The sequence below is a fragment of the Cricetulus griseus genome, chromosome 8, assembly GCF_003668045.3.
Source record: "Cricetulus griseus strain 17A/GY chromosome 8, alternate assembly CriGri-PICRH-1.0, whole genome shotgun sequence".
Classification (NCBI taxonomy): domain Eukaryota; kingdom Metazoa; phylum Chordata; class Mammalia; order Rodentia; family Cricetidae; genus Cricetulus; species Cricetulus griseus.
In genome coordinates, this window is record NC_048601.1 from 36668617 (window position 1) to 36740705 (window position 72089).

The window sequence follows — 72089 nt, forward strand, 5'->3', positions numbered from 1 at the left end:
TCTTACTCCATGGCTGACTGGACCCTGATGTCTTCCTCTCCTTGTTCTATCTTGCTCCTCCTTCTTTTCCTTCCAGATTTCTCCTGCTGTTTATTCTCTCTCCCTAACAGACCCGCCTATCCTTTTTTCTGCCTTGCTATTGGCCATTCAGCGCCTTATAAGACCATAGGGTGTTTTAGACAGGAAAAGAATCAGAGCTTCACAGAGTTAAACAAATGCAGCATAAACAAAAGCAACTCACCTTTACATCATTAAGCAAATGTTCCACCACATAAACAAGAGTAACACACCTTAAAATAATATTCAACAGCAGAGGTCAGGAGCACTTATGATTTGGACTAACCAAGACTGATTCTGGGGAAACAGGGAAGGTGAAGAAGTGACCTGCCTTGCTAGCAAACCAGCTAAGGGTGTTAAGGAAATTGCCCGGTCCTTTCTGTTTTCATTTTCTGCCCCTCATCCCTCATCAATAAGAAGGAATAATAACCTTTTTAGTTTCTTGGTGTTGCTATATAGATTGGATGACATAACAGATGTACCTCATTTCACTAATTTTATATTTATGTCACATTTTATAATTTGTAAGTCTTTCTTGTGTATCTTCATTTACATCTGAAAACTAGATTGTAGGGTAGTCAAGATAGCTTTTATTATTTAAATGACTGAACAGATAAAATTAACTGCTTATCTCAAGGCTCATAGATCTTTTCACTGAAAAATGTGATGATAATTTTCTTCTAGTATACCTTGAACATTTTAAATAGCATTTAATTCAGCATTTTAGTTAGTTTTGAGGGCTTAATATCTTTGTGGAAGCTTCAGAGTTCCAGGTGAGAAACCTGAGGTGTTCATTAGTGATGCAGGCCTTCTTTATATGTGAGCAGGCTTTGGGGAAGAGAAAAATGGGAAGGAAAAGGGTCTTGCTTCCACTTTCTATAATTGGCAGTTGCTTCTCTGTTTGTAGAAAACGCAAAAGAAAGCATAGTTCCTGTGGTTTGCACATCAGCAAAATGGAATTGCCTTGTCTATACATTTTGCCTCCTCTTGTAACTTACCTGATAATGTCACCTACCTCTAAATGGGTAACTATGAGGGGGCAGCTTCCCTTCCCATGTAGGACAATAACTCATACTTTCCTTATTGTGTGGTGATAATTTTTATGTCTGCTGCTTTTATGTGGTATTTCCTTTTCATTCACTTAATTCTTTTAAATTTTTTTTTAATTTAAATTAGAAACAAGATTGTTTTACATGTCAATCCCTGTTCCCTGTCCCTTCTCTCCTCCCCTGTCTCCCCCACTAACACCCTACCTATCCCATACCATTAGTGCTCCCCAGGGAGAGTGAGGCCTTCCATGGGGGGGGGTCTTCAGAGTCTGTCATATCCTTTGGCATAGGGCCTAGGCCCTCCCCCAGGTGTCTAGGCTGAGGGAGTATCACTCTATGTAAAATGGGACCCAAAAGTCCATTCCTACGCTAGGGATAAGTACTGATTTACTACAAGAGGTCCCATATATTTCTGAGGTCTCCTGACTGACACCCACATTCAGAGGTCTGGATCAGTTCCGTGCTGGTTTCCCAGGGATCAGTCTGGGAGGGGGGGGGGTCAAGAGCTTCCTCTTGTTCAGGTCAGCTGTTTCTGTGGGTTTCACTAGCTTGGTCTTGACCCCTTTGCTCATCACTCTTCCTTCTCTGCAACTGCAAATTTTAGCTGTGGGTATCTGCTTCTACTACCATCAGTGGCTGGATGAAGGCTCTGGGATGATATATAAGTTAGTTGTCAATCTCGTTATCAGGGGAAGTCATTTAAGGTAGCCTCTCCACTGTTGCTTCAATGGTTAGTTGGTATCATCCTTGTAGATCTCTGGACATTTCCTTTAAATGCCTGATTTCTCTTTAAACCTCTACTGGCTTCCTCTCTGATGGCATCTCTTATTTTGCTCTCCTGTGTTCTTCCCCTACACAACCTTCCTGCTCCCTTATGTCCTCCTCACTCCTCCTCTTCTCCCCTTCTTATTCTCCTAATTCCCTCTCCCCTCCCCCATGCTCCCAATTTGCTCAGGAGATCTTGTCCCTTTCCCCTTCTCCAGAGGACCATGTATGTCTCTGGTGGTGTAGATTATAGGCTGGTAATACTTTGTTCTATGTGTAAAATCCATGTATGAGTGAGTGCATACCATGTTTGTCTTTTTGTTACTGGTTACCTCACTCAGAATGGTTTCTTTAAGTTCCATCCATTTGCCTGCAAACTTCAATATTCCATTGTTTTTTTCCCCTGATGATTAGTACTTCATTGTGTAAATGTACCACATTTTCTGTATCCACTCTTCAGTTGAGGGGCATCTAGGTTGCTTGCAGGTTCTGGCTATTACAAACAATGATGCTAATGTCCTTGTTGAATGAATGTGCTTCTTTTGGGCATATGCTTGAGTGGAATTGCTGGATCTTGTGGTAGGCTGATTCCTATTTTCCTGAGGAACCTCCGTACTGATTTCCAAAGTGGCTGTACAAGTTTGCACTCCCACCAGCTGTGGAGGAGTGTTCCCCTTTCTCCGAATCTTCTCCAGCATAAGTTATCATTGGTGTTTTTGCTTTTAGCCATTCTGACTGGAGTAAGATGGTATCTCAGAGTTGTTTTGATTTGCATTTCCCTGATGGCTAAGGATGTTGGACACTTTCTTATGTGTCTTTCGGCCATTTTAGATTCTTCTACTGAGAATTGACTATTTAGTTCTGTACCCCACTTTTTAATTGGATTACTAGGTGTTTTGGAAACTAGCTTCTTGAGTTCTTTGTAAACTTTGGCGATCAGCCCCCTGTTAGATATGGGTTGGTGAATATCTTTTCCCAATCTGTGGTTTGCTTTTTGTCTTGTTGACTGTCTCCTTTGCCTTAAAGAACCTTCTCAGTTTCAGGCGGTCCCATTTATTAATTGTTGATCTCAGTGTCTGTGCTACAGGTGTAATGTTCAGGAAGCTGTCTCCTGTATCAATTTGTTCAAGGGTACTTTCCACATTCTCTTCTAAGAGGCTCAGTGTGGCTGGGTTTATGTGAGGTCTTTGATCCATTTGGACTTCAGTTTTGTGCATGGTGATAGACAAGGTTCTATATACAGTCTTGTACATGCCAGCATCCAGTTATGCCAGCACCATTTGTTGAAGATGCTTTCTTTATTCCATTGTATATCATTAGCTTCTTTTTCAAAAAATCAGGTGTTCATTGTATGAGGGTTAGTATCAGGGTTTTCAATTCAATTCCATTCATATACCTGTCTACTTTTGTTCCAGTACCAAGCTGTTTTCAGGACTATAGGTCTGTAATAGAGCTTGAAGTCAGGGATGGTGATACCTCTGGAAGTTTCTTTACTACACAGGGTTGTTTTAGGTCTTTTGTTTTTCCATATAAAGTCGAATATTGTTCTCTCAAGGTCTGTGAAGAATTGTGCTGGTATTTTGATGGTGATTACATTGAATCTGTAGATTGCTTTTGGCAAGATTGCCATTTTTACTATGTTGATCCTACCTATCTAAGGGCATAGGAGATCTTTCCATTTTCTGGTATCTTCTTTAATTTCTTTTTTTAAAGACTCAAAGTTCTTGCTATATAAGTCTTTCACTTTTTTGGTTAGTTGAACCCCAAGATATTTTATGTTGTTTGTGGCTATTGTAAAGGATGGTCTGTCTTTGAAGTTGAGGTGTGTTTCTTGTATGCAGCAGAAGGATGGATTCTGTTTTTGTATCCATTCTGTTAGCCTGTGTCTTTTTATAGGCGAGTTAAGACCATTAATATTGTGGGAAATTAAGGTCCATTGAGTGCTTATTCTTGTTTGTTTTTTATTTGTTTTTGGTAGTGGTATTGTGTGTGGATTTACCCTGCTTTTTCTTTTGGCTTTTGATAAAGTGGGATTATCTATTGCCTATGTTTTTGTGAGTGTAGTTAACATCCTTAGGCTGGAGTTTTCCTTCCAGTACTTTCTGTATGGCTGGATTAGTGGTTACACATTGTTTGAATCTGGTTTTGTTGTGTAATATCTTGTTTTCTCCATCTATAGTGATAAAAAGCTTTGCTGGGCTGGCATCCATGCTCTCTTAAAGTTGCTAGGATATCTATCCAGGTCCTTCTTGCTTTCAGAGTTTCCATGGAGAAGTCTGGTGTAATTCTGATAGGTTTGCCTTTATATGTTACTTGGCCTTTTTCCTTTGCTGCTCTTATTATTCTTTCTTTATTCTGTATGTTTGGTGTTTTAATTATTATGTGACGAGGGGACTTTTTTGTGGTTCAATTTATTTGATGTTCTGTAGGCTTCTTGTACTTTCATTGACATGTCTTTCTTTAGGTTGGGAAAGATTTCTTCTATGATTTTGTTGAATATGTTTTCTGTACATTTGAGTTGGCTTTCTTCACCTTCTTCTATACCTATTATCCTTAGGTTTGGTCTTTTCACAGTGTCCCATATTTCCTGGATATTTTGTGTTAAGGATTTGTTGGACTTAAGATTTTCTTTGCTTGATGAATCTATTTCCTCTAGTTTATCCTCAGCATCTGAGATTCTGTCCTCCAGGTCTTGTACTCTTTTTGCTATACTTGCATCTGTGGTTCCTGATTGTTTACTCAGCTTTTCTATTTCCAGCATTCCCTCAGTTTGTGTTTTCTTTATTGTCTCTATTTCAGTTTTCAGGTCTTGAACTGTTTCCATCAGCTGTTTAATTGAATTTCCTTGGCTTTCCTTGATTTCTTGCATCTTTTGGTTTGTCTTTTCTTCAATTTCTCTGAAGGATTTTCTCATTTCCTCTCTTAGGGTCTCTATTATCTGCATGAAGTTGTTTTTAAGGTTGCTCTCTTCTGCATCATCTGTGTTGGGATGTTCATGTCTTGCTGGTGTAGAGTCCCTAGACTCTGGTAGCATCATATTGGTTTTTCTGTTGTTGGATGTGTTCTTATATTGTCATCTTCCCATCTCTTATTCCAGTGGGTGCAGGTGGTGTCTCTTTATTTCCTGGTGTCTATGGGTCCAAGGTTCTCTTCCAGTGGGTTTGAGAGTGTCTGATACTCTGATGGGTCTCAAGGTGGATGTAGGTGGGTCCGAGGCACTGGCTGTCTAGGTTGGTGGGAGCAGGACTAGCACAGAGATGTCAGCAGACTCAGGGTTTCTTGGTCCTTGGGGGCGAGTTGACCTGTCTGCAGACCCCAGGATGGGAGTTCCCAGAGTGGGCAGGCAGAAGTTAGGCCAAAAGCAGGGGTTGAAGCAGCTCACCTCTGCTCTGAGTGGGGGTGAGAGTAGCCCAGTGATCTCATCAGACTCAGGGTTGCTTGGTCCTTAGGGGCTGAGTTGATTTGCCTGCAGACCCCAGGACGGGATTTCCCACAGTCTCACTTAATTCTTCTCTGACCAGGATTTGCTGCCTAAACTTTCTGAAAGGTTCCACATATAAAAAATAGTATTATAGAGATAATATGAGGAATTTGTCTTTCTGGGTCTGAGTTTCCTTCCCGTTGGATTTCTTATCCCAAACTGAAATTTGGCATCAACTGCATCTCTGAGTCTAGATATTCTTAATCTAGTAACATAGGATTCTCTTTTGTTAGTAGCAATGTTGCATACTGTTGAATTACATTGAGCTCACTGACTACCAAAACCATTTACACATTCTGTTACTTTACAGGACATGCTGAAGCTAAATCAAATCTTCGACACTCTTTCCTTCTTTAGGTTTCATGCATATCTTGTGTCTGTATGTCTGTTAATCTTGCTTCTTTGGAGACTATCTTAGAACCATCATGATTGTTTGAAACGTGAATTTGCCATACATGTATTTTTCTTTCTGTTCTGGAAAATTTTCAACATCTAGATCCTGCATATCCTTTAAATAACTGATGAAATGTTAAACATGGCTTCAGGGGATAGTCTATCAGATGCTTCTAGATTGAGAAGGAGTAAAGTAGGAATACATGAGGAAAAATCAGTTAATGCAGAGTGTCTTAAAATAAAGACCTAGTAACGGTGGGCCTGGAAAAGTAGGTTGGCAAGAGCTCATAGAATAATTAATTGTTAGGCCAGTGAGATGGCCAAGTTTGATGGCCTGAGTTCTATCTCTGGGACATGTTGTGGAGGGAGAGATTCAACTCCGTCCAAGTTGTTTTCTGATTGCCACACATATATCATGGCGTGCGATCCCCCAAAAATAAGTGAATAAAATATAATAAATTTGCATGCAGGCATTGTGTGTGTGTGTGCGCGCGCGCGCGCGCATGCGTGCGCACGCGCACACACACACACACACACACACACACGCACGCACGCACGCACGCACGAGAGAGAGAGAGAGAGAGAGAGAGAGAGAGAGAGAGAGAGTGACATAGAGACAGAGAGACGGTGAGAAACTGAGAGACAGAAAGTCAGAGTTTCACTATACATCCCTGGCAAGCTGGCAACTTCACTATGTAGATCAGGCTTGGCTCAAAGTCATAGAGCTCCATGTGCCTCTGTCTCTCGGGTCATAGGATTACAGGTGTGTAGCACCATGCTCAGCTATTTTAATTTTTATTACATCTATCTATCTATCTATCTATCTATCTATCTATCTATCTATCTATCTATCTATCATCTTGTGTGCATGTGTGTGTGTGTGTGTGTGTGTGTGTGTGTGTGTGTGTGAGTGTGTGGGGTGCATGCCCAAGCAAGATAACTTGTAGGAGTCATTTCTTTCCATTCACGATGTGGGTCCTGGGTATTGAACTTGGCAATGGGCTTATTTATCATCTGATAAATCTTGCTAACCATAATAAAATAATTTTTCAAATGAATTTGTGGTCATTATGAATGATGCAACTTTGAGCTATTGTTTTTATTTTCTCTAACTTTATTGAAGTATATATGACAAATATAAATTCTATAATTTAAGGTGTGCAGTGTGATGGTTTGATATTTTTTAGACTGTGAATGATTACTACAATAGGACTAATTAATATATATTATCTCTCATAGATTTTATGAGTCTATTGTCTCACCATATTTTCAACTATATAATACATTATTATTAATTATAGTCACCCAGACATGTTGATATAAGGATATTGACTTTCTTTGCTCTTTACAATTTAGGTAACTCATGTTTACTATATGCTAAAAAGAAATTGTAGACCCAGAATATTTTAATTTTCTGTTTTCATTTTTCACATACATGTGAATTGTTAATAACTGAAGGGATGTTTTAGCCTTTACCATTGCTGCTGTAATTAGGCAGCATTCTCCATTCTAACAAGTCTAAATGCTTTCACATTAGGTTACTTATTTCGTAAATGCTCAAGCTGTTGTCTTAGTTGTGGATTGTCGAGTTAATCTGTTGATCCTCTTTAATGCTTTTTCTTTGAATTGAGCATTGTTTGATATTTCAGTTACAACTTCTGGGCTCTATTAATTTGCATTTGCCTGGTAACCATATTTCTTCTTTCAACCTTTTGGCATCACTTCGCTTTAAATTCAGTATGTGTGACAGTGTTTACTATATTCTAAACTGCTAAGCACTATAAGGTTTATCACCAGTTGAGGAACATGTTTTCATAAAAAATACCAGTTTTGCTTGAAATATGCACATAAAATATTTAGCATCATGAGTCCAGAAATGATAAGTGTCAAAGCAGTACGTCTCTGCTATAGGAAATATTATAGTTGATGTTAATTTACATTCATACCAATTATATGCCACCATAGTATAAATGTTTAGTTTTACTTTCTCATTTAATTTCGTTTTCTGTTGTCATAGACCTTTGGTGATTCATTCACTTTATCTGTTTGTGTTGTTCTTTTTGAGTACTAATTTGATAGGTTTATACCCTATTATTTTTTCTAGTGTTTCTATTTTTACCTTTAAATAATGTGCCTTATGAATTTCCTAATGTATCAGCTTTAGATAATAAATGGAATTCCCTCTAGTGAATATAAAGTAATTGGAGACCCCCTGTCCTTTTTCTGTTACTGTATTTTCACATGCTATTTTTTTATAGCAGGATATTATCCATTTGTATTTTTTTTAAAAAAGGGGGAAACAAAAGTCTAGCCTAATTGGTGAACCTCAGGTTAATTGAGACACCCTACCTCAAATAATGAGTTTAAATGAGAGACCCTGCCTCAAACAAAGAGGTTAAGGGACGGGAAAAATGGATCAGCTATTAAGAGAGCGTACTGCTCTTGCAGAGAATCAGAGTTCTGTTTTCAACACCTACAAGCAGCAAGCAACCACTTGAAACTCCATCTCTTATATCCTCTTGTGGCATTCTGGGATACTTACACTCAGGTACACATGCACCCAACATAAATATACACACAATTAAATATTCTTAAATATAAAAAATGAGGGAAGAAGTGGTGAAGAACGGTTGAGGAACTCATCCATCCTCTGGCCCCCACAGAAATGTATGTATACATACACACCTACGTAAACATGAACACACAACTTACTGGAGATGGGCAAGGAAATCAGTTGGAAGTTACTGTAGTTATGAATACAGTGGCCACCTCAGAATGGGAAAGAAGGGTTCAGATAAATTCTTTAGAAATCCAGCTTCAGTTTCATCTCTGCTAAGGGACTTTATCATTGTAATTGCATGTGGTCTCCCCATGACATTCCCGAATGCTGTTTCTCTCATGCTAATAGGTCTTTCTCTCAATACAATTGAGAAGGTCTAACTCCTTAGACTTTTTCTTTAGTCTAGTCTAATTTGAACATGCTTGAATTCACTTTCTCTTTAGTGATGATATACTTTTCTGGTTTGCCTTTCCCTGAATGTTTTGAGTCTGTTTGTTTTGGAGCCTTGTGGCACCATTGTACTTGGAAGCCCACATAATATCTGGAACAATTTGAAGGCTGTTCGTTCACCAAATTTTATCTGTCTCTGGGTGCTTTCATTGCCCCTTATTTCTGCCTCACTGACCCCAGCATCAAATGCAAACAAGAGTTTCCAAGACCTGATTTCCCTTGACAATTAATTTATATTAGAGAAGGTCTCCTCTGCTTTGTTAAAGTGTAGACTGCCATTTGGTGTCAGAGTGGATGCTATGTAAGGTTCTACCACATAGGGGCTCTGTGCATAGGGGTTTGCACAGGTATTTGTTAACAATTTTCCTCCAAACATAATCATTCCTGAATATCATAGTTAATGGATATAATGAGAAATCTCTTTGGAGAAGCCCCCTAGTCCTGTGGAGGTACAGGATCCCACATGCAGAGCCCCAAGAATCTACCTTCTCCCAATTGTATACTTCAACATTCCTGCCAGTACTTATCATGACAGGGGATGTGATCTCAGAAATGGGTTTTCCTATGGGCACTTGGAAGGGAAGTCTTCTTACCAGGGCAGAGCCACAAACTAACAAGGTGATAAACAGTGAGAGACCTAAATGAGCCTTCGCGCTCGGAGCATTTTACTTACATTCTAGGCATCAGTTCTCTATGTCTCATGCACACTTTCCTCTGTCTCAACCCCTCATTGTTATGTAGCTTAGGTTAGCGCACTAGCTGTCTGTTATGTAGCTTTTTCTTTCAATGCTAACAGCAATCTATCGATACAGTAAATATTATAAATTCTACTCCATAAGCTTTAGATTAAAAAAAAATTCTATAAGGGCCAGGCTTTGGTGGCGCACACCTTTAATTCCAGCACCCAGGAGCCAGAGGCAGGCAGATCTCTGTGAATTTGAGGCCAGCCTGGTCTACAGAGCAAGTGCCAGGATAGGCCAAAGCTACACAGAGAAACCCTGTCTCGAAAAAGCAAAAAGGAGAAAATTCTATAAGGTAGAGGAACTTTCTCTGTGGCACAGAGGCCATTGTAGGGCTCAGAATTTCCTCCAGACATTTCTTTTTCCACCCTGTGCAGTTTATTTCTCAAGCTTACACTGATCCTTAGCATATGTCGCACATTGTAGTTCTTTTAATACCATCACGAGGAGTGTATTGAGAGCCCAAACTTCCATGAGTGCTTTCATGGATTACCCTTGGGATAAAATGAGCCACCTAAAATTGCTTTCTGCTTGGGGAAAGAAAAGAGTCAAGGCATCCTCTAACACTGTGGTCCAAAGAGGCTGTGCTCTTGATCCTATTTCTAATCTCTGTCTCGGGCCTCCTGGAATCCACTTCATGTGTCCTGAACAGCATAGGATTTGGGAGTGGTTTCCTTTGTTAAGACTCACATACTTTGGACTCAGCTAGGACATAGCTAGGGTTGTTTTATATATGGCTCTTACTCTGCGTCAGAAAATCCCAAGCCCTGATTTCCATGCCCCTGCTGCTGTTTAATAATTTCAAAGGGCTCCAGCACCACTACTTCTGGCTCAGTAGGAATAAAGGGATATATAAGCACGTGTGCCCATTGTGCTCTCTTTCTGTCTTTGGGACATTACAAATTGTCCCCTTTCAACTTAGGAACTTATGTCCTTGATAACTTACTATTAATGCAAATCCTTCAGAGCAGAAATCAGTATAAAGCAAATTAACTTTTCTTATCTGTGCTCCAACCTTATCTTTAAAAAAATGGTGATAACTATATCTACTCCACATGATAGTTTTGAGAATTAGAACAATTTACTAAATATGGAAGCAATTAGTATGATAAATAACCAATAGGGAGGCTAAAATGTGTGAATATTTTCATTATACAAAAAGTTTTGTCTTTTCTTCTTTTATGTGGTGAAGGGTACTATACTCAGAACTTTGTGTTTGTTGGGCAAGCACTTTACCATGGAACTAGCTATACTTCTAGGCCAAAAGGCAGGATTAATATTTGAGATGTCACAAGTAACCTAATATTTTATTGTTGCCATCCTCATCACAAAACCATCACCATCACAACATCATTGGTTTGAATCAGTTCTTAATGTGTGTTGTAATTGCCAGTCTAAATGCTTGGTCTTCTCAGTGTTGATGTGTGGCACCACTTTTCTATGGTGAGCATCACAAATCACCATGCCCTCAGAGTACAATACATTAAAAGTGTGCTTGAATGCTTCAGAAGTACAACACAGGTCTTGTTGGGATAAAGATCAAAGTGTCAGGAGGGCTCTGTTCTTCCTTGAGGCCTCTGAGGAAGATTCTGTTTCCTGTTCATTCAATTTGCTTCCAGAATCCAGCTCCATGCTGTTATAGATTTGAAGTCCTATTTCCTTGCCGGCTGACAACTGATGGTGGTTGTCAGCTCCAAGAGGCCCCCAGCCTTGCTTGGCTAACAATCTCTTTCCTTGGTCTCCAAAGCCAGCACTGGTGGACTGAGTCCATCTCCTGACTGAGAACTCTTCTGCCACTTCGTTTCCCGACTCTTCCGTTTTCATCTATTACTGCTGTGAGTCCATGTGGTTGAACTGAGTCCACCTAGATAATCCATGATCGCCTCTCTATTTACTTGTCTATAGACTTGATTCAATTCACAGCATTCTTTTTTGCTATGTGACTACGCGTTCAGGGTTCTGAGAATTAGGACATGGATGTTTTGTATATATTACATATCCAGTGCCTTGCTGAATTCTCCCACTGTCCCAACCTCATGATCCTCATTGTATAGATGAGCAGAGACAGGCTCTATGGGAGTAACTGGTAGATCCAGGATTCAAATCTTGGCACTTTGTTTCCAGAATGTGCCTACTTTGGAACTATACTAAATTGACTATGAGATGGACTCTGTGTAATCCCAGAAACTCAGGAGTCAGGAAGACAGCAAGTTTGAAGCCTACTGTTGACACATAATAACTTCAAGATCAGCCAGGGCAACATAATGCCCCCTTCTCAAAACAAAACAACCACAACAAGTTTCTGAAAAGAGCTCTGGGATTATAGCTCAGTAGTCGTAATTGCCTAACAGATATAAGACCCTGAGTTCAAACTCCAGTAAGAAAAACAAGGCTCTGGTGTCAGAACCAGGAACTCCTTATTTATATTTACATCTATATTTATAGTTATGTCTATATTTATATTTATTACCTTACAAACCTTAAGAAAGTGACTAGCCTGCTGGGGAGACTTGATTTTCTACAGTGTCTGAAAGCAAACCAAAGAACTCTCAAATATGTCTCAAAGAGCATTTTTGTGACTAGTCTTATTGACAAAAGATACAGAACACCTTTGGAAAGCCTAATTTACAATATTGCTTTTATTTCATCTTTACCTTCTACCCCACAATACTTGCACAAGAAATTGTGAGAAATATTAATAGCAATGTCTTACCTCAGCATGTTGACAGTATGATAGTATCTATTGCTCACTTAATACTCACTGTATGCTACGTGCCTCACCTTACTTGTGACCCTGTAAAGCATGCAGTTTTACACATGAACATTATAGGTAAAGAAGCTAAGATGGGGCCTGGCAAGATGGATCATCAGGTAAAAGCATGTGTTTTGAAGATCAAATGAGGTCCTCTTACAGAGGACCTGGGTTCAGTTTCTAGCACCACGTTATAGTTCATAACTATATGTAGTTCCAGTCCCAGGATCTGATGCTTTTTCATGATGCTTCTGACTTCCCCAGGAACCAGGCATGAATATGGTGCACATAGATGCAAGCAAAGCAATCACACAAATAAAATGATCTAAAGAAATTAGATGCCAGTAAATGAAGTTTTCATTCTGAAGAATGACATAAATCCAGTCCACTATTGTCATTATAAACTTTTCTTGTGAGATGGGAATACTTGTATCTTTTATTTTCTACTATTGTCTGCTTCTACCCTTTACTCTTTAGTACACAGCCGGGTACTGTGTGATCTGGAATCTTCTCTTCTGTCTAGATGAATTGCATGATAGATCCTCTGTAGTCTATAGGCCACATAAAGCTGCTTTCAGATGGCCACACAGCTGGGTTTTGGTCATATGTAAAAGTAGGGCAGAACAGTCTAATATGGTTTAACCTGGAGACGCAACACTTTCTCCCAATTGCAACTGAATCCTTATAATTATCATAGCATAGGCCTTATGTATATTCTTTCTTTATGATTGCATAAATCTTTGCCATTTAAAATACATTTTACTTGCTTTCTCATTTGATCTTCAAAATATCCAGAGAAGTAGAATAGGAAAACATGTGCTTTGGGGCTGGAGAAATGATTCAATGGTTAAGAACACTGACTGCTCTTGCAGAGGACCTAGGTTCAATTCCCAGCCCCCATATGGCAGCTCACAACTGTCTGTAATTCCGGCCCTACTGTATCTGATGTCCTCTTCTGGCCACTGAAGGCACTGCATGCACCTGGTGCACATACATGCAGGCAAAACACCCATACACATGAAATAAAAAATAAGTAACATTTTAGAAAAGTGCCACGTTGTAATGGCAATGTTTTCATGGTAATGATGATGTTGATGATGAGGAGGAGGAGGAAGAGGAGGAGGAAGAAAACTTGCTATATATTGATATCAAATAGTCATTATGTTGTGTTTTGTTTAAACCTATCCTTCTGTGGTAGGTATTACTACTATTTCCCCATTTTCAAGATAAAGCCATTTGACTTCTCCAAGGTCACACAAAAAGTAAAGATGTGACAGGATTTTTCATCAAAGTCAGTTTGATTCCCAAGACTGAATCTTAGGCTAAAGTTCAAAAGCATTCTTTTCATTTTGTAGCTGACTCAATGAAGACTGGGGGTGAAATTAAGTAAGTTTTGTTAAGGCTGTACACCTGGCAGCTCTAGGACTTAGACCACATCTCCTGCCTTCTGTTTGGAAGCAATGCCAATATAGCAGAATTATGGAGTTGGAAAGGCTTCATGCTCTACCGGGCACTAAACGGGTAACCTTGGCTAAATTATGGTTATACTCTAGACTAGTCTTTAGTTCACTAAACTCAAAACCAAGAATAGTCATATCTACTTCCCTAGGATGCCAGCAGAGTGATAATAATTGTAAAATACATGGTGTGGAGTGTGTAACTAGTAACTATTAGTTAATGTTCTTTTCGATACACCAGTAAATGAAGGTCCAGTAGGATTTGGTCTGGCTAAATTGCAGCTGTTTGGGAGAAATTATCTTAGCAGCTTTTATTTTTCATGAATCACAAGCTTTGGCAGGTGCTCCCAATACATGATCATTAGTTTAAGGGAGGCTAAGTGATAGGTTATAGGTCTGAAAAATGCATGCTGTGAACTATGCTTATTTAAACCAATCATATCTGAGGGTTGAGGGCTTGTTAATATGCATCCTGCCTTCCCTGTAGCTGTTAGCCTGACTGAGCTACTGGCCACCATGATTTCTTGCTGTTCCTTCTGTTGTGTATATGTTTCCACCTGAAGGATGAGATATCCAAGGCAGTTCTGGAAAGTGGAACAAAATTCGTGGGGTCTGAAGGAGTATGTGGACGCTGAAGTTGCTTCTCTATGTCATGTTGTAAGTGCTGTAGTGGACCCATGAGCCAGGAAATGGTGAGCTGTGTTACGGGTTGCTCCCTGAGTAGACACTGATATGCCTCAGAAACAGTCCTGTTCGGGATGACTTGGGTCTGCTGCCCCTTTTAAGTGAGTTACTCTTAAAAGGAGCCGTGAATAGCAAATGAATTTTGTAATGGGCAGATGAGCACAGTTGCAGAAATTCCCTTGGTTTTTAGGAACATCCCAGGGAAAGTTCTCCTCTGGTACCTACTGGTGCTGAAGGTTGAACTGCAGAACTTTGTGACTTTGTTCCTACTGAGGCTTGTGTGTGTTTCCCTCTGTTAGCCTCCCCATTAGGAAAGGAAGCAAACAAAGCAACATGGGTGCAAAACAGCTTAGAAATGAATGGCGATGTCTAACCTGTCTTGGTGCCTGCTTATCCATAGATTTCAACTAGTGTGTGACTGTTTCAGGTGATCTCAGGCAGAAGCATGATCAAGAGATACACTAACTTAAATGTTTCCATCTAAGGGAATTAAGAAAAAAATCTTGAAGGCAGACTAGGCCTGCAAACAAGCTCTATGTATTGTCAAGCACCTGTCTCTATTTGGAAATCTCACTTTCTTCAGAGTCTGTGGACAAGTTGTTTCATTTCTCTAGATTTCAATTTCCTTATTTGTTCAGTAGTCATGGTAGTAGTATCTATTATATAGAATAAAATCTAAGATTAAATACTTTATCCATAGACACTGTTTGGTATGGTCTTAGTATGAACTGTTGCCTATGGGCCTATGTATTGAAACTGTGGTTCCCAGATAGTGATACTACTGTGGGAGGTTCTGAAAATGTTAGGAATTGGGGGTCTATAAATAAAATGGGCCTGAGGTTGTGTGTGTGCATCTTTGAAGGTTATTTCTAGTCCTTAATCCCTTCCTCTTTCTCTGCTTACTGGCCACCTTTATGTGACTATATTCCCCCATTTCAAACTGCCATGGTGCTGTCTCACATGCCCCTGGTTAATAGAACCAAAGACTAGAAACCAAAACCTTAGATACATGAGCACAAACGAGTGTCTCCTCCTTTAAGTTCATGTCAGGCTTTAGTCACAGTGATGCAAAGCTACCAGGCTTCTTCATCATTTTACATCTATAGTATTCCAGCATCTTCTGCTCAAGCCTTCTGAGACTACTCATGTTGGAAAGTTTTAATGGGACCACTTTCTTTCTACTTTCCCTCTCTGTTAGTATTTAATAAAAGGTCAACTTTCAATCCAAAAGGTAGATATCCAGCTAGGTCCCGTCATAATAATACCCAGAACTATCTCAAGCCAAGGAGTAGGAGACACAGCCTCAGCTGTTGACAAGCCCCTCAGGTATCCTCTGGATCTGTTACTAGAGACTGGAGGCCCAGAGAACACCATAGGCAACAGCTTTGACTTCTACCCTGCTGCCAAGGCAGGAAGAAAACAGAAAGCTCAAGCCAGCCAGACTGCAGGTGCAAAAGCCACTGGAGATGGAAAGTGCATCCAAAGCCGCCTGGCACAGCTGTTGGGAGTGAAGGTCAGCCAGATCCAAGAGGCATCACCTCTATAGTGATGGAAGATGGATCAGAGGGGAAAAAATATCTGATGCAACTCTTCAAGGTGGTCAACTGTGGTACTTTGAAATTATAGGATTAGGTAAAATGTGTACACAGATTTCTTTTATTGAGACACACTTAGAGAAGGAACTGTCCTTTCCTACAGACATGGGTGCTGAGGGGTCCCTCTGTGGTCTATGACTCTGGACTCAATTTTCTGGTACACTAGTAGGCATTGCCTATTGTTAATTTGATTAAGCAAAGTCCTATAAAAATCTAACATACTGAGTTATTTAAGATTAAGATTTTTAAAGTGCATTTTTCTGGGGATATAATATGCTCAGAGTTATAGTACTTGTATGGCATGCTCAAAGGCCCTGAGTTCTATTCCTAGCAACACACATACAAAAAAAAACTTAAAAAGTGATATGAAGTCATAGGACATAGATAAATGTTTTTATATATGATCTTCTAAATCACCTAGATGTGTAGGATTTAGGTCATCTAAATATGGACTATTTTCAGTATAGAAATAGTTTTTTCTGAGAGAAAATGAGAGAACAGATATTCTAATTTTTACCATTGGGCTTTGAAAATTATGGCATACTTAAAGCCTTTTCTCTTTAACCAAAAGAAAATAGTACTCTTCTCTTATATGTCAGGATGATACAGGTGGCAATGCCCCTGCTGAGGATGAAACTAAGCTGATTTTGTAGTAATGAGATGGATGTGATAAGTACACAGTGCCATTATTTCACTGACCCTGTTGTAGCCAAGAGTGTGTGTTTTCAGGAAGGCAAGCCCAGGGGTGGAGAGGATCTCTGGTCCTCAAAAAACTGTGCTGAGTGGATCTGATTGGATACTGAGCATATGAGCTTATAGTCATCAGTACCCCATTGTAACAGCAGAGCAATAAGCATTTTCCTAAAGTGGTGCAGTGCAAGGCTTCATGCCCTGTGCCCTGTGATGCAGATTCCTGCAATCAGACAAACAGTGTTCCTACAGGAGGTAGTGGAAGAGCAAACATCAGGACACACACACACACACACACACACACACACACACACACACACACACACACACACACACACACACAGTTTCCTGTCCTATTCTTTCAAAACCTATTGTATAGCAAGGAAGCAATTTCCAGCTTGCCTAGCTAGGCATTAAAATAGGACACTTATAGCAGGACTGCACTCCTCCTTGGATTGTGTCCCTTGGCAGGCCCATGCCACCCCAGCTTGTATCTGTCCCCACTGTTGGGCCCTGTGCACAACCCCAGTAGACGTCCACCACTCAGGAGCAAACTGAACCAGTTTGAACAGGCTCAAGCCACACCAGCTTGAACAGACTTCAGCTGCTCAGGTGCAGGCCATAACATTCAGAAGAACAAAGAACCCCTGTTGTACCAAAGGCTAAGATAAACACCAGAAGGTCGACTCCCAACTTGGACAGAGACTCTCAAGTACATCACAGGCCATACCCAGAAATCCAGCTTACTAAAGAGGAAACAGAAAGCAAGAAACAAAACACCCATCCAACAAAGACAAACTCAGAAATCAGGGACTAGAACTAATCATCCCAAACCCAGATGCCTAAACACCAGCGTAAAAATAAAATAATAATAATAATAAAACAGGTCATTATGGGACCACCAGAGCCCAACTATCCTATGGCTGCAAGACCTGAGTATTCCAATGCAGCAGAAGTCCAAGAAAATGACCATGAAAACAACTTAGTGAAGATGAGAGAGGTCCTCCTGGAGGAAATGAAAAACTCTCTTTAAAAAATGTAGAAAAGACCAAAAAATTAGAGGAAATCAACATTTCCCTTAAAGAATGCCAAGAAAGCCAAGAAACAAGCAAACAAAAAAATAGGTGAAGGAAACTATTCATGACATAGAAATCAAAATAGAAGCAATAAAGAAAACACAAAAAGACCTTTGTTCATACTATCGCTCCTCCCTCACTTCCGTTGTATTCCAGGAGCTCTGCCCAATGGTAGAGTTGTGGATTTTTGCATCTGCTTCCAGCTTTCTAGAACCTTCTGAAAGAAGGTTCTAGCTTTTTTGAGATTGTGGATTTTGCTTTATGTCTGGTATCCACTTATGAGTACATACCATGTTTGTCTTTTTGTGACTGGGTTACCTTGCTCAGGTAGTTCCATCCATTAGCCTACAAATTTCAAGATTCCATTTTTTCTCCTGCTGAGTAGTACGCCATTGTGTAAATGTACTACATTTTCTGTATTCATTCTTCAGTTGAGGGGCATCTGGTTTTTTTCCAAGATCTGGTTATTACAAATGATTTTGCTATGAACATAGTTAAGCAAATGTCCTTGTGGTATGAATGTGCCTCCTTTGGGGAAACCCACACAATCAGGTGACCCCATCTAGTGAGAGATCATTGACTTCAGGTCTGACAAATGGGGAACCTGCATAAGACCAAACTAGACTTCCCTAATATAGGTGACAATGCTGTGGCTGGGACAATATATGAGGCCACTGGCAGTGGGTCCAAGATCTAACTCTAATGCAAAAACTGACTTAGTGGAGCCCATTCTATATGTAGAGATACCTTGCTCAGCCTGGACACAGGGGTTGAGGGGTCAGGAGGTGCCTTGGTCCTGCTTCAACAAGATGATGGGACAGACTCAGACTTCCTGGGAGAGGTCTTACTCTCTTCAAGGAGCAGATGGGAGGTAAGGTGGGGGTGAAGTGAGGGGAGCAGGAGGAGAGGAGGGAGAGGAAACTGGGATTGGAATGTTAAAATAAATTAATAAAAATGTTTAAAAAAGAAAGAAAATAAGGCAATAAAAGAAAAACTAATAAAAAAGAAACAAACAGAGGGAATTCAAGAAATGGAAAATCTGGGTAAGTGAACAGGAACTACAGACACAAGCATCTCCAATGGAATACAAGAGATATAAGAGAATCTCATGCATTAAAGATACAATAGAAGAAATAGATTCATTGGTCAAAGAAATTGTTAAATCTAAAAAACTCCTAACATAAAATAGTGCACTTATACCATCCATTTAAACTTTACCTATAGGACTTAGTAGAGATTTGAAGGAAATGGTACATTGCAATCAGATATACCCTTTCATGGAAATAAGAAGTAAAACATGTGAATGGAGTTTGTAATGTTGATCTTTCTCAGTAGATACAATTTAAAAGTAAAATGGAAGAGATGGAATGCATTTATTTATGTAGGTATGCATTTTAATTAAGCCAATTGTTCCATTACTATTAATTTAGTATATAATTGATATTATAAGTTATTAATGTGATAGATATCCTTTATTTTTTATTTTCAGTCTTCCATATCTGCTTGTGTCATTTGGGCATGAAGGCTGGGTCCTCCTTATTGGGGGTTCCAGAGCTTGCTTGAACTATTTAGCCCTGGCATCTAGAAATGATTGGTTCTCTTGGTCAGTACAATGGGGAAGACCAACTCAATGCCAAGTAAGCAAGAACAGAAAGGTTTCCCATCAGTACTCAGAGAATTTATTCTTTTGTTTATGGGTGTGTGTAAATGTGTGTAAAGAGACTCCAGATTCTTTGAGTCCCAGGAGGTCGGTCCACTCTGCTCAAACTCCTGTTTTCTTCTGGTACCTCCCTGTGGTAGTGGAAAATTGGATAAGCAGCTTGGGGCCTGAAGCAACTCTGTATTTGCCTCTTACCTGTGGCCATGGGTACTTTGTTGTTACATGTTTAAGTTCACTTCTGCCAATGCTTACAATTTAACTTGAGCAGAAGCGTCCACTTTTCTCCTCTTGTCCCATTATCCAGTAATCGAAGGTTATTTCCAAGGGTGAAGCTATTCTTTCTATTTACTATTAAAGATCAGACAAGAGAAAAGGATCTTGTCACTTCTGAAATTGTGTAATGCTGTTTTTGCCTCCAGGCCCAAAGAAAATGCTTTCTTCCTTTCACTTTCCCACAGAATGCTAGAGTTTGTCAGTGGTAACAGTTTTATTGTTGACACTGTACCTCTGTATTAGTGTTAGTGCAAGGCTCATAAACCTTAGCAACTTTATTACTCACCAATGAATTAGTTTCCAATGAATTTTATTGCCCTGAATCTAATGCTGTTGTTCATGAAGAAGGCTTGATGTTTATAAAGAATTTCTTATCTGACACCTGGAAGGATGTCATGGCATCAGAGCCTCCCCCATCATTGCCATAATTGACTAGTAATTTTGATTTCAGGGAGTTCTCTCAATGTGTCTCTAGGTACACAATTCTTTCTGTCGTCATTGTCATCCAGCTCTGCTGATGCTGCTTTTCTTTCTCCCAGAATCTTCACACAAGTGTGAGAATATCTTGGAAATAAGGCTGGGAGATGTAGAGTTCAGATTGAGCAATTCTACCCTTTGTTATAGGAGCTTGAACAGGTAGCTTTAAGTTTCTAAGCCACAGTTGCCCTTCTGTGAATAGACATACAGCTCATACCACAATGTGAGAGTTAAGTGAGACAGTGGACATAAAAGTGGTTTGTGGAGTACAAAGTATCCTGCAGACATAATGAGGAGGTATCTCTAAGTAGAATGTATGCCTGTGAAGAGCATGTTCATGCCAAGAGTCACCTTTGAGCTGCAAGAGAGTCAATGAGCTAGCCTCCATCCATCTCTCTTGGAAGTGCTTCTCTTCTAGTTCAGCAAGGCAGTGACCTAGGAATGAGCAAGGCCACATACACATCCCAGCCGATGAGGTAATCCCTACCATTACCTCATTCATTTTCCTCTTTCCATGAGTGTATGACATAATTCACTTCTAGGCTGTTATTGATGGGCATTTCATCCTGGTTTCACTTGAATTAAAAGTCTGGAAAAGAGCAGCATTGTTATTTGTTCCAAATCCAGGACAGGTAGGCTTTCTCCTTCTGTATTCTCAGTCCCTGTGAGGGAAACCTTCTCTAAATTCAGTTCACATTGTGGACCTCTGATTACCCTGGAGCAGATGTGAATTTAGATGGAGCTCATTATCTTGCATTTCCAGGAACTCTGCCTCAAAGATAACCATCTTGGTTTCTTTCTTTCTTCTAGTCTGCCTCCTTCCTTCTCATTGATATTAGGGTAATGGGAATTGATATGAGGGTAATTTACTAATTTCAGTTCTTTTAAATAGTGAGATTTTTAAAAGTATTAATGACATTAACTTGTAGGACATTTGACTGTTGGGACTGTACCTCATCTATTGCTGTCTTTTCATTCCCAGAATCATGTATGCTGCGTTTCACATAGTAGGTGCCTAATCAGTGGCCATGGGATGGATAGTTAATAGTATAAGCAACTTTTTCAAGATTTAAAATTTGTTGGAGACTTATAGAAATATTCTCCTTCACTCTTCACAGTGGCTGTGCAAATCCCATTTTATAAATGAGAAAACTGAATAATGGAGCTCATAAGATGTTTTCCCATGTGAGTGAGCTGATAAGATACATGCGTTTGAAATTAGGGTACTACTGCTTATAATTCCATGCATTTTCTGCACATTTAAATGCTTATATTCCAGTCTAAAAGTGTGTAGCTCTCCTTTAGATATGGAAAGTAGGAAATACCCTTGAACGAATTGGTACAGGAGACCGTTTCCTGAACATAATACCAGTCGCACAGACACTGAGATCAACAATTAGTAAATGGGGCCTCCTATAACTGAGTAGCTTCTGTAAGGCAAAGGACACAGTCAGCAAGACAAAACAACACCCCATGGATTGGGAAAAGATCTTCACCAACCCCACATCTGACAGAGAGCTGATCTCCAAAATTTACAAAGAACTCATGAAGCTAGTCTCCAAAACGCCAAATAATCCAATTAAAAAGTGGGGTACAGAACTATATAGACAATTCTCAATAGAGGAATCAAAAATGGCTGAAAGACACATAAGAAAGTGTTCAACATCCTTAGCCATCAGGAAATGCAAATCAAAACAACTCTGAGATACCATCTTACACCTGTCAGAATGGCTAATCAAAAACACCAATGACAGTTTATGCTGGAGAGGATGTGGAGAAAGGGGAACACTCCTCCCCTGCAGGTGGTAGTACCAACTTGTACAGCCACTTTGGAAATCTGTACAGTGATTCCTTAGGAAAATGGGTATCAGTCTACCACAAGATCCAGCAATTCTACTTTTAGGCATATACCCAAAAGAAGCACATTCCTACAACAAGGACATCTGTTCAGCTATTTTCATAGCAGCATTATTTGTAATAGCCAGAACCTGGAAACAACTTAGATTCCCCTCAACTGAAGAATGGATAGAAAAAATGTGGTACATTTACACAATGGAGTTCTACTCAGCGGGGGGCAGGGGGGAGGCAATGGAATCCTGAAATTTGCAGGCAAATAGGCAAATGGATGGAACTAGAAGAAACCATTCTGAGCTAGGTAACCCAGTCACAAAAACAGGCATTGTATGTACTCATGCATATGTGGATTTTAGACATAGAGTAAAGTATTGCCAGCCTGCAGCCCAGGCTGCAGGAGAGGCTGGTAAACAAGGAGGACCCTAAGAGAGACATACATGGTCCTCCGGAGAAGGGGAACAGGACAAGATCTCCTGAGCAAATTGGGATCATGAGGGGAAGGCAGAGGGAACTAGGAGAGTGAGAAAGGGAGAAGTGGAGGGGTGAGGAAGACATGATGAGACAGGGAGGTTCAGTTGGGGGAAGAACAGAAGAGAGCAAGATAAGAGATAATATAATAGAGGGAGATGTCATAAGTTCAAAGAGAAATCAGGCACTAGGGAAATGTCTGGAGAGCTACAAAGATGACACCAACTAACAATCTAAGTAACAGAGGAGAGGCTACCTTAAATGCCCTCTCCTGATAATGAGATTGATGACTAATTCATATGCCATCGTATAGCCTTCATCCAGCAGCTGGTGGAAGTAGAAGCAGACACCCACAACCAAACCTCAAACTGAACTGAAATCCAGATGCAGAGAAGGAAGACTGATAAGAAAAGGGGTCCACACCAGGCTGGTGAAGCCCACAGAAACAGCTGACCTGAACAAGGGAAAACCCTTGGTCCCCTGACTGATAGCTGGGAAACCAGCATGGGACTGATCCCAGACCCCTGAATGTGGGTGTCAGTGAGGAGACCTTGGAAATCTATGGGGCCTCTTGTAGTAGATCAGTACTTATTGCTACCTTTAGTAGCCCATCCCGCATGGAGGGATACTCCCTAAGCCTAGACACAAGGGGGTTGGCCTAGGCGGTATCCCAAAGAATATGACAGTCTTTGAAGACCCCCCTATGGAAGTCCTCATCTTCCCTGGGGAGCAAAAAGGGTATGGGATGGGTAGAGCATTAGTTGAGGGGGGGCAGGGGAAGAGGGGAGAGAAAGGGACCTGGGATTGACATGTAAAATCATTTTCTTTATAATTAAAAAAAAAGGAAAAAAGAAAACACTAAACAGGGCCAAGGGCTAGGGAATAAATATATTTTAGTGGGCAAGTCTGATGCAGTGATGGAATTCTTTTTCTCTGTTCTCACTCATCCTACTTTAAATTTTTTCTTCCAGAAGAATAAACATATTGTTTATGTTTTCGCTGCGTGTCCTCGATTTGTTTTTGATCTGTCTGTCTGTCTGACTCTAGAATGGAATCTTATCTACTTCTTGATACCGTAATTCACTAGTCCTGGCTTTATACTTAGAACTACATTTTGCATATTCATGTGTCTGCAGTTGCCGATAATCTCTAAGAGTTTAAGCTTTTGGAGAGTTGGGCATCTTGTCTTTGACTGAAGCATGCCCCTATAGTGTTCAGCAGGTACTTAGTTCATTTAATAGTTGGAAAATTGCAAGACTTGGATTGGCTGATGTGTCTGTTTGTGGCACTAAGAGAGATGATTGCTCATATCTACACTGCTATTGTTAGCAGCATCATTTTCCTACTGTAGTGCCTCACAACCTCTTGATTCACAGATAATCTCAGCTGTTGCTGTGTTGGACTATTTCCATGCAAAGCATCTGCATCTCATCATAAGTGTCCTCTGCCTCTGCATTTTGCCTTGGGCTTTTTCTTTAGCCGCTGGAGCTCTTAGTGTACCTTTTAGGCAGCATAGAACTATGAGGGAGTAAATACCCAAGACACAGTCTTCAACCAATGGAAAGTTGAATAAATGCCACAGCCCCTATCCTTCATAAGTGATTCTTAGGTGTACTCTACCTAGTCTCTTGAGAATTAACCTCAGCTGCATTGAGAGCCAGTTGTCCTTAGTGATTTCCAGTATTTCATTTTTCCCATTTTTTTCTAACTGCTGCTTAATAGGGATATCTTAAGAATAATTTCTTTGCACTCAAGTCTTTCTCTGTTTGTTAACTTGGTTTTGGAGGGTACAAAACTGAACAGGAAACAGCCTTGTTTTCTCACTATTCATACCAGAGGCTAAGCCATAATAATAGGAATGGGTCACATGGCTGGATTACTTAGGTAAATCATTTCATGATAGATACAGCTTTGGAGGTTTTAGATGGGGTTAAGGTGAATAGAGACATGGCTTAATTTCAGGATTGTTTTTTTTCTCCTTTAATAGTTGACAGCATATGGACAATTATACTGATGAAAAATTACAATGTCTAGAAAGGTTACTGAAATGAGCAGATTGATTTGCTGAGAGATAGCATGGCTAAAAATTCAGTTTGCTCCCATTCTTTGCAACATTGATTTTGATGTAAAATAGACTGACCTGCAGTGTACTCCTATGTCTGTGGTCCATAGAACCTACCAGTTGACAACATTTTTATGACTCTTTCCTCTTGCGTTTTTGTCAAGGACTTGTTCTAAAAAGATGCTAGATACCTATTCATAATCACTGAACAGTCACTTCACCAAGAAAGGTTGAGAAAAGAGTGTGGCAGATGGTGTCATGAAAATTATACTGAAGAATACCCCTCATGATGATGAAAGAGGCAGCAAAGTCCTGGCATATATATAGGTGGAAGGGAGGATTTATGCCTGGTGTGTCTGGGATCATAATAACTAATGTATCAACTTTTTTGAAAACTTTTTAATTAGAGAAATCAGCAGGATTTGTGGATGAGTCATGAAGAATAAGACCTTTCACTTGCAGTAAATGAGGGCAAACTAACCACCAGCCGCAATAGTTACATTTACTTCAGAGCCCAATATAAATGGCACTGTTCTAATTAGTCAGGCCAGGGGTCTAATCCCTGCATGGGCCAAATCAGGCTACATCATTTCTTCACCCTGACTGCCCTCTCACTCCCAAGCAGCACAAACATAGCCCCACATAACACAAGCCTAAAAGAATGTGTTACAAACTATGGTGTAAGCCTGACCTTGTCACTTGTCTGATGAAAACCATTTGCTTGTGTCCCAACATGCTGAGTATAAATTCTGGATTCCTTGCCACAGACCTTGAGACCCTGAACAATTTGATCCTAGCATCTTAGGTCTGTTATTTCTTCTTTGCTCCCTAACTCAGCCAAACTGTCATCTGAGAAGAATGTTCATTGCTTGACACTTGGCATTCTGAAATGCTAGGTGTAGTATGGTTTTTCTGGACTATTTGATGGCTGCCTTCTCCAGGTCTTAGCTCCATAATTATCTCAGAAGGACATTTATTTTTATAAGTTTATTTTTTAAATTTCATTTTGCATTCCAAACACAGTCCTCTCTCCCACCCCTCCTCCCTCACCCCCCTCATAGTCCACCTCCCATCCACTCCTTCCACAGGGTAAGGTCTCCCCTGGGGGGTCGACAAAGCCTGGTCCACTAAGTTGAGGCAGGGCCAAGCCTCTTCCCTTTGCACTGAGGCTGAGCAGGGCATGCCACCCTAGGGAATGGACTCTAACAAAATAGCTCATGCACCAGGGATAGATCCTGGTGCTGTGGTCAAGAGTCCAGAGGGGCATTTCTGTCCCTCTCTCCCTACTATGTTCAAAGTACCCTTAGTTGCTGAACCCTGTTTACATACTTTTTGAGGCTGATAACAAGCAATGGCATTGTCTGTGAAGGCAATGTATGCTTCCCTAAACTGGAATAATGCCTGACACCTAACATGTACTCCTTGAATATGTATTGCTTGGATAGTATATAAATTTAAATGCACATGGTGGGATAGTGGATAGAAGAGTCATCTTTTACATAGACAAGAACAATCTGGAGAATTCCCACAGGTCTTAAGCATAAGCCATTGGGCCTTGGTCAGTGATGCTTAGCTTAGTTAGTCCCCATTATTGACCTTGTTGGGAAATTTGTGTGGACATTATTTGATCAATAGCTAGTTCTGGGACTACCAAGTAGACTTCTGAACTTATCATTGTTTAAGTGGCTCACAAATACTTCTAGGATAAAGAACTGACACTTTATTATTTTGAATTGATTTTGCAAGAGCAATACTCTAGAACTCTAGATGGCACATTATAGTACCCAATGAACATCTACTAAATACAGAAAATGTGCATGATATCCTTAGTCGGAAGTCTTATAAAGCTCAATCTTTAGTTGGGTCATCTCCCACTCAGACAGGGCTGGCAAGTTTTAATAGTAAGATGTGGAAACTCACAGTGGGACCTTTGAGGCTATACATCATGACTTTTCCTTTTGTCCTTTCTGGAGCCATTGTAGGGGACATTGGCAGTCACATTGTATTGATATTCATGGAGCCAAAGAAACCCCTACTTTTTCACCATGGGATGCAAAGGGGACAAAGCAGACCTAATCCCTGATTTCCTTGAATTCATATTCCTAAGGGACAACCAGATTTATACATCTGTTAACTAATCAGTGTGGAAAGTAGAAACAAACCAAATAGGCATTTGGCCTATTGTCTTTACCATGTATTCATTGTTTTCCCCACTGGTATCTTATACTTCAAAATGTAACCAGATTTCAAAAACTGGTAATCTAATGCCTGCCATATTGTTTACATTATTTTCCTTATGGTGGTGGTACATACCTTTAATCCCAGCACTTGGGAAGCAGAGGCAGGTGGATCTCTGTGAGTTCAAGATCAGTCCGGTTTATAGAGTTCCAGGACAGCCAGGGCTACACAGAGAAACCGTGTGTTGAAATGGAAAAAAAAAGAATAGAAAAAAGAAAAAGAAAGAAAGGAAAGTCTTTTTGGTAAACCAATGGCTGGTCCAATTTGAGGCCCACACCATAAAAGGAAGCCCATACCTTACACTGTCTGGATAGCCAGAAACCAGATACTGTAAAGTCCCAAGACCCAGGATAGGATCAAACATGACTGGGGAAAAAAGTCAATGAAATGATTACTAATGATATTCCATTATACTCATGGATCAGTGCCTAATCCAATTGTCTTCAAGAGGTGTCACTTGGAAACTGATGGAAGCAGGGGCAGAGACCCACAGTTAAACATTAGGCAGAGACGGGGGAACCCCACAAAAGAGGGGGAGGAAGGACTGTAGGAATCAGAAGGATCAAAGACACCATGAGAACACAGCCCACAGAATCAATGAAGTAGGGCTCAGAGGGGATCACAGAGACTGAAGTGACAATCATGGATCCTGAATTGGTCTGAGTTAAGTTCTCTGCTTATATGTTATGGTTGTGTTGCTGGTTGTTCTTGTGGGACTCCTAACAGTGGAAGTGGGACTCCTTATGGTGGAGTCTCTGACTCTTTTGCCTGCTCTTGGGACCCTTTTCCTTCTGCCGGGTTTCCTCATCCAGCCTTGATATGATGGCTAGGGCCTAGTCTTATTGTAACTTGTTTTGTCATGTTCAGTTGATATCTCTGGGAGGCCTGCTCTTTTTTGGAAGGGAAAAGGAGGAGTGGGTGTGGGGGAGAGGGGAGGTGTATGTAGGGAACTAGGAGGAGTGGAGGGAGGGGAAATTGCAGTTGAGATGTAGAGTATGAGAGAATAAATATTAATAATAGATAAAAATTAATGTCTCATGAAAAACTTCCTAGACGCTAACACAAATCATATATGGGCTGATGATGTTTTTTGATGGCTTTCGTCATCGTTTGTCTTTTGTATTAAAGTTTCCAATTAAAAATTCAGCAACAAAAAGCCCCCCCCCAAAAAAAAACAAAAACTAAAATTCCCAGTATTTTCCTTACTCTATTATCTGTTTCTAATTAAGATTATGTTTTATTTTTAGCAGTGCATGTTTTTTAATTATTTAAAAGGGCATAATTTACCCCATTTCCCATAAAGAGATTGATATATACTCTACTAATTTAAATGTTTTGCTTACCAAGAACATAGCATGCATTTTTACATGTCCAGAAATGTTGCTATGTGATTTTTTTTCATATCATCTATGGTTGCCTATCTTTATATGCTTTCTCATGGTGGATTATATTAATACTTGAATGTGTTATCAGACATTTATTCCATTAAGTTGTACTAATTTGTGAGACCAGTCAGCAGTCATTATGAAATAGTTAAAACATTTTTTTTCATACAATACATTTTGACCTATTCTTTCCCCTCATGCAACTCCTCCCAGATCTTCCCCTTCTGAGTTCCCCTTCTCTCTCTTGAAAAAAAAATAAAACCTAAACAAAACCTCAAACAAACCAAAACAAGGGAAGCACACACACACACACACACACACACACACACACACACACACACACCAACACGAGTCTGATTTGTGTTGGCCAATGACACCTAAGCATGAGCTCTTCCCTGGGGTATAGTTGATGCATCCAGTGTTACTCCACAGAAGAACTAAGTTTCCCTCTCTTAGCTTCTGTTAATTGTAAATAGCTCCTTGGTTAGGGATGAGGCTTCCTGCCCACTTCCCTTTCAGACACATTCTTTTCTAGGTGATGTATCTTTTTCTTTAATGTTTTTGAAATTGCTTCTAGTTTTCCCTTCTAGATCCTTGTTAAATATTCAATTCACTTTTTTTTTTTTTTTTTTTTTTTTTGGTTTTTCAGACAGGGTTTCTCTGTGTAGCTTTGGAGCCTATCCTGCCACTCACTCTGGAGACCAGACTGGCCTTGAACTCACAGAGATCCACCTGTCTCTGCCTCCCAAGTGCTGGGATTAAAGGCGTGCACCACCAACACCCAGCTCAATTCACTTTTTTTTTTAATGGCTCTAGTTTTGTGTATTTAAATGTTTTAATAGGATTTATTCTGGTATATAGTTAGCTACTCTTCCAGTAAAGACTTGCGGCTGTCTTGTTACAATAAAATCTATTTTATTGTATCTGTGTATCGACATTGTAATTTAAAAGATAGGTCAAGATAAAGTAGCAATAGATTACTCCTTGTTGCTCACCTTATTGTTCTCCATGTTTACTTCGTTTTTAACTTTGTGAAAGGATAAATTTTACATTGCTCTACTCTGTGCTGTCATGCTGATTGTATCTGGCAGGTTTTTTCTTACATTTTTGCTTGTGAGCCTAGCCTTTAATGGCCGAGCCATCTCTCCATCCCAAGGTTGTTTCTTTAAACTCCCTCTGATTTCAGTTTTAGGTGGTTCTGTCTCAGGTTTTCTGCACACATACAAGTCCAAAGGTCTGCTACTTCATATACCTCAGCTTGTTTACAGGTCTGGTGCCCACTTTCTGCCTTATGGAGTATTCTCTCCTCCCTCCCTTCCTCCCTCCCTTTCTCCCTCTCTTCCTCCCTCCCTGCCCCCCTCTCTCTGGGTTTGATATACTAGTCTGAACTTGCAGACCTGTGACAGATTTCTTTTAATTAATATTCTTATTGGAGCCGACATACTTTCACCCTCATTTATGAATTTATTAGTAAGTCTCTTTAAAATATTAGAAAGTAAAAAGACCAAAATTAATCCTCTTGGTATATTTCAGTTTTATGCAAATTGAAAATAAAATACCCATTATATTGTGTAAGTTTTGGTTGTAACAAAATCTGCTTACAGTTTCTGCGGTTGAAACTTAAGGATTTTCGACCCTGATGTTGTGGAGTCAGATGTCTGCATTTTGAGTTGTTTCCAAGAAACCTGGTGGCTGTTGTTCCATCATTTTAACTGCTCTGTATCAAATGGGGGCTGGCATTGCAAGCCATTGGTGATTTTGCAGTGGATATTTATAGAAATCTCTGCATTTTTTCTTAAAAGCAAATCCTTTATAAACATAATCAGCCTTTGCCTTTTATTCTTTCCAGTGGAAGATTATCTTACTTGTAAAAAGTTAGCATGGTGCTTATTTCTTTTTCTGCCTCTAGAGTAGAGCACAATAAATGTTGTATAGCATCAGCTAATATTTTGATGATGTCTTTGTGTTTGGAGAGAGTTCTTTTTTTTCCCAACTTTTTTTTTTATTTGAATTAGAAACAGGATTGTTTTACATGACAATCCCAGTTCCCTTCTCCCACCCATCCTCCCCAGCCCCCCAACTAAAACCTTATCTGTCACATATCTTTTTTTGCTCCCCCTGGATGGCGAGGCCTTCCATAGGGTGTCATCAAAGTCTTTTGTATCCTTTGGGATAGGGCCTAGGCCCAACCCCATGTGTCTTGGCTCAGGGAGTTCTCCTCTATATGGAATGAGCTCCCAAAGTCCACACCTATGCTAGGGATAAATACTGGGCTTCTACAGGAGGTCCCATAGATTTCTGAGGTTTCCTCACAGAAACCCATGTTCTTGGGGTCTGGATCAGTCATGCTGGTATTCCAGCTATCAGACTGGGGAGCAAGAGTTCCCAGATGTTCAGGTCAGCTGTTTCTGTGGGTTTCACCAGCCTGGTCTGGACCTCTGTGCTCTTCACTGGTCCTTCTCTGCATCTGGGTTCCAGTTCAGTTTGGTGATTAGTTATGGGTGTCTGCTTCTACTTCCACCAGCTTCTGGATGAAGGCTTTAGGATGGCATATAAGTCAGTCATCAATCTCATAATCAAGGGAGGGCATTTAAGGTAGCCTCTCCTACGTTGCTGAGATAGTTAGCTGGTGTCATCTTTGTAGATCTCCAGACATTTCCCTAGTGCCTGATTTCTCTGTAAACCAAAAAAGTCTCCCTCTATTATGATATCTCCATTCTTGTTATCGTGTATTCTTCCCCTGACTCATACTTTCTGCTCCCTCATGTCCTCAGCATCCCTCTTCTTCTCCCCTTCTCATTCTCCTAGCTCCCTCCCCCCTCTTCCCGTGCTCCCAGTTTGCTCAGCAGATCTTGAACCTCTCCCCTTCTCCTCTCACTATCTCCTAATATATCTGTACTTCACGGCTGAAGTGTGTTTGGCATCTTTTCTACACCTCTGTGATATTCATTTGCAAATTTTGTACTTTTTAGTGGCTGTTTTTGCTGGCATTTCAGTTCTTCAAATCAACTTTGTTGTTGTTGTTACTATCGACTATTGAAACTGGAGCTCTTTCTTTCTGTAAGGCACTTCTTTTTTGCCCCTCCCACAAACCCATCCATTTACTCCATTTGCTCAAGATTCATGTAAATAGTTTTGTATGCCATTTTATATTAATTCAAGTATTTAAGTCTCTGGGCCACATAGATCGTAACAGCAAGGATGTAGTTTGACACAAGGATTATTCCTTGACACAACACTGTATGGAGTGAATGATTACATATATATATATATATATATATATATATATATATATATATCAGGTAAGGAATACTAAAAGCTTATAGCCATTAAATATCAAGGGTAAAACTTTAACTGGGATCTCCTATTTCCTAGTTTTGTGATCTTTTATAAACAAACAAACAAAACCCCCAAACAACAACAATAAAAGACTTTTTAGCTCCTCCATGGCCTCTCCAAATTTTATGGCTATGACATCTCAAAGACAGGACAAAATAGAGAGATACTAGCAGAAGAAAGAAGTGGTGCATAGGTTGTTTACACTGAAATCTGCTCTGCAAAGTTCTTAAACAGATAATAAGTATATTCTTGTATATTACCTCCTTTGCCTTCAGAGGTGGGTTGGAATCAGTTTAGAAGAGACTGAGAAAATTGACCAGGAAATAAAGGTCCTGGGAGAAAAAAACTCTGCAACAGAGGAATCAACATCTCACTCATCTCTTCCAGAGAAGTCTCCAAAGAGCCTTCATACTCACTTAGAATGAGGCCCAAACCAAAGTATATGGAGTAAGTTATCCAAGCCTGGCAACTACGACGAGTGACTGACGTGACTGCATTAGAAATACAAAGCATTACCAGGTCAGGGACAAGCTAAGTTAGCATCAGCTGATTTCAAAAGAATATTTCAGCAGCAAGAAGATCAAGAATATAGGGATGAAGAGGGTGAGGAGAAAATTCTCCACAAAATGTGGAAGGACACCCATCCCAGGGGCTATGGCAACAGACATTTTACATTGAATTGGACTTCTGTATGTTGTATACAAATATTGTATATTGATGCAAATTTGAGATTAATTTTGTTAAAATATATTGTACATGCATTTTTAATATTGTTCAAGATATTGCACCCATACATCTCATTCAACAATGTAAGGCAAGTTTCTAGTCCTTGGAAATTATTATTACCACTATGTAAGATAATGAGGAAATTCAGATTAGTAGTTAGTTACCTATTACTATTGAATTTGTAGTCATGTTAGGTAAGTTTTCAAGGTCAAACAGAGATATATTTTAAAAAGACAGGTCATCTTCAAACACTTCAAAGATCTACAGAATATGGCATTTAAAAGTTTTAATAACATGGATATTTTTATGACAATGAGACATGTCTCCTCCAGGCAGCACCAGTCTAATGCAGAGAAGATGATGAGCATTGAAGAAACTCCACATGGAGCTTATTTTCTTTGTGGAAAAACTAGCCACTGAGCAAGAAAGTGCCCTTGCCTCAACTCCCGACAGTATGCTATCCAAATTGGACAAACTGGACACAAACAGGAATGACTGAAAACCTTGCCAAGACAAGGCAGGACAGTTCTTTAGAAAATCCTGCTTCACAGAAATGTCTGTCATATATACTAGGCTAACAGACCAAAGATGGATGCCTTACATTGCAGGAAAACTTTGGGTGACTTTCCAGGCAGCCAGCTGTTTTTTTTTTTTTTTTTTTTTTTTTTAATCATTTCAGACATGTTTTGGAAGTTGCTTGCTCACACTGCCTGCTTACTCAGTTGGTATTATTTCCTTCTTGGATCTCTGAGGAAGTTGAAGACTAGATACTATGACTATAATTTTTATTGTTACCAGATTCAGAAAAGAAATTCGCTAAAGATATGTAAAGTGCAAAAGTTTGAGAGTCATTAAAAGATAATTTAATAATGCAAATTAGAATAAGAAGTAAATTAGGTAGAAGACTTTGGACTCACAAAGATAGAATACATAATAGAGTATTTTCTCTAAATTTGTCAAATACAAATGGACTAGATATTTTCTCTGAATTTGTCAAATGCAAATGGACTAGACATTGTTTTTGTTTGTTTGTTTGTTTGTTTGTTTGGTTTTTTCGAGACAGAGTTTCCCTGTGGCTTTGGAGGCTGTCCTGGAACTAGCTCTTGTAGACCAGGTTGGTCTCGAACTCACAGAGATCTGCCTGCCTCTGCCTCCCAAGTGCTGGGATTAAAGGTGTGCGCCACCAATGCCCGGCTTGGACTTGACATTGTTGATAAACTTGTTGCCTGTATATATTGTATATACTTATTGTACTTATTGTATATCGTTTTTCTTATGTTAGTCAGAACCTTCTCTTTTTGCATTAGACAACAAGGGAAATTGTGGTGATATATTGTTATGTTTTATTAAAGAGACTGGAGATCAAAATAGAAAAGCAGCCATACTAGTTAGCCATAGAAACTTCTTAGTGGTTACACACACCTTTAATCCCAGGATTTGGGATTAAGAGGTGGAGGAATCTTTCTTAGTTCATGGTCACACTGACTCTATGAAATTGATCCATTCCTAAAAGAAACAGCTCACACAGAGGTGTTCTCAGCACCTGGGATCACAAGCCTTTAATCCCAGCACTAGGGAGGTGGAGACAGGAGTGTTATGGGTGGGCAGAGAAAGGAATAAAAGGCAACAGGAGACAAGAACTGAGAGCTTTTGCCTTTGAAGATTCATGGTGACAGGATTGTCATTTCATCATGAGGTGGAGGTAAGTACTAGTGGCTTGGCTGCTTTACTTCTCTGATCTTTAGATTGATGCTGGAACCTCCACATCTGTCACTGAGTGTTTTATTTTTTGTGCTACAACAATATGAACTCATTTAATAATAAAACTCCTATTATGTGTGCCTATGCAAAAAACATGCAATAAGCAGACACACACACACACACACACACACACACACACACACACACACACACACACACACACACGTATACACATGGCATTTGTCTAGCATAAATGTCACTATCCCCAAAACATTACCCTCCCAAACTTTTCTCAACTTTTGTAACATTTGACTACTTTTTATAACACTAATAATTTTCTGTTGTACTGTAATTTTCTGTGTCTGTTGTATCTCTTCTAGTAGAGTCTTAACACTGAGGGAAAGTAGACATGATTTTGGCTGTTCTTTATAATCCTCAACACCCAGGGCATTGATGAATACTCAGTAAGTACTTATTATTCAGGCAGATGGATAAACTACCCTGGTCTTTGGTCAAAAAAACTCTATGCCAGGATGATAGAGGAAGAAACTGAATCCATTTTCAGATAGCTTTAATTATCTGGCTCTCTGAATCTCACAATCAAAAACAGTGCTGTATTCAGGGAATCTAGAGCCAGCAGGCTTCCACTGACAGACAAAACATTACTCAACTCATATTCAAATGAGCTTCCTAGCATTAATGCATAGACTAATTCTCTTGCTTTGTAACTTTGCTATGAGGAAAAAATGCTGTTCTGTGCACCATGGCCCTTGAAAGCATTTAGCAAAAATACTAGTGCCTACTTAACTTTTCTTTCATCATTTTTATAATTAGAGGTATGTCAGCTTGATTTGTTTCTAAAGTCCAATCTACATGACATGTGTTTTAGACCATCATCAAGGAATCCTGTACACCTGTTAGAGTTATCAAGAGCACTGTGTGAAATCCTGCAATGTGGTGCTATTACATGTGGATGTTGATGATGTTGACCCTAGGAGTACTGACTTCCAGAGCTGAGCACCGTGTTTCTGTAAAGTTGTAATAAGAGGATTCTCAGGGAAATGAGCTTTTAAGCTGAAAACCTTATGTCTGCTGTGTTGGGATGCACAACAGTGTGCTGCCATTTGGATGATTAAACAGTATAACCTTTACTCAGAGTTCTGGAGGCTGTAAGTCTGGCAAGACAGGTTCCTTCTTGGGGCGCTGAGGGAAGGATCTGTTCCAGTCCTCTCTTCTTGGCCTAGAGGGCTTAATTTATCCACTTTGTGTCTTCATATGAGTCTTCCTCTGTGCATGCCACTATTTGTACATAGATTTGCCCCATTTAATAAAGACATCAGTCATACTGGATTAGGGTTTACACTAATGACCTCAGATTAATTTATCTGTTTCTATAATGATTCTATCTCCAAATAAGATCATATTTTGAGATATGACGTGTGGTTAGGACTCTAACACTTATTTTTATGTGTGAGGTACATTTCAACACACACACACACACACACACACACACACACACACACACACACACACACACACACCCTTTTTATGGGAAAGTACACGTGATTCAGGACCATGGAGAGCTCTTTCGCTTCTTTCTCTGCTAGTTCTAGAAGCTCATTTCTGTCACACAAATTTCTCTTCAGAAGACTAAATCTTGCTATAAATATTGATTTAATGATATACTGATATACACATTTAAGGCCACAGTATCTGTGAATTTCCAGCTTCATTGACCTTAATGGTTGATGCCTTGCTTTCTCTCAGTCCTGAGTGGGCAGGTAAAAAATCCACCAAAGTTTTAGTTGTGTAAGAAAAATAGCTACATTTATTGGCTTAGTACAGAGATACTTGAGTATTTAACGTAGTTGTAAACATCATGGGAAGTTGTTGGAAGCTGGGAAATTGGTTGAAGCACATTATTTTTGACCCATGGGAATTGAAGAATCTCCCAGAAGCCATGGGATAATCTCCACTATTTTTGTCCATCACAGAGACATATGTGCCAAGCTACTGAGAGAACACAGTCTACACTTATCATGGGCAGGTATGATGATGCCAAAAGATCTATGTTCACGTGCTTGTTCAATTATTGGCTTGTGTTTCATTGCTTTGCACACTCTGTGATTCTGTTGCTCTCCATGGGCATTGAGGGAGAAAAAGGTGCTCCCATTGGCTGCATTTCCTTCCTTCCTTCCTTCCTTCCTTCCTTCCTTCCTTCCTTTCTTCCTTCCTTCTCTCCCCCCTCTCTCTTTATTTATTTTTCTCTGTGTAGCTTTGGAGCCTGTCCAAACTTGCTCTGTAGACCAGGTTGGCCTCAAACTTACAGAGATCTGCCTGCCTCTGCCTCCCGAGTTCTGGGATTAAAGGCATGTATCACCAACGCCCGGGCATTGGCTGCATTTCTAATGATGCTTAGGTTTTAGTGTGATAGATAATAAAAAAGTCACAAAACAATAAGATAATTTCATCAAGGAGGAAGGGCCATGAAGAATACAAAATAGAGTAATTAGATAAGGGGTGATTGCATACAGGGTGGAGCAATTTAAAATATTTAAATTAAAATAATCTTATTTTACATACCAATCCCAGTTCCCTCTCCCTTCCCTCCTCCCACTCTCCCCACCATCTCCTCATCCCACCCCTATCCATTCCTCAGAGAGGGTGAGGCCTCCCACAAGGGATCATCAAAGTCTGTCACATCATTTGGGGCAGGACCAAGGCCCTGCCCTCTGCATCTAGGCTGAGAAAGTATCCTTCCATGGGGAATGGGCTCCAAAAAGCCAGTTCATACACGAGGGATAAATAGTGGTTTCACTGCCAGCGACCCAATAGACTGCTCAAGCCCCCCAATGATACCCATGTCCAGCGGGTCTAGTTCAGTCTTATGCTGTTTCCCTAGCTGTTAGTCTGGAGTCCATGAGCTCCCGCTTGCTCAGGTCAGCTGTTTCTGTGGGTTTACCCAGCATGGTCTTGACCCCTTTGCTTATCACTGCTACCTCAGTGTTTAGCTGTGAATCTCTGCTTCTGCTTCCATCAGCTACTGGATGAAGGCTCTATAATGATATTTAAGGTAGTCATCAATCTCATTATAGGGGGAGGGCATTTGAGGTACCCAGGGAGTAGCAATTTTAAATAGGATGATCCAAGAAGTCCTTTATGAAGGGATGAGAAGGCACCAGGTAGGTGACCTTATATCAGCAAAGGCGTAATCAGAAATAGTTTTAAGGCTCAAAGTCTGGAGCAGGAATAATACATGGATTTTGGGGGGCTTTTGAGACAGGGTTTCTCTGTGTAGCTTTAGAGCCTGTCCTGGAACTCGCTATGTAGACCAGGCTACCCTCGAACTCACAGGCCTGCCTCTGCCTTCCAAGTGCTGGGATTAACAACATGCACCACCACCACCCAGAAATATATGGATTTTTAAATTGAGCATTTGCTATGTGCAGTGTAGACTTCAGGGATGTATTAAGATAAATCGAGTCACACTTTTGTGAAGCTTATACTCCAGATGAGAAGTGAGGTTCCACACAACAAGCAAATAGAAAGAAAGCAAGTTATGTAATGTTAAGTGTCTCAAAGGAAAATACAGCAAAGCAAGAGAGAGAATGGAGGCGGGAGGTGTGCTGTGGGGGAATAAGCAAGAGAAACTTAAAGGTAATAAAATTTGTATAGAGACCAGGTGGAGGGAGGGAAAGAAACAAGGTTGAGCATTTGGGAATCTGGGAGGGAGAGAACAGAAGTGAGCAAGTGTGTTCAACGTAGAAGGAAGATTTGGTGTAGTAGGATGCATGTCAGACAGGTAGAGAGCAGGGACTAGATTGTGTAGGACCAGGTCATCCCAAGTGATGTGGAGAACCATGGCTAGCAGGGATACAATGGAAATATGGGATGTTGAGAGAATAAAGAGACAAGGAAATACATGGCTAATGCAAAGCATGCCATACAATGTGTCTCCATGACCAATAGCTGCTCTCTTTCTGTCTTTCTTCTACCCCTTCTCTCTTGTTTCCCCACACTCCCTCTTCCTCCCTTACCCCACTGTCCCTCCCTACCCTGGGTCCCCCTCTCGATGCATTTCCTTCCTCCTTTGTACACCTGTGTTGTTCAAATACACAGAAGCATAAGATGTCTTAACTTTCTGTTATCTACCTATTTGCCACCTTCATACTATTATAAATTCCTGAGTTATCAATTTATGTTGAAGTTGACAAATGATTAAAATACCTCACCAATCTTTGAGTGAAGCCAAATTTGTGAAATTGGCATCCCATCATCTTCACAGGAAATGGACACAATTCTTGGCCATTAGGATGCCTGTGCCATCAAGGGGGACCTCCTTGTATGGGCTGGGAGTTCCTGAGACTGGTCAGAGATGAAGACTTCATCTGTGTTTGTGATCAGCATCCTGGTTGACAGGTAGTTCAGAGCACAGTGCTAATTCCAGAGGGATTTAGGTCACTTAATCTATCCAAAATTCCAACCTATCATCTGTGCAACTGAAATAATAATGCACAGGATTGTTGGGGGATTGAATGAAATAATGTGTGCAAAACGACAAGCACATAGACATCTCAAAGTAATCAATAGATGATATTCCACAGTTGACATTATCATAGCTTCTCCTGCCACCCCCCCCCCCCCGCCCAGTGAATCCAGTGGCTTCTGCTTTGGAAAAAGAGGAGGAACTTGTCTCTGCAGTGGCGTATCATTCTAGTCTACAGAAAGTGGGAAAGCCTAATGCAGGCTCTTCCTCTTTTACCTTGCCCTTCCAGCTGTGCGTAATTTACTATGGCTCTTGGAGAGCAAAGAAGTGGTTCTACTTATTTTTAAGGCAGAGAGAATAATCACTTCAGTAGACCAGAAATGGCAGAGCAGACTTTGAGTGCAGGTGAGATTCCTTTAACAGTTCATGGGAAAGAGAGAAGGCATGCCTTCCTAAGCAGTGGGAGATATGATGTTGGCCCTCTATTGCTTATCTGTTCATCTAGGGAATGCATTTATCCTTTCTTAGGAGAAGGAGGAACTTACTTCCTGATTCCCTCTCCTTTCTTAGGTTTCCTTTGCACATATACCAGCTGAAGATGAGTCTTTGCTTGTCCTATGTTTTCTTTTTCTGATTATTTTAAACTTAAAACATTTCTCTTTGTGTGTGTGTTGGGGGGATGTTTTGTCTGCATGTCTGTCTGTGCACTGCAAGTGTGTCTGGTGCTTGTAGAGACTTGGAACTAGAGTTTCAGAAGGCTAGGTGCCACCACTGTGTGGGTGCTGGCAATGGAACCCCAGTCCTCTGCTGGGGTTCATCTCAGTGCTCTTAAGCCCTGAGACATCTCCACACTCAATTATTCCTAATTTGATTCTGCAAGAGGACCTATCCTCTGAAATAATAATGTGACTGTTCCCAGGCACCAATCTCGACCATCAATTTCTTATGTTAGTTATGATACACAGTAGTATAATCATTTTGTGTATTTTGCTCTTCTTTCTCCCTACACCCTTTCCCCAACCTTGCTTTTTATTTTTATTTCTTTCATCAGGTTCTTTTGTGGGTTTTTGTCCCATCTGTTCTATATTTTGCTTGTTTTATCTCTGGGAAGGTAAGATAAACGTCTGAAATAGATTATGTTGCCTGGGAGAGATCAGAGGATTGTTTATTTCTTTTCAGTGGTCCCTTCCCCCTTTTCCTTCACAGCATGATCAAGTTTTAGTTCTCTGCTGATCACTTTACCAGGCTGGGTAGTTTCTTTGCTAATTAAAAGGTTGGATAATGAGCATTCCACATTCTTGTGATTAAGACCTCTTCTCTCTCACAGGTCAGTGCCACCTGAATTAATTGGTACCTTCTCAGTTGGAGCTCAGTTCTCCCCTCTTATCCTCTCAAGAATGGCATTCAGAGCTCTGCTCTGTATACTCTGCCCTCACACCATTGTCCCAGCCCTTCCCCACTGCCATACTACTCCCTGGATTGGGTGATTTGCCCTCTGCTCGCCTCTCGCTGTGTAGTTTGCTTTCCTGTCATGGTGCTCACCTATGCCTGCAGCAGTAGAATTCAACTGTAGATTCAGGAGACAATTTGCTTCAAAATCCTAGCTACGGTTCTCTGATGCTCACTATTTAACTACAACTGTCTCACCTGCATAAAAGAGATGCTAATAGTGTATCCACCCCATTGGGTAGTTTCAAAACTGAAATAAGATAATGCGTATAAAGGGTTGGGAGGGCACAAGCTCCCCAGTCATGGTTCACTAAATAGCTTTGACCACCTCCCTCTTTTTTATCTGTTCAAATCTTATTGCTTCTTCATTGTTCCTCAAAAATGTTCAGAACACACCCCATATTTCCTGTCCAAGAAGCCCTTTGTGACCATCTTCCACTCTAAGGCAGTCTTATTTTGGAAAGTCTATAGCATTCTTTATTTGGTCAAGGTTTATGTTCAAAAATCCCCAGGATAGAGGAGAAATGAAATGTTCATTGGGCAGAGAGCCAAACCTCTTGCTTATAGCTGAGGCAGTCTTTTAATGAAGGGTGTCGCTATTTCTTGCCTCCATGTTTAGGAAATGTCATTTTCTTGAAGTTGGGTTTGAGTTCTTGAGCATTTTTAATTCATGTATTGAGTGGTCTCTGTTATTTTTCCATTCCGCTGAGACAAGGGTATTTTAGGTGTCTTGTTTTTATTAGTGTAATCGGTTCAGGATGCCGAGGCTGCCACTTAGGCTGTTTCAAAGGAAAGATTAAAACATAGCTGTTTGCTTTAGACCATTAGGGCCTGAAGACTTTGGAATGTTCTGAAAGAACATACAAGAAGTTCTGGGAGAACCTTTAGGGGATTCACAATCTCATGTCTGTGCTGGTCAAGCTTATAAAGAAAATGTGGTTCCTGGTTTTTCAGTAGCAGCTTTTACTTATTTAAGAGCAAAAAAAAAAAAAATTGTGTTTATTTTGCCTTTCCACTACCTATAATTAGGTCAGCATTCAGGAAAGTGGGCTTCAATTTGAATAGAATGACATTAATCCTTCATTCTTTTCTTAGCAAGGTTGAAAGAAGGGATTAATCACTTATTCATGCAAAACCAACTTGCATGAATCATTTATTTATCTCCTTCTGGTAATTTTGCAGAGCTCGTTTTTTACGTGCCTCAGGCTGCAGAGAGAGCAGACACTGGGAGGTGATTTACCTTCCAAGATAAAGGCGTGCCGCCATGTAAACAGCGCACTTCCTATAGGAAATCAATAGGTAACCATGGAAATGACTCCATAATGCAAAATTCTGGTTTCTTATGAACAGACCGTCAAGAAGATCGATTGTAAGATGAAGGGCCTTGCCTGCGCCCCTACCTTTCAGAGAGCCTTTTGTTCCTTGGAAGGAAGAAGATAAACACAGTGGTACTCACACAGAGTTATGAGAACCCTGCATCTAGAATGAACAGCAGTTCTCACTTTGGGGAATCTGGGCTGGAATTTCCTGAACACCCTGACTAGAAGATCTAACTAACAAACTTATAGCTAGTGACAAAAATGTTTCAGAGTGCAGGATACTCGTGTGCTTGACCTCGCCTGATTTCAAACATCAATGAGCTCTTTGACAATGTTAGAGGGAAAATTCCTGAGACCGATCAAACTTAACAGCGTGTCTTTGAGCAATTATAAACAAAACAGAACAAAGCACAACAAAGTAAAACAAAGAGTAATCTGTGAATCGGGCAGGCGACCCCTGGAATCAAAGCTGGTTCAAAGGGTTCCAGCCAACAATAAGATCTAACAGCCTTCAGAGAAAGCAGTGGTGAGGGAGAGGCTAATTTAATTGGTTGTAGCTTAATTGGTTAATTGCTGACAGAACCTTTGGCAATTAAGGGACTCTCAGAGTCTGTGAGTAAACTCCACATTGGCTTACTCTGTTGTTTAATGCAGGAGACAGGTTCACATCAGTGGCCTTCTGTTAGTCTTGTTTAAATCATCTCACTGGTCCTCCGTTTCCCCATCTGGGAAACAAGCATATTGGGGAGCTTAGGGACAGTGGTCTCATTTAACTCAAGGATGACATGAATGTTATGTGTGGGATCATCATCCTATGTTCTCTTCCTTGACAGAGTTACATGACACTTTTCTTACTGATGCTAGACAGGCTGAGAAGTTTTTCCCCTGTGGTTCAGCCTTGTCATGTGGATGCATGTATTTGCTTCTGTGTGACCTTCACTTAACCCTGAAATTATAAGAATATGAAGTCTAATTGTAATACGGGAATACTTGTGTCCATTCAACTAGATTGAAAGTAGAATTTAAACAATAATATTAACAATTTTAATTGTGGTAATGTTGTAGTTGTTAAGTGAAAAGAATTTCTTGAATTCTAATGTAGCCAAAATGTTTGTTTCGACATGAACTTACCATTGAGCCACTTACTGGTAAGAATAAAATGATGTTTTTAATACCACTGCTGTCTGCCATTAAAGATAAAATAATGAAATAAAATAAAATCTGTTGTCCTCAATGCAGAGCAGCAATTTAGGTAGCAAATCCAGGAACAACCTGCATGCTTGCTCATTTTCTAACACTAGAGGGCAGCACATTGGTGTTTCTTCTAGGAGGCATTTGGACTCGGGCCTGGTATGTAATGAGGCTGTCCTCGTGTGTGTGTGTGTGTGTGTGTGTGTGTGTGTGTGTGTGTGTGTGTGTGTGTGTGTGTGTGTGTGTGTGCATACTTCAAAAGAGTGTCTTTAGCTACATCTCTAGATGGTAGCATTTAATTTTACTCATTAGGCTTCCAGAAATTTCCATATCTATTTGTGTTCCTATGTTTTTAGCATTTCAAATTGAGCCCTTTACTTTATTCTCACTGTGTTTTTTTTCCTGTTGTTAGTGGCCTCAGTTACATAATTAAAAAGAGAACCACTTTTGAATTCTGAATGGGTAGCCTTGATTTCCAGCTCCCTCTTGCTAACTCTGAAATGGTTAGACTCTCGAGTCTCAGGAATTCTCCTTGGTAAATATAGCTAGAAGTGTTCAATCCCTGCCAGCGAACCATATTGTTAGTACATAACAAACTCGGTATATGTGAAACTTTGTTGGAATGCAGACTTGAAAATAATTATCAGTGTCATCTACGCTACTATGGTTGAGATTATAGCCATTACTTCAATGCTACAAGAAGGTGTGGCATTGATGTTAGGACTGAGACCTGAAAGGGCATGTCAAGGATTCACAGGCTTATTTAGAAAATCCACTGCACTCTGAATAAAGACTGATACTTGTCTCTCAAAACTATTAATGCTAACAAACATTTCCCAGCACATATCTTGCAATTCCGGTTTTATTCATGTAATTCTTATAGAGGTCAGTCTATCTACACTCATGATTTTCTATGCAAAGCAAGTCAACATAAAATCCTAATTTTAATATAAAATTTTAGCAAATGTAGAATAATTAAAATTAATGTGGTGTGTGTTTCAATATGTAAGTGCCTTGCTCTACTGAAGGATGTAATGGAGTGGTCAGGTGCTTGTCTCTGCATGAAGAGTAGAATCAGAAGTGACCACAGAGACAGGAACTTTGTGCTTGTGACTTACCTCCTAAGTAGGTCATTGTAATATTGATGAAGTGATTTTCAAGAGCGTGAACAATTTTGACAATTTTTAAAAGTAGAGTCTCCTATTGATTTACAGGTTAGAAGAAATTCTAAAAATCTGTAGCATGTTAGAATTCAGTGCAAAAAATGCCCCCAGGTTCTATGTAAATGAATTTAGCACCTAAGTTCATATACTAATAAAGGGATTTTCACCTGGAGCTATGTCCAGGGGAACACAGTACCACTGATACTTCAAGATTAGTTGTAGAGTGCCAATTTTCCATAGCCTTTATACACTGAATGCCAGTAAAAGTGGGGTATAATGTGGGAGGAGGTAGATCTTATTGTTGCAGCAAACAAACAAATCATTATTAATTCCAAAATGGAGGCAGAAATATCCCAGTTGAGAGTCAGCCATTGATCTAAATATAGGGTTTATATATCATCATGAACATGCCAAGAATAAATTGAAATTAGCCCGAGCACTGAATAGATGCAGACGATGGAGTTTAGTGTACAGGCAATGATAGTGTACAGATAGCAACAGCTGGCTATCTAGCAATGATTAACAGGTAATATACAGATAGAATTTGCTCAACGGAATATTAGTGCTCAGCGAAACAGGTTAGAGTCCACTCCACGGGCATCTAGTTGAATGGACTAGACTTTGGGTTAAGGGAGAAGTTGAAAAATCAGTAGACTCTCTGGTCTTACAAACACTGAAACCCACTGTGATAGAAGCAGTATTTATCCTTATGTCTACTTCTGAGGATGAACCTGGTTATTTTGATCAATCTTAGTCTGGACTTACTCAGGTACCACAGAGGACTTGGGGCCATAGACCTAAGGCTTTGTGGACTTGCTCCCTAAAGAAGGCAGGGAGTAAAAACTGTAGTGCTCAAAACACTAGAAAGAAGTGTTCCGGAAAGACAGGCATTGGTTCAGTATTGGGAAGCATTTCTAGAGGAATTGCCTGGCTTGTGAAATGTGACCTACCCTGGAATAATAACCTTTCACATCTTCAAAGAGATTCATGTCTGCTATTAAGTTTCAGCATATTATCTTAGATCATTCAGGCCTTCTCTTGCAATTAGTCTCATGTTGCCCAGGATCATTTATTTTTAGCCTTTTGGTGAGATAATTTACACTGAGGTAATAGACTCCACACTTATTATCTTCCAGAAAAATTGGTGTTTAGAAGGGGGCAGGTAATGGCCTGGATTGCTTTTCCATATTGCTTGAGTTTTAGAATCACCTGGAGAATTTTTTTACTAAATATTTTATTCAAGATATATGTGTGTGTGTGTGTGTGTATGTGTGTGTGTGTGTGTGTGTGTGTGTGTGTGTGTGTGTGTATGTGTGTGTATAATATGTTTGATTCAATCTACCCCCTCTATTCCCTCCTCTTTCTCTCCCACTTTCCCTTCCCACTTCATATGCTTCTTCTGTTTTATGTTTCTTTAACATTCGCTGAATCACTTAGTGCTGCCTGTATGAACACGAGTGTCAGGCCATCTCCTGGAGCATGGGTAGCCTCTCAGAAACTACATCTCTGAAGAAAAGTTACCCTCTCTCTTCCAGTTTCCAGCGACTGCCACTAGATCCTCAGATGGTGTAAGACTTCATGAGCCTTCCTCCCGTCCAGTTCATGCTGAGATTTTGGCTGGCTTGATCCTCATCATGCAAACCTTGTGTAAACAGTCCTGTCATTGGGATTCCATGTGTGCAACTGCTCTGTCATGAATGGAAAATACTGTTTCGCTGCAGATATCCACTCCTGCTCGCTCTTAAAATCTTTCTACATGTTCTTTCCTCCTTAGGTTACATAGATTCATATGACATGAAGTTTTAAAAAGCCTCCCAAATGGTCTTTTGTGGAATGCAGATTAGGAATGACTTTGCAAATGTGTAGTTTTTTTTCTACTATATTAGAGCACGGCTTTAGCCACGACTCCAATTCACCATACTCCAGAATGCCCAGTTTGGTGGCAGACACAAAATTCTTACACAGTAAATGTTAGGGGAGTGTTTTCTTAACATGAAATTTTAGGTATAGTGGACTTTGTGTGTACATTGCTCATGTGAGCATATGTAATATTTTGGAGTGGTATGGGGGCTGTTAAGATAATTCTCAATTTTTACCTTTTATACTTACTAATTTGATTTAATTGCTAGTTTAACCATGCAAAATTAATGGTTTACTTACACAGACTTAAATATGATCCTAATACTATGTCCTTGGCATTAATGGCTATCTAATCTATCTATCTATCTATCTATCTATCTATCTATCTATCTATCTGTCTGTCTATCTACCATGTATTTATCTATTTGTCTTAGACTGAACTATGTCTCCTTCTATATTCATATGTTGAAGAGCTATCTCAGATATGGTTATATTTGGATATATGCCCTGTAAGGAAATACTTGAGGCTACCTGAAATGGTAATAGTGATCTTTAGTTCAACAGAGATATTGTCTTCATAAGAGGAGAAAGAGACACCAGAGAAGTTAATCTTTTTCTGTGTGTACACAGAGCAAAGGGCATTTGAGAATGCAGCAAGAAGCTGTTTTCAAGCCAGTGGCCAGCATCAGTACATATCACCTCCAAGGGACCTTTATTTGTGAGGTCTAAATCTGGGAGGCAGTAAATTTTTTTGGCTCAAGTCACTTAACTGGATTGTTTTATACTGTCCTTCTGCTGTGGCCTCAGTATTTTGTGTAACCCACACATTCTTTAATGGAATAGTAGTAGGGAGCTTGGGATAGGCCTGAGAGCAGGGCTCTGCCTTTCCAAATTCAGCCCCATGAGCTGCCTTGATCCTTTACCATGTGAAAATGACATGGCCAGTAAAGCATCATCTTTGAGCCCCAAAGCAGGCCCTCACCAGAAGCCACTTATGCCAGCACTTGGATCCTGGATTTCTCCGCCTCCAGACTTGTGAGAAATAAGTTTCTGTTGTTGATAAGCTATTGTATGATTGTGTGATACTTTGGTGGAAGTATTCAAACAGATGATGACTCACCCTAACCAGGTTTTTATACCATCCAGTGGGCAGTACCTGTCCTGCTGGCAGATAGAATCTTCCTTGCTAATAGGAAGGCAGCTGAAAAATGGCTGTGGTTTGGGGGTTATTGTTAGCAGCAATTCCCAGAACAACAGTTTCTGCTGTTATATTTTGAAGAGAAGTAGGTAGCAGGAATCATGGGATGATTTAAACATCCTTTGGTGTTGAGTCTTGAGTGACAGGAAGTTCAATAACTTGTCTCCTGACACCAGGTACCATTAATGAGCTATTTCCCTCTCTCTGGGACTGAGCAGTCTGAATAGCCCGTGAAGTCACCAGACAAGCAATTTCTTCAGGCACTCTCAGGCATAATGAAGTTTAATAAAATCTTTATTTTTAGGAGCAGTGGTTATGCTTTCACTTTCTGGTCATTCATGAAAATAACAAATCGAGACAATAAGACTGAGAATTCGAGGCGCTGTGAAACATTAATTTTAGTTCACTGTCTCATTGCATTTTTTTTGTCAGTAGACTCATTTCCTCTCATTTTCACACCTACCGGTGAGTTTAACACCTTTACAATGGATTACAAGCTAGTGATGAAAGAAAGGCTAGACAGTAATTTTCTTCCCCTCACACTTCTCTTTAATATGACTAAATTATATCCAAGATCTACCCTCACTGTCTCCCCTTTATGAGCTCCAAGAAATGTAGCAAGAGAAAGACTCGAGTTTATAAATCACTCTAGGAAGAGTTTTAAATCAATGCCAAAGCAGTTATGTGAAGAAATCTTCGGATTAAAAGTTAGAACTTAAATAGAATGGAAATGTTTCCCTAGGGGCTTTAGTTCTAAATTTTTCTCTTCCACTTAGGAGTTACCTGTGTCTCCATTCATTGTCACTGAAAGTTCCTACTGTGCATTTTGTCTGTCACCCACAGTGCCCAGCTCTCCATATAACACTCCAGACATTCATGTTTATCAAGCATAATATTATTTAACAGTCTATCGCCTTTAAGACTTTCACAGAGTTGTTTGTGGAGTGGATATGTATCTAAACAAAGAATTAAATACTCTCCAGCAAGAGATGCAAAAACTGCCACAGAAGCACAAAGAAAACAAGAAGGGAATCCCCCAGAGAATTCTAGGGATCCCCTGGGACAGGCACTGGGGGTGTTGGTGCAGAGGCAGAGGACAGAGGCTTTCCTGACAGGAGGCATCTTGGGTAAAGGAGCAGCACGGTGGTACCCTTCAGAGGGCCTGTGGAGACAGGGAGGGCTAAGTGAATGTAACTGTGAGGATGGATGCTTTATCACATTAGGGTTACGTAAAAGCAAAGACTATTTTTGCTTGTGATGTGAAATGTCTTTCATGCATTATGATTACTGTTTCTTAGACACATTGTTCACATCTATGCCTTTGGTCTCACAGCTCTTTTCTCCTGGAATACCCATTATTCATCCTTTGGGGCTTAGTGTCTCTTTTGAAACTTCCAGTTTCACCTTCTAAGCAGAATTTACTGCTTCCTGGTCTGTTATGTTCCCATCACTTTGCTCATGTCACTATGCATGAGGCATTTTTTTTATTATTTTAAGTTTTCTATTCATTTTACAAACCAACCACAGCTCTCCCTCCTCCGATCCTCCTGCTCTCCCCCACCTCCCTCCCCACCCTACCCACCCTCCCACTCCTCAGAAAGGGCAAGACCTCCCTTGGGTGTCAACAAAGCCTGGCACATCAAGTTGAGGCAGGACCAACCCCTCCCATCAAGGCTGAGCAAGGCATCCCACCATAGGGAATGAGCTCCAAAAAGGGGTGTATATATTTCTTACAATTTTGGCTCCCTGAATCATAAGTTCTCCAAAAGCTACATGTTATTATGTTATCTTTATAAATTCTTAGCATAATGACTGACAGACAGTACTGTCTCAAAAACATATAGGAATGATCGATTCACACTTAAAAGTTTATAAGATTTTTTTTTTGATGGAGTCTCCTATAACCCAGCCTGGCCTTGAATTTTCTTCAGATCCCTCTGCCCCCATCTCCCAAGTGATGGGATTACAGATTTCTCGGTTCTGTATGGTGCTAAGGATCAAAGTATGTTCTGTGCATACCAGGCAATCATTTTACTGACTGCATGTGATGTATCAAAAGCTCAGGAAAGAATAAGTTTTATCAACAAAGTAACTTGGTGCAGTAGTCTGTCTATTGAAACTGGAAACTGAAATATGTTTTTGGTGTTGACTGGTTGTGTGTTGGGGGGGCAGTTTCTTCTTCACCCATATGAATAGAGCATCCCATTCTGAATTGAGAAGCCATGATTTTAAAATATATCTGATGAATTGATTTTATATTTACTAACATTTTCTTCATTTCTCTTTTGAAGTGTCAGGAAACTTATTTATCTGCTTAACTGCTCTCATACATAATACATGGAGATTTTTAAAAAATCATTAGGCATTGGTGAAAGAAAACAAGGCCCTGAGTTTGTGCTCAGAATAGTCCCAGGGTCACAAAGGGTGTTTGGGACATCTTTAGAATTCTTGTTGTCTCCAGACAACAGTTGATGCAGCCAACAGATCCTCTGCAAAAGCAATTACGTATTGTTTTCTCTGAACTGGCATATTAACATGCTATCTCCAAGAATTTTCTTTTTGACTTGAATTTTTAATGACTTGGTTAGGCACACCAGAATCTAGGAAAATAATAATAAACTACATTATCTGTATTCACAACAAACCTCCCCTGAAAAGCTGAAAGAAAATAACTCAGAAATGTGTTTTCATCTGTTTTTTTTTATTAGAAAACCACAGGAAAGCAAGTATATAAAGTAGAAAGATATGATTTTATTAAGTATTTTGCAGCTTGTCAGTGAAGTAATAAGTCAAAGCAGGTATTTAAAATTTGTTTCCAATAAATATGTAAATCATCTTATCTGGTGTTCTAATAATTGAGAATATTATGACTCCACTTCTTTCATGAGGTTTATTATTGTTACAAACACAGCCCCATTGTAATTAACACAAACAATGATATGGTTTCCTAATTGTCTGTGTCATAAGTACTTCCAAAAGTCAGGTGTGATGAGAATGTCAAGGGAGAGGCCCCAGGTTCCTGGGTGGCCAGGTGTTCTTCAGAGCTTTGTCTGGCAAGGGTTTCTGTGATAAGGAGCGAGTTGACAGTTTACTGCTGCTGACTGCTAAGGTTAGGCTGAACAAAACAGACCTTGCTGTCTTTGAATTAGAAGGTCTATAGTAGGTTAACCCAACTGAGAAAACGATCTTGTCTTCAATGAAAATAAAAAGAAAACAATTTCTTTTTCTTTCTGCTTTTTTTTTCTCTTGTTATGTTGTGGATTGATTCTCTGGCTTTATGCATGACAGACAAGGGGTTATTCTACCACTAAGTTATATTTTAGTCTCATTAATTTCCTTAAAAGTGGCTGGTTCAGGGAAGAGAGTTAGTGTCTTTGTCTGATATTCTAGCATCCCCCAGGTTCAAAAGGGGCTTGATTCTCTTTCTAGATTGCCCAGCTCACTACCATGCTGTGTTTAGACATTATATATTCATCTCTCATGATTTGGGCTACTATCATGTTATCTAGTTACTATCTAGTTACTCTGCCCACATGGCTCCAGTTATGGCACAGAGTGGTTAATATTCTCACACACAGAATTTAAAAGAAAATGTCAATACTTTATTATAATTAAAATAGAAATTATAAAATATAAATAAGGAAATAAACCACCTCAAATTTCACCAGTCACAGTAAACTACTTACACTATTTATTAACAATAGTATATACCATGTACTATTATTGTAACATAATTGAAATAATAGTTTGTATGCAGCATTTTCTGCTAAGCATTACATCATAGGCACTTATTAAGCCTTTAGACAATGCTTTTTGGGGCCAGGGAGATGGCTCAGCAGGTAAGAGCACTTGCTGTGAAGCATGGGGATCTGAGTTCAAAACTCCCAAACATACATTAAAAAGCTGGGTGTGGTCATGCATGCACCTCTAACCCCAGTTCTGTGGGATGTTAAGATAGTGTAGCACCGTGTTTAGTGGCAAACCTTAGGAAATAAATTTGAGGGTGATAGAACAAGATACCTGATGTCCTCTTCTGACCTCTAGGCTCAGTGGTATGTACATCTACACATGTATACCTAAGACCCCTCCCACATACGGTGGGGGTGGATTTTAAAAATGCTTTGTAAGCATTATTTCAGTATGTTTGTCCAGAACAAAGATCTAATAATTATGTAACATGTCCTCTATAGCTGATAGTTAAATTGCTTCAAGTTTTCCCTGATGGTATAGTGTACTGAAAGAATGGCTTCCCATATATAAAGTTTCATCTATTCTTTAGATTATCTCAGTAAGATGATTTCATAGGAAAGGAATTATATCTAAAGCTATGAGTATTTTCAACCTCTCAAAATGTTGTATTTACAGAACTATTATTGTACAATATGCTCTGTCTAGCCTCTGTATCTCCTTTTTTTTTCAACTTTCAGTCATTCAGTTAATTTATACTTTTAAAACAATCATCACTTTTTCTGATGTCTCACTCAGGCTTCAGGGGAGAGGGAACAGAGGAAGTATTGCTTATGTAGACAAATCAAAGATGCAAAACTTTAAACACTTGTGCATGCGCCCGAGTTCGCGCACACACACATCTCCAACATTTTTAATAACTCTGAGATACCATCTTACTCCTGTAAGAATGGCTAAATTAAAAAACACCAATGACAGTATATGCTAGAAAGGATGTGGGGAAAGGGGAACTCTCCTCCATTGCTGGTGGGAGTGCCAACTAGTAAGCCACTTTGGAAATCAGTATGTCGGTTCCTCAGGAAAATAGGAATCAGTCTACTACAAGATCTAGCAATTCCACTCTTAGGCATATACCCAAAGGATGCACATTCATACAACAAAGAAATCTGTTCAACTATGTTAATAGCAGCATTATTAGTAATAGCCAGAACCTGGAAGCAACCTAGATGCCCCTCAACTAAAAAAATGGATGGAGAAAATGTGGTACATTTACACAATGGGGTACTACTCAGCAGAAAAAAACAAAAAACAAAAAACAATGGAATCTTGAAATTCGAAGGCAAATGGATGGAACTAGAAGAAACCGTCCTGAGTGAGGTAACCCAGTCACAAAAAGACAAACATGGTATGTACTCACCCGTGTATGGGTTTAGACATAGAGCAAAGGATTACCAGCCTATAATCCACACTGCCAGAGAAGCTAGGAAACAAGGAGGACCCAAAGAGAGACATACATGGTCTCCCAGAGAAGGGGAAAGGGACAAGATCTCCTGAGAAAATTGGGAGCTTAGGGGTGGGGAGGGGAATTTAGGAGAAAGAGAAGTGGAGAAGAGGCAGAGGTGGGGGGAGACATGATGGATGAGGAAAATTGAGTTGGGGAAAATAAAGTACAGCAAGAAAAGAGTTACCTTAATAGACGGAGCCATTATAGGTTTAAAGACAAATCTGGCACTAGGGAAATGTCCAGAGATCAACAAGGTTAACCCCAACTAACAATCTAAGCATTAGTCAAGAGGTTACCTTTAATGCCCTTCTTTGATAATGAGATTAATGTCTACTTTATATGCCATCCTAGTGCCTTCATCTAGTAGCTGATGGAAGCAGACTCAAACACCTGCAGCTAAACACTGAGCTGAACTTTGGAATTCAGTTGCATAGATGAAGGAGTAATGAGCAAAGGGGTCAAGACCAGGCTGGAGAAACCCACAGAAACAGCTGACCTGAACAAGGGGGAGCTCATGGACCCCAGACTGATAGGGAAATCAGCATCAGTTTGGAGGTCTGGTTAATCTATGGGGTCTCTGGTAGTGGATCAGTAATTATCCCTAGTACACAAATGGGCTTTGTGAGCACACCCCACATGGAGGGATACTCTCTCAGCCTAGACATATGGAGGAGGGCCTAGTCCCTGCTCCAAATGATATGACAGACTTTGAAGATCCCCCATGAAAGGCCTCACCCTCCCTGGAGAGCAGAAAGGGGATGGGATAGGGGGGTCAGTGGCGTTCAGGGGAGGAGGGGAGGGAGAAGGAACTGAGACTGACATGTAAAACAAGCTTGTTTCTAAATTAAATTTTAAATTAAATTTAAAAAAAGGAAAAAAGGAAAAAGAAATCCACTAACTTAGGTCTGTCCATCTGCACAAAGTCAAGCTCACTTACCCTAGAGAAGAGAGAGGCTATCACCTCAGGATTCACTTTTCTCCTCTTTGCTTTCATCCTCTCAGTGGGAATAGGCACAGGGCCTCCTAAGTCAGGACAAGAGCTCCAGGGACTTTGGAAGCCAGGAAGAAAGAGAGAAGTTGGGCTTTTATGTCCCTACTGCCACCATGTTCCCCGTTCTTGAGAAGAGATTCAAGATGTAATGTGTCACACACTACATGGTAGGATAGTGTGTCCCTCTCCCCTTGGTAGTAGAGAAGCTGAAATCAAAGTGCCTTGCCTGGCTCAAGTGAAAGCCTTTGTTGAAAGAGAAGCAAGTGGTGGCTGTGCTGCTGTGAGAGATGCTACTTCAGGAGATAGCTCTGTGCAGACAGGGTTGCTGTTTGGGATTTCTACCCACCTAGATAGGTTGTAGAGACTGGAAACTGAAAAATCACTGCAGTTTCCAGAATAGAAATTTGTAGTGGAGGCTGGTATTTGAAGGATAGCCACTGGCTTGCTCCATATTAACTTTGGGTACTTGCTCATTGACCAATCTGGGATAAAATACACCTTTAGCTTTTCTTTCTGCTACTCTGCATCAGTGGGACCTACTGACTAGAAGGCAGCTGCAGAAGGCAATGCATCTAAGAAGAGAGACAAGTCAGAGAATGAAGGTCCCATACCAGGCCTGGACCCACTGACTGAATAAGCTACTCTCTGCCATGCCCTGCATCTTCCCACATCTTTGGTATTCCCTGCCCAAGATGAAACAGACCCCTCCCGTGGGATCCTGGTTCTGAAGTCAAGTACACCCACTCCAATCCTGTTAAATGGCACTGGGCTGTTGCTCCAGATGGATCCCTACTCTGGCTCGGTTTTGCTTTCTGAAGCATAGTGCCTGTAGACCTTCCCTCACACATTTGGATCCTGACAATATCCTACTGCCCGTTCTCTGTAAGAAGCATTGGGAATGTGGGATTGTAGCTGGTAACAAGTTGAAGCACAAGAAGGCTGTCCCCTACTGTACTTTTTGTGATTTGGAAGTCCATAGCCCCATTCCTGGCACCAGCCTGGGGAAACCTGTGTGAAGAAATAATTTGCCCATTTCTGTGAACTAAGGAAAAAAAGAAGACTGGATTGGTAAGGGGAAGGGACAGATGGTCCCAGCAGTGGGCTGGCTACCAAGGACTGATGCTGCCATCAGGTAAACAGGCTTTTGGCATCTGGTTTCCTGGACATGCAGCCCCTGTAAAAAATTGCTTTGAGTCTGGACTATGATAAGCTTGTTTTGGATATGAAACAAAATTAATAAGTGAAACATTAGGATTAATATATAGCTTTATATATTGCAGGATCCTTTTGTGATGTCAGGTGTACCCATATTTGGAACATGTATGTTTAGAAATGTAGTATCCTCTTGGTGGATGTTCCTTTGATGATGGTTTTCATTTCTTCCAATTGATTTTTGTTTGATATCTCTTAGTAAGATGTTGGAATAGCTAGGTGTGCTTGTTTCTTAGTTCCATTTTCTTAGAATACATTTTTCCATCTTGAAAGGTGGTATCTGTCTTTAATGGTGAGGTGTGTTCCTTGGAAGCAGGAAAATGAGTTTGATAATTTAATATGTTAGCTTTGGTTTGTCTTGGGTAATTGTGACAGTTAAAATTCATAGTCAATATTTAAATATGTATATTAATACTTGTAATTTTTATTTTATAGTGTTCTTCTTATATTTCTTTTTATTAAGTATTCTAGTATTTATCTGTCTATTGTAATCTGTTGGGTGTGTTTAATCTTCTCTTCAGATTTAAATATTATTTCCAGTATCTGTATAACTGGCTTAGTGGTCATAAATTAGTCTGTTTTCAATCATAGAAATTTTTATTTCCTTGGATTATAATAGATAGTTTTCCAACAGAGTATAATAATCTCTGTTGGAAGTTGTGGTTTTTCAGGACTTGAATACATCTTTTCAGGCCCTTCTGGCTTTAAACATTTCTGATTAATACTCAACTGTTGTTCTGATGGGCCTGCCTTTATAAGGGACTCTCTTGCAGCTTTCAACACTTTTTATTCTGTGGTGTTAGTGTTTAGCAGTAATATGTTGAGAGCTATTTCTTTTCTGTTCTTGTCTATGTGGTGGTCTGTTGGCCTCTTGCAGATGGATGAGCATATTTTTCTTTAGGTCTGGGAATTTTTTTCTGTGTTTATTGTGAATATTTCATACTATGTCTTTAGTGTGGTCTTCTTCTTTTTTTTGCCCATAATCCAAGGATTAGTGTCCTCTTTGGTAACCTCACTGGGTCTGGAATTTTTGCCATGTATTTTCTCATTCTGAAACTGAGAGAAGCCACTGTTTTTGTTTTGCTTTTCTGTTTCTGTGATAAACAAAGGACCAAATGGAACATGGGAGAAAGAGGGTTTATTTCATTTTACAAGTTACAGTCCTCCCTGAAGGGAAATTAGGGAGAAACCATGGAAGAACATGGCTTGTTCTTCATGATTTGCTTCTCCTGATTTGCTAAACTAGCTTTATTCTTCTTAAAGTATTTTTTAATTTTTGAGATTATTATATAATTGCATCATTTCCCTCTCACCTCCCTCCTTTCCTCTCAAATTCCTCCATTGCCTTTCAAATTCATGGCCCAATATTTAACTGTTGTTATGGTTGTTGTTGTTGTGTGTATGTGTGTTCTCAAATGCATAAATGCAACCTGTTCAATCTGTATGATGTTACTTGTGTATGGACTGACCATTTGGTGTTGGATAAGCAGTTTTTAAATTATTCTCTGAGGAAGACTATCTCTGTTTCTCTTGCTATTTTTTTTTGTTAACTGTAGTTCTCTTTCTAGGGTTGAGGCCTTGTGAGCTTTCCCCCACCCATGTTAACGTGTATGTGTGTGTGTGTGTGTGTGTGTGTGTGTGTGTGTGTCTTTCTTCAAGTCACATGTGGGTAGCCCATGTTGATGAAGTTTCATGAGTATAGTTTCTAACATTTTTAGGAGACACAATCTCAAAGCAAACTCTTTTTTCTATGGCTTTTGAAATTTTTTCAATCCCTCTTCTGCAATGATCCCTGAGCTTTAGGAGTAGAAATTGTATTTTTGGTGTGTCCGGGATGGGTCCCACAACTCTGCATTTTGGTTGCTTGTGGTTTTCTGTTGTAAAGAGAAGCTTTCCTGATTCTGGGTGAGGACTATTTATTTGTAGGTATAGGGACAAATGCTTAGCTTGTTGTTAGGGATTGTGTCAGTTTAGTGAGATAGTGGTTGTAGGTTCTCCGCCAAGATCCATGAGTTCACTAAGTGTGGGTGGTTGGCTAGATTCCCAGTACCAGATATGGTTTCACTCTTGTTGAGCAGATCTTAAGTCCAGTTAGAGAGCTGTTGGCTACTCTGAAGGTTTGGATGCTACTTCTGTACTCTTAGGGTTATTATGCCATGCTGGTTATTGTTGTGTTTCATAGGCATCATATCTGGGTAGGACTATTGGTTGCTTCCCTCCTTTGGAAGCTTGCTTGGTGCCTTCTGGTACCATGAAAGCTAATTCTTAGGGAAGAGGCTTTCAGAGCAGGTCCAGCTTGAGGTTCTCTGTGCCCCGTGTCTGAAGTGCACACCCTTCACCTCTCAGGGTTGGGGGAACTGAGAGCAATAGCCTGTATTATTTTTGGGAGGCTTTTAGACAATCCTAAGTATCAATTCAGAAGAGGGTTTCTCATGACTGGCACTGAGATTTTTTTTTTTTGATGGCCTTTGGCTCTTAGGAAGAACACTGTCAGCTCAGATGGGAAATTTCATCCACATTATATAGATATATCTCTACACTCACTTACATTCATTATAAGGTATTATTATAATGAATTATAAGCTGATTCAAAGTATGAGCTAGTTCTCTTATACAGCCCATGCCTACCTGCCTAGGGATAGCACCACCCAAATTGGGCTTGACCCTCCTACATCAACTAACATTAAGGGTAAAATATGGCCACAGACAAGTATGATTAAAGCAACCCTCTTCCTGAGAATCCCCCAAATATCTCCAGGCTGTGTGAAGTAGGTAGCTGAAGCTAACTAGAAGCACCATCCACAATGGGGCCTTAGTATTGGCCAGCAGATTAGTGAGGGCCCTTTGACTTTGATTTAGATTGTTCAAGGATTTAATAAAAAATATAAGATATGGATGAACGTTGTAGAAGTTTACATTCTAACAAAACTAAGTTATGGTGAAACATCACAAGCAGTTCAGTACAGAATGTCTATACCTTCCCTTGATGGACCACATCTTCAATAGGTATGTGAGGCCTCTATGGTGTGAAGTTTCAAGGATCAACATGAGCGCTTAGTCAAGCTTAGGATACTAGTAACTGCCCTAGGCTTCCAAGAAGAGTTCGTTGTCTTTTCTTCTCAATGGGTGGAATCCTTCCATATCAACAATTCTAGTTTTTAAAATCTTCTCTCAGCTAATAACAATAATGATGATGTTGGTGTGTAGCACTCACTAAGCTGTCTGCCATCTGCCAGGCATGGAGTGAAACCCTTTATGTGTGTTATCCTGTTTTATCTGCCCAACACTCTTCTGAAGTGATTATATTCTCTCTCTCTCTCTCTCTCTCTCTCTCTCTCTCTCTCTCTCTCTCTCTTTCTCTTTCTCTCTCTCTCTCTCTCTCTCTGTATCTCATATCTCATCAAATAATATTATATAGAGTGGGCAAATGATTTTTCCAATGTCATAGAATAGTCAGGAGCTGAGCTATGTTTCCAATCTATCAGTTCAGAGATCACAATCTTACATATACACAACTTCTTACACTAGCAGGATAAAAAGCTGAGTCCTTGCCAGATAATCTCCATTTACACTGCAGCTAGAATCTACCTGCTGTTCACAGAAGCAGCTCCAGGCAAAGGATTTTCCTGTTGTCTATGGCCACAGTGCCAACAGCTACTGTCTATTGTTGTTCCTTGTGGGTGTTACTGGTTGTTGGTGTTCCTACAGACCTTCCTATCAGAACAATATCCTAGAGTTTTGATGTCTTCTGAAGTCCGAATTTTTGGGAATCCAGTGACTGCACAATTCTCCTTATTTCTACCATTCCTACCTCCATAGGGCTCTAAACATACATTCTTACCCTTGGGAAGAAGGAGGGAGGGAAGAGGAAAGGGAGGAATGGAGAGAGGAAGCAAAGAAGAAGCTGCAGTGTCTCTCTGTTCTCAGTGCTGAAGTGTCTTGAAGCTTGAGTTGTGTATATTTATTCCCCTGCCCCCAGGATATCCTTTGTAGAAACACAAAGTCCACAAAGTCATAGAATATTATCATTCTCCTTTTGTAATGTTAAAATTCAGTGTTCTTATCAACCTGAAAGTAACCTTAAATTCTTCTTTGTGTCCTCACCCAAGGCTTGGCAGCATGCATGGAAATCAAGCCTCGGGTGTGTATTTCTACACTAGATATGCAAATGTATCTCTTTTCACCCAGATGCTACATAGGTGATGCTTTAAGAACTCAGAGAAAAATAGCAAGGGAGACTGCAAGGATCAGAGAAGGTTCCTTGGAGGTGAGTCTTACAAAACAGGGTGGGAGCGTCTGAGCTTGAAGAGGGAGGACATCTGAGGGTAAGAACTTATATGCACTGTGTTGGAATAGAAGACATTTTATCTCCCAGAATGTGAGAAAGCTGGCCTGGCAGCAGAGTCAGGCTATGTGCACAGAGACTATTGAACTTCCTCTTTTGTTGCTTACAGTCTACCGCTGCTCTCCGCAGTGTACTATTTATTTACAAGACCAAGGCAAGCATCTCTGGGTGTGGCAGCTCCTACAGTAGCTGCTGCTCCTAGATGTTGCCAGACCATGTCTCCAGAGGGGCAGCCCCCTCTGAAGCACTGCTTGAGCTAGCTAGCTACCTGCTCAGCACATTCTACTTCTCCAGGCAGGTGCTGGCAGGTGTTTAGGTGCTTTTTGCCTTTCTTTCTTGGGATTTTATTTATTTATTTATTTATTTTTTGGAGAGTGCTTTTGGTTGCACACCAAAACATGTGAAACATTGAAAATAGCTGAAGCACCGAGTGGGAAATACTAGATTGTACAACATTTGAAAGTTCAACTCAGGTTTCATGAGTGGCTTAACAACGTTTCTATTGCCATCTTTCCATTCTTTCCCCCTTGGATTTGGCTGTCTTTCCAGGTAGAACTTCACCATGTCCTGGGAAACATCCTACATTTCTTTTTTCTTGGAGGTCTAAACATAGGAAATCGAAAACATATCTCATACTGAGCAATTTGAAACAGTGTTTTGGATCTTATTCTCAATGGTCTCAATTATATTACATTCCTAGGGCAAAGGTAATATAGTACTGTGTGACCAAGCCTGAATGATTTGCTTACCTATTAAGGTAGAGATAAATAAACACCCATCACATGGCCTGAACCCAGATTGTCTTTGCTTCTCTAGAGAAAATAGGGGTGGCTATAGAAAAGGATTCAATCCATGCTAGATTCTGAAATAGGAGCCATCTAAACTCACTACAGTGAGTTCGAATCCCTCAGTTCTAGGCTTCATTGCCTTATTTGCCCAGAGAAAGGACTGTGGCTGTGTATTACTTAGAGTCCACGACAGGCAACAGAGCCACTGTGCTCCTTTATGTGAGTGTGCCAGCCTCACTTGCCATGACAGACATCATGGATACAACTAAAGTCACTTTGATCAACCTGGGTGAAGGTAGTGGATATGTTGGATATGTATTGGGTCTGGGGGGTGAGAGATGGGAACATGAGCCTGTCCCCTGCTTTAATGTCTTTGGGAGTGACCAACAAGGCTACTTAATCCAACCTCTTCCAGGCTTCTTTGGTTAGGAACACTGTTGTGTCTGTGACTGTCACAGAGGCATCCTGATCTCTTTCTTAAGCATGTCTTGACTATGACCTCTCTGCTGCAGTCCTGCTGCTTTTATTTAGAAGTACCCATCTCCTGCCTGGCTTAGGGAGGGCATCCTACCATACTTCCCAACCTCCAATCTCTCCAACTGGTCTGCTCTTTGCTTTGTCTTTTCCCTTGTCTACAGAGTATCAGCTTATCTCTATTTATGTATGTATGTATTTATGTATTTCTTTCTTTCTTTATTGTGTGTACATGTGTAGGTATCAGTAGAGGCTAGAAAAGGGCATCAGATCTCCCTGGAGCTGTACATACAGATATAAACTGCTTGATGTTGGGCTTGAAAACCAAGCCTGGATCCTCTGGTAGAACAGAAAATACTTCTGACCCACTGACTCACCACATCTCTAGTTCCCTAAACTTGTGGGGTTCTTTTTCATTCTCTCATACATTACATCCCCACTGCAGTTTCCCCTCCCTCCAGTTTTCCCAACCCCCTCCCCTGTGTCTCCCCTCTCCCCCAGTTTCCCTTCAGAAAAGAGCAGGTCTCCCAGGGATATCAACATGTTATGCCACACATGGCATAACAGGTTACAATAAGACTAAGCAGAAATCCTTGTATCAAGGCCAGATGAGGCAATCCAGTGGGAGGAAAAGAATCCCACAAGCAGGCAAAAGAGTCAGAGACACCCTCACTCCCACTATTAGGAGTCTCACAAGAACACCAGCATGCGTAATGACATATATGCAGAGGACCTAGTTCAGACTCAAGTAGTCTTTGTGAGCCCCTATGAATCCTGTTTAGTTGGTTGTGTGGACTGTGTTCTCATGGTGTCCTCAACCCCTCTGGCTCCTAGCAGGGCACTGTGCAAGGCTTTTCCCGTTTTATTTCACCATGCAGTAATATCTGTAAGAAACTCCCTCACCAGACATCTGCTGGTACCAGCCACTCTCAATCACTGTTTTCTGAAAATGTCATATACCAGCACATACATCTCCAGTCCCTTGCTCATGCTGTTTCTGCGACCTCTCTGCCCTTCCCTCTTTTCTGCTTGGCCACCTTCTGCTGATCTTTGAAAGTTCAGCTCCTCTTCCCTGGATCTCTGCCCTGGAGCTTCCAGAGCTGGCACAGGCTAGTTGTATAGCATTTATGCCACTGTTTAATGATGAGCCATTCATAGCTTTCTTTGCTGTATACACCATAAATTCCTGGAAGAAAAAGAAGAGGGTTATACATTTTTATATATGCAGAGCCAAGAGGACTCCCCTCAAGTGCTTATTTTTTGCAATGGATATCTGTTCTTTAGAAGGAATAAAATGCTCTACTATGCTTTTCTCATAATGCAGCACTCCCTTTAATATATTTTAAATTATATAAGCAATAAGAAATGTATAAATCTTTTCTTATTCTCAAAAAATGTGTTAATCCCCTCTCCGACTGTCATTGCTTTAATCAGCTTTGTAGGTGCTCTTCAAGGCCTTTTACAGTTAAAAACTTTTTAAAAATAGCAGATCTATTGCAAAATAATCCACATGTCCTAAAATTCACCCTTTTACAAATTGCAACTCGTGGTTTTTAGCATCTTCAGAGTCCTGCAGCCATCACTGCTAAGTTAAGGACATTTCCTCTCTCCATTCTCAGTCAATCCCTTTCCTACTAACCAGCCCCAACAAACATGAATCTATTTTCTGTGTCTCTGGATTTACTTCTTTGGGAACTTCACATAAATGTAGTCTTTACATAAATCCATTTGTACCTGACTTCTGTGACTTATATTGTTTCCAGGATTCATATGTTGTAGCATGTTTCATCAGTTGACTCTCTTTTATGGGAGAATGATATTCTATGACTTAAATATATGATATTCTGTATAGCTGCTCTTCAGTGAATAGATGTTTGTATCATATTGACTTGTCTAAAACATTTTAAATACTTTATTGATAGTCCTGTGGCTTAAGCATTTGGTACACACACACGCATGCACGCATGCACGCATGCACGCATGCACGTACGTATGTATAGTTTGATTCAAGTATAAGAATCTCCCCCATAAGACAGCTTTATGGCCATAGCCACAAATGCTCATTATTCCCTGGGACTTCACACACATGCACATATTGCTAGGTTTTGCCTCTCTTGCTTTTACTTCCTATATGCCCTGACTTTTCTACTTAGCCAGCTTGTTGGCTTATATACTAACTCCATGTTTAACTTTCCGAGGAGCTGCTAAACTTTGCAGCAGCAGCCCGTTTTCTATTCCTGCCAGAAAATTTTGAGGGTTCCACCATTTTTATAACACCATCAGCACAAGTTCTTGTGTGCCTTTTTGACTTCAGACATGCTGGGAGATGTAAAGTGATAACTCTTTGTGATGTTGGTTTTCATTTTTCAAGTGGTAATTGGTCTTTGTATGTTCCTAGACTCATTTTCATGTATTCTCTGGAGAAAGAGCTATTCTAGTCTTATTGTCCATATTGAAGTTGGGTTACTAATTTTTACCCTGGGTTGTAAGCATTCTTTATATATTCTTACACATGATTAACAACTATTTAAGAATATTTTATAGTTACCACATTTATTATAGAGGATATATTATTTAAAATTAATCAACCGTGTATTTATAATACACATACTAGTTTAAAGTATTTTAAAGAATATATCAAACAATGACTAATAAGTAATTTCCAAATAACCTTTTAAAATACATTTATACCTTATCTTAGCCTAAAGTGTGAAAGTTATATACATTTATATGTGTATACTTTTAATTTAACAATTTTAAGTCTTCATTTAAAACTTTCTGTAGATGTGGGATTTTACTATTTTTATTATGTAGTCATCTTCCCAGATTTTTTTCCTTGAAAAGATTCTTCACTATTTAAAGTACCCCAGATGTATATGTAAGACTTTTCTGTTGGTGGAGCTTTCTGTAAATCTTGATGCCTTTACTGTCATGAACAATGCTATAATGAGCATCATACTAAGAACTCTTTTCTGTACCTGGATAAGTATACAGCTATAGTTTATTTAGAGAAAGAGCTGAGTTTAAGGAAATTTGAATTTTGCTCTCTGCTGTGGAATATTTAACTATGTAATGTTAAATTGTTACATGTGTTTATGCTATGGAACATTACTTTAACTGTGTAAAGGTTTGTTACATTTGTTTCTGCTCCATTTGTTTAATGATGTAAAGCTGTGTTACGTTTGTTTATGCTGAATTTGTTTAATTATGTAAAGATGTGCTGCATTTGTTTCTCCTTGCCTGCCCAAGGCACCTGATTGTTCTACTAAAAAGCTGAAAGGCCAGTAGCCAGGCAGGAGAGGGATAGGCAGGGCTGGTGGGCAGAGAGAATAAATAGGAGGAATCTAGAGAAGAATTAGAGAGAATGAGGGAAAAAGAAAGAGACACGCTAGACCAGCCAGCCAGGCAGCAACCAGCCACCCATATGTAGAAGAAGCAGGGAAAGTGGAACATATAAAAAGAAAAGGTAAAAAGTCCCAAGGCAAAAGGTATATAAAGAGAAGCAGGTTAATTTAAAAGAACTAGCCAGGACTAAGCTTAAGCTCAGCTGAGTAAACAAAACTACTACTAAGTCTCTATGTCATCAACTGGGAGCTGGTTAATAGCCCTCCCCAAAAGGAAAAGCCTGCTACAGCTTTTTAATATGTTCCATCAAACATATTAGAAAGGCTTCAAAATTATTGTCCTGGTGATACTGTGTGGGAACATAATTTCTTGAGTATTAGTCAATACTAAAAGTTAAGCACTTTTGCTTTAATAATGAACAAAACTGGGACCTTCTGGCGGTGAATGTGTCCTCCTGTTATGATTTAGATATGAAATGCCCCCCCACCCCGGCACTTGGTTCACAGTTGTTGGCAGTGTTTGGAGAGGCTCAACCTTTAGGAGGTGGAGTCTAGTGAGGGGAAGTAGATATTTCTGGGATGGCCTCCAGATCTCCATTTCAGAACTGAATCTCTCTGCTTCTTAGTTTGGGAAGATCTGAGCAAGTTGCTTCATGGTTTTGCCATCCTGAAGGTACCTACTGCCGTTCCAGCTCTGCCATGATAGAGGATTCCTTCAAGCAACCATTCAAAACAATTCCTACCTCCTTTATGTTGCTTTCTGTCAAGTATTTCATCACATACATGAGCAAAGCCATAGTATATCTTGAAATCTTATGTGTTAGGAAGTTATTCTCAAAATTTGTTTTAATAGTATTCGGAGCTTTCTGGCATGCTTGCTTTGTCCTGTTTTGTATGCGACCCTCTCTACAAGATTATTATTGAGCGAAAAGTCTCTCTGTAAATGCTGAAAAAAATGAAAATGATGTGTTCTTGGACCCTTCAACTTCCTCTAGGTCTGTGGGCTAAATTAGATCTCAGTTACTTATAAATCACACAGTCTCAGTTATTTTGCTATAGAGACAGGAAATCTGGATGGAAGAATCTTAGTTCTGTTAGCCTGAACAAGATGATTTCAGTATGAAAATTTCTATAATTTCCTTTATCTGGTGTTCACTATAACAACCCATCTCTCATCTTATTCTGTAGCTTTTTTTTTTCCCTCAAGAATCGTTACATGACACGGTAAGGAAATGTCAGATGGGCCAAGAGAATCTAAATTTGTAGCCTCTCTTTTGCATAGTTAAGCCAACTGCAGCAAAACATGACTCTTAAAAGACTTCTCATTGTATTTAGAATTGACCAGACTTTTAACCACAATCCAGAGATGTTTAACTTCACAAAGATGTGACATTTTCTTTTAATAAAGCTATCGACAGAGCTCCTTTTTTGAGTGACTTTTCAAAAACTTCTTTGTCAGTAAAGGGCTTTTATTAGATAATGTAACCTCACTGTACTTCGTGTTAGCAAAGAGAGAAAGGAAATGTCCTTGGGTACTGAATATAGAAGATGCTTGTTCGAAGATGCTCAAGAGGAAAAAGGTTGTTCAGCTCTCCAAGGCTAGCTACATTTGTCAATCTATGTTGAATCTTAACTGAAAACAATGAAGTTTTCCAATGCCATAGCTGGAAATTAAAGGTTTATAAGATCATGCCTCCACACTGACAATTATATAAACAGAAACCACAGAGTACTAAGTTTGACGAAAAGTGTAAATTTAGTCTTAAGTGTGTAACAAAAAGAATTTTTATGCAAAAACATATGACAGGGGAAGTATGGAGAGTGATAGACTTTGTGCAATAGATCAGCTGGATTCATCCAAACTGCTGCTGATGAATGCAGTGTTTGTCAACCAGAGGAGACCAAGAAGGGATTTCTGGTGGAACTGAGGTGGGAATCAATGTTGTGGTTGCATAAATAGAGAAAATGGATATTGGGGACTTTGATCGTTCTTAAGGCACCAAGGAAATTGTGGGAGGTTCCAGACAAGTCCACTACACACATAAACTGATGGGCCATTAGGACTGAGTCCAGTCTGCTGTCCTAGGTCAACAGAGTAGTGATAGAGAAAAGTCACAAGTCTAAGGGAATCTGCACAGTAGATTCAAATCTGCTGAACAGATAGGGAAGTGTTGTTTTCTTTTGTCAGATACTGGATCAAAAGATGAGGGAGACACCCACTGAATACCTGTAGACCTGATATTCATAGTGATGTGTTGCTTTTGAAGGTGTGGAGGATGTTCCATCAGCAGTTTCATTTGAGTCCTACAGTGTCATTCTCGTCTTGCAGGCAGCAGGCCGGTAGTTGTGCCTGATGTCTATTAGGCTCCAATTCAAATATAAGATCTATAATTCAATGAGAATAGATAGCAAAAGGATCCCTTTTTCATTAAAAGGGTAATTACCTTGTTATCAGAGTGCTGTAGGAATAAAAGCTTATGGATTTTTCATATAATCATAAGATTGGAAGAGACTTGGTGATGTCATCGTGTTCTTTCTTCAAGCCAGGGATGAAATTAATTCATCCTTGATAGATGGGATGCTGTTTAACAAGGATCTCCTGAGAATATGAGTTGACAGTTTGGTGTTTTACCAACCTTCAGCAGTGATCTTCCTCCCATGGAGTTAAATATATTGACATTGAATGAAGCCTGTAATCTTTGCCCTCGTTGGGTGGAGAGAACAGCGTTACTCATTGTCCTTTGTTTTCATTATGTTGAAGAACGCTTATCAAATCCTATATGCTTGGTGCTGAAGACATGGTAGTGACACAGAGAGGATGACAGATTTGATTGCCCTTGGCATTTAGCTGAGAGACTTATAATGGATGATAACCAATAGCCAAATCAATACATGTCTAAAGGTTATCATAAATGCTATGACAGAAACGATTAAAGCTGCTGCCATGAAGGACAGCAGGAGCAAGCAAAGGCCTTGTTTCCATGGCTAGTCCAAGAAGGTCTATTTTTATAAGTGACTTTAAATAGGAACACCGAAGTATAAATGAAACCAGCCTTTCAAACTGGAAAGAGCACTCCCAATAAAGAGAGAAGCATGCCTAGTGTTTCTGAAGTGGAAAAAGCATGGAGGAATTTAGAGTGCAGCGTGACTCCAGGAATGGGGGCAAGTCAGAAGGTAGCATAATGTGAGGTAAGAGAACTAAACAGCCAAATGATGTCTGTCTTTGTGGGCCATGAGGAGGGGCTTGATTATCCTTCTAAATGGAATTTTCTGAAAAGATTACTCTGGATTCTGTGTGGCAAATAACTTAGTCTAAGAAATCCTAACAGAGAGGTTAGTAGGCAGCGTTTATGAGAAATATTGATGGCATAGACCACCAATATAGAAGTGAAAATGGATAGAGATACTTGAATGATTTTACCCATAGACTCCATGGAGGGTAGGATAAAGAAAAGATAATAGCACAAATTATGTCTTGGCTTGCAGCTGTAGGAACTGGTCAGGTGAGAGTTCACTCTGGCTAGCAGCTGGGGTTCAGCTGGGAAGGAGAAAGTCTATCCTGGGAAGAATAGGCTTTGGGACTTAAGGTTTTTCACATGTGAAGTTTGAGATGCTTGTGAAACCTAAACATAAACCATTGACTTTAGGTTTGGAGTTCAGAGAAGTGAGCACAAGAGAAATAAAGTTAATTGACTTTCCTAACAGGAATACAGGTTGGGTGAGATATAGCCTGCTGGGGAAGGGGAAGAATAGGAATAGCCAGCTGTGAACTTGGGAAAAATCACACACACACACACACACACACACACACACACACACACACACACACACACACACACTTAATAAAGTAAAAGCTGTGGGCTGTGCTCCCATATTTCTTCACTACTATGACTTTAAGTGACCACCTCTTTCTGTAAGTATCTATAAATTGAGGAGTCTAATCTCTATTTTCATTTTATGATCAGTTTTCTGTGATGCTTTTTGTATTAGGCTCACCTCTGATTACTTTAGCTGTATGTGTAACTTCCTTTGCCTACCTCCTATTGTCTTACTCTGGGCACCTTTTCTAACCAGGATTCTAATTTTATGTGTACTGAGTCAATATTCTTCTAAATCATTCCCGCTTCCATGTTGTTACGGGGGGGCAGTTGTATTTGTCGGCTGTTATATTCCATTCGAGTTTGGGGTGTCTGTGGCACAGTGGGAATTGGTATTGGCAGGCTTTCTTTTTCATTAAAAATGAGCCTCTGTTTGTGCGGTTCCTATTCAACTCAATTTCCCTGTTTCTTTTAAATCAGCTTTGGAGATGTGAGGATTGCCAGTGGGTGTTCTGTTTGACCTCACTTAATGTTTGTGTTTGGTCCAGATCATAAAGCAAACCAAATTAACTGCCTCTGTCCAGTGCCCAGTAGGACTTATAGCCCAGGTGAAATGCAGGTTTAAAGATGTGTTCCTAATTACAATCTTGTGGATGTTCATAGTAAATGAAGTTTCAGACCATTATTTAAAGCTCTAAGGGCTCTGTTCTGGGTATGTTTTCACAGCAAATGCGGTTTTAAATGATTATTTAAGGGTCTCAGGGTCATGTTCTAGGCTTATTGGGAAATTATGGGTGCTGGGTTGATTTTTTTTTAGGAGTGCCTTTACCACCCACTCACTAAGTTACATTGATTTTTTTTTTTTTCGGATTTTTCGAGACAGGGTTTCTTTGTGTAGCTTTGGAGCCTATCCTGGCACTCGCTCTGGAGACCAAGCGGGCCTTGAACTCACAGAGATCTGCCTGCCTCTGCCTCCCGAGTGCTGGGATTAAAGGCGCGCGCCACCAACGCCCGGCTGCTGTTTTTTTTTTTTTTTCTTATGAGATAAATCTTACTGTTTGTCTCACAACATACCATATAAACTTGTTGAGAAAGTTGGAAAAATATTTTAAAAGAGTTCATTTGAAAAAAACAAAGGTTCCTGGCAAGTGAGAAATAGCAGCTAAGTAGGAATTAGATATCACAAAACAGCCCCCCCACACACACACACAATGCTTCTAAGGACACACTTGCATTGGGTCCCTGAGTAAATACACCTTTACATCACTGACATTTTTTCTGTTACAGATAAGGTCTTGTCAACAATTATTTTTCTTACTACACCAGTGTTTTTAGGACTAAAGCCTACCATCATGCCTGATTGAACTATTAGAGAAAGAAGGGGTTAAATAAAAGGAAAGCCAGCATTGTTGTCACATTTGAAGAGCTTCAACCAAGTTAGCAGTGGTGTTTATGCATGAGGCAGAAAACAGTGAGAAGGTTTGGGGTGAGTAACATGCTTACGTTGGAAGGAAATGGAGCATGATCAACCTGCTTTGGTATTTTTCCTCATATTCCTAAGTCTCCAAATGAAAACTCTTTCAAAATATCTAAAATAGACCCATCAGGAATCAGCTTCAGAGTCTGTTTTTTTTTTTTATATGAACTGTACATTTCCAACTCATGAACATGACCTTGGCTGCAGTATTTAGCCTTCTTATCTGTGGCTAGTAGTCAACTTGTGCCACTTCTCAAAAAAAAAAAAAAAAAGACATCTCCAATACCTGTGGATAGGACCCTACTTGGAGAAAAGGGTCTTTACAGATGCATCAAAGACTCAGAGTTTGATTCATTTTGTTTTAAAAGATGGGTGCTAATTCCAGTGACTATTACTCTTAGAAAAGCTGAAGGCATCAACAAAAGGGCCCATAAAGACAAGGCAGAATCAGAATGCTGTATCTATAATAGAAGTGACTCCAAGAATAGTAAATACACAACAAAAGCAAGGAGAGAATTAGAAAGAATGAACACCACTGTCAATACCTTCACTCTGGATTTCTGTTCTTTGCAATACATTTGTTGTTTTAAGCTGTTTCATGTGTGATAATTTGTTACAGCTCTAGGAAATGAATCTACTAACCCACATATGCCATCACGTAGGATGCACCATGTTAAAGGACAGAATAGACACTGTGCTTGGAGTTAGGAAATAAATATATGACCTGAGTTTAATGAGCACTTGTATGACATTGACTGAGTGGCAGTTCCTCCCTGAGAATCTGTTGCTTCATTTATAAATGAGAAACATGTGGACAGATATTTCTGGTTTGAGATTTACTTTTGCTTCCCTATTATTTAATAATAATAAAAGCCCTAAAAACAGATTGAGTATTAAAATAGTTTCAGGCTGTTGGGGAATTGGCACTGTTAGCCCATGCTTAATGAGAGGAAGACAACAAACATGGTGATATCAAAATTGCTCCAGCTCTGACCTAGAAGGCACTTTCTGGGCTGTCCCATAGAGATGGGAACCCCTCTGAATCCCCATGAAGAGCTCTGAGTTGAAGGGATGAGTGTTGGAACTTGGGGAGAGTTGGGACATTAGAGCTGTGGCAGAAAGCATCAGAGAAGGGACAGTAATATTTAAGATGGCTTCAAAAACATGCATAGAATTCTTCTAGAATCCTCATTAAATGTCCCTGCACATGACCAAGGTTTGGCCATGGTCTGGTTAGTGGTGAACTCTGTAGTTACTGGATCTCACAGAAAGGTGAGAACTATTTAGGTTTCAACTGTACAGAGTTGGCTGGATAAAGTATCTATGCACTCAGGGGACCCTCCAGGAGGTTTATATCATAGGAGGACTAGACTGATTGTAAAATAAAATCTGTGCTAGGTCTGCCTTCACATTGGTTAAAATAAACCTTTTAAATACCGTCTATTTGCAGGAAATGTTTACCCACAGACTTCAGTACTATCTAGAACAAGAAAGTCAAGGATCTAATCAGAAAGAAAATCAGACCCTCTTCCCTAGACTGACAAAAAATGTGACTCAGAAAGTAAATCAGACAATAGGGTCAGATCTAGGAATGATAAAAGTGACAGAATTAGCAGACTAGGATTTCAAACCAGCTCTGAGAAATGTCTTCACAATTAAAGCTAATGGTTAGGGGGATGGATCAGGCAGTAAAGCACTTGCCTCACAAAACCAGGACTTGAGTGATTCTCAGATCAGAGTAAAAGCCATGCAGAATGGTGCATGCTTGAAATCCTTGCAATGGTAAGATGAAGAGCCAGAGATAGGCAGGAGGCTCCCTGGCCAGCCAATGGTGAAATCCCAAGCCAATGGGAGACCTTGTTTCAAACAAAGAAGTAGAAGACTTGTCTAGGACTGATACCTTAGCTTGTCCTCTGACTTTTCTACATGCATACTTTTGTGCACCTGCATAAATATGTATACCCAGATATACCAAGATACATATAGACACACAAAAATATGTTTAATTGTGGTCATAATGGGAGAAGTAAGTGGGGCATATGAAAACATACCAATGGGAGTTTTTGCCTGATCAACAATATCAAAAATTAAAATTTCTTATATTTCATTGGAAGACATGTTTCTTTAGAGCAAAAATTCTAATGTATTTTGGGATTTGTGGCATAAGTGTAAGTAAGATCATAGCAAAAAGAGAAGAATGTAAGAGAATTCTATTATAAAGTTATATGAAGTTTTTTTTAGCATTATTGGAAGTAAAATAATAATTTTGCAATGAAACTGAGATGCAATAGAATTCCCCAGAACACCCAGTATTATTTTAATGTCCTTTTAACTATTCATTTTGCTTCAACCTTCCCAACCCAGCAGCCACATTAGACATTAGACCTCTGCTTAAGGCACTCCTCAACAAACCAAGAATGAAATCCTATCAACTCTCTCATAATCTCACTCAAAATGACTCCTTTGACCTCATCTTGAATTGACATCATCTTGAACCTCTGCCACTATGTAGCAAGCAGCAGCTGTAAGTCTTCCTTGCTTTCCTTTGAACCTTCCCTACGACCTTTGAACTTGCTCTTTTCATATTCTTCCTCCCAAGCTCTAGCCTTTTCCTTTCTCTCCTAATTTTCCCTTGACTTCTCTGTGTTGTCTGTTTGAATGCCACATTAAAATGGCAAGCCTACAAGAGCCCCAGAACCTGTCCTCATCCTTGATGTCCCTCTATCCTGGGCCCTGTGTACCACCCTACAGTGGCATTATGGCTTTTTCCCTGATCTTGCCAAGAATTTCCCATCATTCATCTCTCTGCTCTCATTTGCCTCCAAGGTGGAAGGAATTGGGATGGTGTTCTTGTGCATAAAAAGAGAGGCTTGACAGCCCTGCTCTAGGCTTTTTATTCATCCTAACAAATATGACAACCTGTTTTTGTCTTTAAAGCATTAGTGTGTCTGGGAAGTAGCCATTCTGAGAAGCCTGGTTTTTCCATATTTCAAAGCGAGCTTGCAGTCTTTTTTGGGTTTTGATTTTTATTGTTTGGAAAAGTCAGTGCCTGGAGCTCCTTTGCACTTGAGGCTTGGGGGTCTTTCATCCCTGACAGTGGGAGGATAAAAGGGACTCAATGGCTGTCTACTGAGGATCCTTGCTTCAGCTTTAGGTAGCTCTGGATGTAAGCAAAGGAAATGATCCCCCAGATCTCGCTTTTGCTAGGGTTAGTATTCATAAGAAAATATACCCCAGTTTCTCTTACAGCAATTAATTTATTTTATAGGCACAGGGTTTGCCTGTTTTCTGGTCTGCTTCCTTTGCCATGGTTAGTGTTTCTGAGTAAGAAGCCAGGGCACTTTGATCACTATTCAGTCTGGCCGTCACAGTCTCTTCATGTCTGAGGGCACACAAAGGGAAAGGCACGCACAAGACACATGGTGTGGTGGGGGGTCCCAGAAGCTTGCTTCACTAGCAACTAGAAGCAACTTTTTTTTTTTTTGTGGTACACACTTTTTAATCCCAGCATTCTAAAGACAGAGGCAAATGGATCTGTGTGAGTTAGAGGCTAGCCTGATTTATACTGTAAGTTCCAGGCTAGTCAAGGCTACACCTGTCTCAACAAATACACAAGCAAACCCTAACAATAATGACAAAAACCTAAAAAGCAACAGTCACAAAAGTCATCACCCAAATGGAAGCCTACAATAACATATTCATGGGCACTGGATTTTATTTTTATTTTACCCTTTAAGCTACTTTATTAACTTCACTATATGTAATGTGCATTTTTCCTTGCAGCAGATTAATTCTGCTAACTGAAGAATTACAGACTGGGTCAAAACCACAGTATTCAATTAGGAGCTGAC

At 39.9% G+C, this 72089-nt stretch overlaps 1 pseudogene; it reads left to right on the forward strand.

The window, feature by feature from the left end:
- Positions 1-12339: 12339 nt before the first annotated feature.
- Positions 12340-45112, forward strand: LOC100766203 (annotated as a pseudogene).
- Positions 45113-72089: the final 26977 nt, after the last annotated feature.